Source organism: Gopherus evgoodei, chromosome 2, assembly GCF_007399415.2.
Source record: "Gopherus evgoodei ecotype Sinaloan lineage chromosome 2, rGopEvg1_v1.p, whole genome shotgun sequence".
Lineage (NCBI taxonomy): Eukaryota > Metazoa > Chordata > Testudines > Testudinidae > Gopherus > Gopherus evgoodei.
Window position 1 is genome coordinate 243,508,745 of NC_044323.1, and position 72,089 is coordinate 243,580,833.

At 43.4% G+C, this 72,089-nt stretch overlaps 1 protein-coding gene across 6 annotated transcripts; it reads right to left on the reverse strand.

Annotated features, from left to right (window-relative positions):
• Nucleotides 1-636: 636 nt before the first annotated feature.
• Nucleotides 637-31,008, reverse strand: IL7 (interleukin 7). 6 transcript variants are annotated; one of them, XM_030553314.1, is made up of 7 exons: nucleotides 30,190-31,003; nucleotides 26,102-26,181; nucleotides 24,403-24,542; nucleotides 14,021-14,107; nucleotides 6,525-6,680; nucleotides 4,921-5,066; nucleotides 637-4,807 (listed from the first exon to the last, which is right to left on the reverse strand). In XM_030553314.1, the coding sequence occupies exons 1-7, from the start codon at nucleotides 30,246-30,248 to the stop codon at nucleotides 4,729-4,731; spliced, it is 747 nt and encodes a 248-aa protein (XP_030409174.1). In that variant the 5' UTR covers nucleotides 30,249-31,003; the 3' UTR covers nucleotides 637-4,728. The 6 variants fall into 6 exon arrangements, with proteins under 6 accessions (XP_030409174.1, XP_030409177.1, XP_030409175.1 ...); XM_030553318.1 differs by lacking the exon at nucleotides 26,102-26,181 and adding an exon at nucleotides 29,012-29,181 and having other exon boundaries at nucleotides 3,846-4,807; nucleotides 30,190-31,000; XM_030553317.1 differs by lacking the exon at nucleotides 14,021-14,107 and having other exon boundaries at nucleotides 30,190-31,008.
• Between the last annotated feature and the right edge of the window lie 41,081 nt (nucleotides 31,009-72,089).

Below are 72,089 nucleotides of genomic sequence, written 5' to 3' on the forward strand. Positions count from 1 at the left end.
CAGGCCACACAGAGGTCAATCCTGGGTCTGATACTATTCAATATTTTCATTAATCACTTGGAATAATGGAGTGGAAAATATGCTTATAAAATTTGCAGATGAAACCAAGTTGGGAGAGGTTGTAAGGACTTTGGAGGAGAGGATTAGAATACAAAACAACTTTAACAAATCAGAGACTTGGTCTAAAATCAACAAGATGAAATTAAATTAAGTGAAAGGATGGAAAAGTCAAAAGCGTATATACAGAATGGGGAATAACTTTCTATGCAGTAGTACTGCTGAAAAGGATCAGGGGTTATAGTGGAACACGAATATGAGTCAATAATATGCTATTGTTGCTAAAAAGCTAATATCATTCTGAGGCATATTAACAGGAATATCTTATGTAGGATACAGGAGATAATTCTGCATGACTCAGTTGTAAGTTTGGATTTCCAAATAGTTTTCAGTTTACAACAGCTTAACTCATAGAACGCTATGATGATTCATACTTCTTGCAATAGGCTAGGAAGGCAATGTTGCCAATTGTTGCCTATTTTCTGTACACATTGGCCAGATGGAAAGATTATGTTTTGGTGAAGCTGGTGCCATGGAATCCCTTCTTAGACACTCTGCAACCCTGAAAGAGTAGGAATTTCTTATAAAGCAATTAGAATAGTCCAAAGTTGCAAGTCAGTACAGACCCATGCAGTTTTATGAAGTACCAACTTACTCACATATTGTGCCCTGTATAATTTGTAAAGGTGAGATTGTAGGTGAGTTATTTTTATTACATAATGAACCCCCCAAAACCCTACATTAAAGGAAGGTTAAGATTCTGAAGGCCAGCACTCAAAAGTTAAGACATTCTTGAATGTGCTTCTTTAATTCTGTATGCATATGTATTTTATTTGTTTTTAATGACATGATTACACACTATTTTTTCCATGGGACCTCTGCTAATCAATCAATGAGTAGTTCTTCAATATTTTTTGTTTATCTGCCTATTTCAAAGTGTGCCCCAGACCTTATTTTACTGCCACTATCCCAATGCTGCCCTGAATACAGTTTTATTCACTTCTTCAGGACATTTCTATAGCGCTCTTGCAATAGCAACCGAGTGCTTCACACACAATAATTAATTTGTCTTCATGTCTGTTCTGTAAGATTTGGTAATAGTATTATATCCCCATTTTATAGCTGCATAACTGAGATAAACTAATGCCCAATTTGGGGGACACAGGGTCTAATTTTTCAGAGAATTTAGCATTTTTATAATACGTTACATGTTCAAAGCACAGCTTCAACTGACTTCAGTTGCAATTATGAGTGCCTAGCACTTCTGCGAATCAGATCCCAGGTGGACCCTTAAAACAAGAAACACAACTAGTGGCCAGCTGTACAAAATTTGGTTTACTGATCTGTCCAATATCACACAGGAACTCTGGCAGAGGCAGGTGTGGTGTTCAGACTGAAAATCACTCTGAGCCAAGGAATCTGACAGTGTTCCACTTCATTCAGTCTCTGACTTCTAACTGACCAGCATTGCACATGAGCCTTTGCATAACACAACTGGCTCCAATTAGCTCTTGCCAAACCCTCTTAAAGGTATGCTTTCCCACAACAGGGATAGAATCCAGTTCTCCAGGGTGGCATTCAACTTCCATTACCATAAGTCTATCCTTTCTCCTTCACTATATACCTTCCAACTTCTGCAACAAATGAGACAGGAGGCCTACAGACAATAGCCTCTTTCATTACACAACCCCGATTTGTTCCTAGAGCACTGTTTATCCTGTGCACTGAATGAGGCAGGGGTTCTCTGGAAAAATGTGTAATCATGTAATTAAAGAATCATCATAATGCCTATGCATAAGAAGGCTGAATTAATGTTATGCTCAGTCCTGGCATTCCTGGGCTGGAGTGTGCTCAGTGCAGATCGAATCTTCTGAGAATTTACCTGCCAAATCTCTAATTAGGATGTGTAAACTGCAATTTTTCTAGGCTGATCACTTGGATCCAATTTTCACAAGCATAGCAAAAGGCACAACTGTGACAGCAGGGTGACCCACCTGGCCAAATTTCAAGCCCTTAAGAACATAAGGGCTGTCATATTGGGTCAGACCAATGACCCATCCAGCTCAGTAGCCTATCTCTGAGAGTAGCGACTACCAGAGCTTCAAGGGGAGTGTACAGAACAGGGCAGCCAGAGTGATCCATCCTGTCTTTCCCTTCCAGTTTCTGGCAGTTGGAGGTTTAGGATTGCCCTGAGCATAGGGTTACACCCCTAACCATCTTGGCTAATAGCAATTGATGGACCTATCTTCCATAAATTCGTTTCTTTTTTGAACCCAGTTATATTGTTAGCCAGCACAACATCCCACGGCAATGAGTTCCACAGGTTAATTGTACATTATGTGAAAAAGTACTTCCTCTTAGATTGTATTAAACCTGCTGCTTATTAATTTAATTGGGTGACCCATGGTTTTTGTATTGTGGAAAAGTAAATGATACTTTTCTCTACATCATTCATGATTTTACAGCCCTCTATCATATCTTCTCTTAGTTGGGTGAACAGCCCTACACTTTTTAGTCTCTCCTCAGCTGGAAGCTGTTCCATACCTTTGATTGTCTTTGTTGCCCTTCTCTGAAACTTTTCCAATTCCACTGTATCCTTTATGGGATAGAGTGACCAGAAATGGACACAGTATTCAATGTGCGGACACACCATGAGTTGTGGCATTATGCCATATAGTGGTATTACGATATTTTGTCTTATTTTCTATCCCTTTCCTAACAATTCCTAACATTCTTGCTCTGGTGCATGGAATGCTAGAGTTTCTCAATGGAAAAGTTGCAAGAATTTTTTTTTAACAAGGGCAAAACAATATAGGCTTCCCTAATTTGTTCCTTGAAATAACTCAAGCTTCCAATAAATAAACATTAGCCTGAGGTAGACAGTTGGCATTGAAAACTTTAGCCTGAACACCCTGGAAAAGTTATAAGCAACTGAAAACAGGTTCTTATAGTGGGAAGTGTGTGATGGGGTGTGCACCCTACATCAGCCCTGAAGAAATTGAATTAGGTGAAGTGGGCTCAATCAGCCAGTTAAGCTGCAAATGGGGGAGATTTAGGCTGTGGGGAGGCCACTAATTTGAAGGAAACTCACCTGTAAGGGAATAGATGGGGCTTCTATAAAGTCAGGAAGCTGACAACGGAGTGGGACGCTGCACGGAGGAAGCCTGTAGTCTCTCTCCCTGAGGTAAACAAAGTGGCGGGGATAGGGACCCTCTGAGAAAGGATTTACTTAGTAGGCCTAAGAGAAAAGCGTCTGACTAGGAAGGCTGGAGAATTAAAAGCTTGGAAAAGCACAGTAGGAAGTAGTCCAGGGGCGAGAGCAGTAAGGATGGTGTAGCAGCAAACCTTAACTGCTTGCTACAAGCCCTTGGCTGGAACCCAGCATACAGGGTGGGCCGGGGTTCCCCTAATATCCATTATATAGCGGTGTTGCTTGGGGCATTGAAGGGGAGACTGCCTGAGTCACTGCAGGACTGACATAGTCAGGGTAGCGAGCATGAGGACTGCCTGATGCTGCTTGTCCAGAGACTTGGAAAGACATCCTCTGAAGGGGAAATCGCAGTGTGGCTTGGCTGGAGGGCTGAGTCGCAAAGCAGCCATGGTATGACTCAATCAGTGAGAGCTGAGCAGCAATGGCAGAAGAGAAGAAAAGGGGCGCTGAACCAGGCAGAGCTAATTGCCAGAAGGAGGTGCCACACAACACTGAGTAGAGCACGTGACAGTCAGTTAACCTTAACTACAGTGGCATTATCAGCTCTGCCTATGATAGTCTCATACACCAAAAACTAGAACAGAAGCAATGATACCAAAAGAGACACCATTTTGTTAGATATATTAAAAGTGGCTTTTGTTACAAAAGGAGTAGTAATATCTAAGTAAGAAATTGTGAGGTATAAGCAACTAATAAATATTTATGAATTCATCAAAAATTAAATATGAACATATAATTAGTAAAATGCCAATATATTATTCTCTGAAAATACTCATACATTCCTTGTCATGTCTTTTTTATGTTAAATACACTATATAAAATATATACACTAAAGTCATCACAATTAATGTAAGCTATTCTAACTATTCCTGCAGCTAACTGTGATTACCAAATCCATAATGCTAATATTTTCTCCAGTCAGCCGATCTTGCTCATGTTCAGGAGCTACCCTTTTCCCCATCCACAGGTCTTACTCTGTCTCGCCTCTAGCTACTTCAGCAGCATCTGTGCTAGATCCCTCGAAAACTGATACCTCTTCCTAGGCTGTGTAAAAATAATTCATTCCCCTATCTTTTTCTGGCATGGACCTGGTTCCATTTTTTGGCCTCAAAAGCAGCTTGCAGATCCCATCAGATACCAGTACTTCAAATATTATTGCATCAGCAGAACTGGCTCAGGAGCCATTCTTACCTAGCATAACTGTTAGTTTTGATCCATGATGTAGTTATATAAAACATCATATTAATTTGACATTTTGCTTTCTTTGCCTTTTCCAAGATTATTTGTCACAGTAGGCACCTCCCAAGTTTCTTCTCACCTTAAAGTCATATAAAGTTACTGAAAAAAACATGACTCAGTACTTGTAGATAGCTACAAAGTCTAAGTGTTTTTCATCGTGTGAAGGTGAGGCTACAGCATTCTGTTCTGTTTGTCTTTGCTTCCAATTGTGTTGTTAGCTTTCACTTCTTGAACTTTAGAATTTGTTGGTTTCCAGTGGCTTTGTCCCCAGGAACAAGGTGTTGGATCTTCTCATCAGGACTTTGGCAAAAAGTATTTATGTAAGCAGACAGAAGTACTTGAAGATTGCATGTAAAGTGCAAAGCAATGGCACTTTGAAAAAAACAGACAGGATTGCATTTTAAGGTTTTTACCTAGCAATTTCTTTTTCAAACTTATTCCAACAGGATCTAAGACTAGCTATAGTTTCCTTTAGTTCACATAATTCTTGGCAACATTTTTTCTTGGGGTCTTGTGCCCCTAGTGTGTCTTTGCTGGGTTGTGTAAGCAATATGCAAACCTGTAAAAGAACAGTTTTAAATTGTTAATCGAGATGAGCTTATGTTCCTTTCTGCAGAGAAATACTTTAAAACATAAAACAATCAAATGTAATTATCCTAACTGAGCCAGAACATTGGGCGACTCACAGTAAGGCCCATAGAATCTTAGTCATTTGTGATCACAGTCCGATCAATACCACTAGCGGCACAGTGCCTCTTTACACCAAACCAGAAAACTCAGTTTTGACTCTGAAGGAAGGAAGCATGCCACCTGCTGAACTAGCAACACATCTTCCTATAGCATCCAGTGGTGCTTTGAAGGTTTCACTTGCAAGTACCGACTTTGCCTAATCCTTGGTTAGTTAATGAATATAAAAAACCCAAATCCAATTACAGTAAAAGCGTTGTTATCCGGCATGTTGGGTGAAGGGTGCGTGTGTGTGCCAGTTAATCAAATATGCTGGTTAACTAAGAGTTATACTCCTTACCAATTGCAGGGGGTGTGGGGTGTGGAAGGGGGTGTGGGCTCCAGGGTGGAGCCAGAAATGAGGGGTTCAGGGTGCGGGACGGAGAGTCTGGCTGAGAATTAAGTGTGTGAAGGGGTGAGGGCTCTGTCTGGGGGTGCCGTCTATGGAGTGAGATGAGGGATGAGGGGTTTGAGGTGCAGGAGGGGGCTCCGGGATTTGGGAAGGAGTGTGGGTGCAAGAGAGGGCTCAGGTAGGGACTGAGATAGGCTCTGGGAGGGAGTTTGGGTGCGGAAGGGAGCTCGGGACAGGGGGTTGGAGCACAGAAGGGGTTTTAGGGTGCCAGATCTGGCTGGCACTCACCTAGGGTGGCTCCCTGCAAGAGGCAACATGATGTCCCTGCTGCTCCTAGGCACAGGCACAGCTGGGCGGCTCTGCATGCTGCCTCCGCTCGCAGGCACCGCCTCCGCAGCTCCTATTGGCATCGGTTCCGAGTCACTGGGTGCTGTGGAGCCAGCGAGTAGGGCAGGGGCAGCGCACAGAGCCCCTGTGGCCATTCCTCCACCTAGGAGCAGCAGGGACATCATGTTGCTGCTTCTGGGGAGCCACACAGAGCCAGGTAGGGAGCCTACTTGCCCTGTGCCAACTGGACTTTCAACGAAGATCAGCAATGCCAGTTTATAGAGCTTTCCGGTGGGTAAAGTGCCAGACAGTTCAGCTTTTACTGTACTATTAAAGGGTGAAACTGAAAAATTATGGTTCAAAAATATTACCAGAGTACTTATTTTGAAAAGTGTTAATGCTTACCATAGAATCTTTCCATAGACGTCAATAGGCTTTACATCAGAGCCTAAAGCTCTGTATCAAAGGGCATACTATATGGGGTGAGTTTTATAATGTTTCATTTTGGTTGATGGTAGTAACTTTCTATCCTGAAGAGACTTAAAAGAGCAATGTCCTTCCTTCTTTATATAAAATATGCAAGGTAATTTGTAGGCTCTCCCAACAACTTACCTTTCTATTTTTGCTCTCTCTATCACATCTGCAACGTAGAATTTCTAATGTCATACATGAAACCCGAGCAGTTTGCCATCTGAAATCTTTGTTGATCTTTTTTTTATAAAAGAACTTAAGCATGTCACATGCCATATTCTGTAATGACCTTATTTCCTATGAAGAAAGAAATAAAGAAAAGATACCTTGAATTTGAGTTCCCTTAGATTTTATATAATGGTTGGCTGTCTTAAGCTGTTTCAGTTGGTATTAGCTTGTTTAGAAGCTGCTATGCTGTTCTCTTCCAATATATCATGTGGCTAACCTGACTAAATTTTCAGACCCTCATACTGTATGAAGCATTCCTAGATGTGTTGAATTCAGTCTGCAATTACAACTGACACTGGTGGGGTTTGATCTTATCTAAAGCAAACTAACATATCAAATTTTAAAAAGTGATTTTGTGATTATGACAACTACCTACATGTGAATTTATGAATATTAGTATGTATAGTAATGAGATTCCACCTCCCCCACCAATAACAACTTTGGCTTCTACATGGGGACAATGTCTGCCACAACATTATTTTAGAAATATTTCTTACTAGAAAGTGCAGATTATTTTGTAAAAGATGTCTTACAGACATAGAATTAAAGATCAATATCTGAATTGAAGGTTTAGTTGTATTGGTAATAACAGGAAAAATGTTGGTAGGAAAATAAAACAAAGCATTTGAAAGATTAATTTGTACTTGTTAGCTAACTGACACAAAGAAGGCATCTTGTTCTTCATTCCATATTGGATGAAAATATTTTTAAAAAATCAGTATTTTGATAAGTGAGTATAATCTCTGTAGTATGAGATATTGGCTTCTTCGGAAACAGAATTACTACTTAAAGTTTCAAATAAAAATCAAGTATTTGTGTGCAGTATGCATAAATTTTAGGCCCGGAAAAGATTAAAAGGAAATTATTTTATTAGCTCTTACAAGTCCACTGTGCTTGGCTCTGTACAAACATGGAAAAAAAGATGGTCTCTGCCCCAAAGAATTTATAATCTAAATATAAGAAACTGATGGAGACAGACTGACAGGGATGGGAGGGGGGAGTACAAGGAAAAAATGAGACAATATTGGTCAGTATGATAGGCTGTGGCCTCAGCTCACCAGCAGTCTAACCGTTATCAAGTTTTAAAATGAACAGTTCTGTAATACAAATTCTGAATACCAGGACTTGCTGTGATTACAACATAACAGTCTCCATCAGCAGAATTTGTTACACAGAGATTGGATTATACAGAAAAGAAATCTACAACACACGAGCGCAAGGAAACTCTGGGGGAAAAAAAGGGTACTAACCTTTCTGTAACTGCACATATCCATTCCAATGTAGATGTGTGTGTGCCCCGAGCACAGCTGTCGGAAAATTTTCCCTTAGTGGTATCTGTCAGGTTGGCTCTGGTGTGCTCTGGGGCTGTGTGTTCATAGCATTGGTATATAGGGCACTGCCAACCCGATACCCCCTCAGTTCCTTCTTTCCAGCCAACTCTGATAAGATGGGTAGGACGATGGGTCTTGGAATGGACATGTGCAACACATCGTGAACTAGTTACAGAAAGATTTTCTTTTTTGAGTGATTGCACATGTCCATTCCAACATAGGAGATCCCAGCAGTTGTACAGGTGTCCCTAGATTCTGTTTGTCAGAAGCTGGGAATGGGTGACAGGGAATGGATTACCTGTTCTGTTCATTCCCTCTGGGGCACCTGGGATTGGCCACTGTCAGAAGACAGGATACTGGGCTTTCTTATATCCTTCAGTAGGTATAGGGCTCGGAGTTTACTGACATGCTGACTGCAACACAGATTGGTCAAATCCAGCATTGTCCCTAACCTGCTACGCGATGGCATAATGAGAAGCAAATGTGCACACTGATGACCAAGTTGCTGCGCTACAAATGTCCTGAATAAGGACCTGGGCTCAAAACACTTCTGAAGACGCTTTGTGTCCTTGTTGAATGAGCGGTTAGGGTGGGAACACCTGCTAGTTTGTAACATATCCAAACACATGACATGATCCATGAAGAAATTACCTGAGCTCTGATGGAGAGACCTTTCATCCTGTTAGCAACCTTTACAAACACAGGTGGATTTCCGAAACTGTTTGGTCCTTTCTATGTAGAAAGCCAGTGCATACCCAACATCTAACAAGTGAAGCCTTTGCTCTTCCCTGTGGAATGTGGCTTCGGATAGAAAACTAGTAGGAAGATAGCTTGATTGCTATGGAACTGGGAGACCACCTTTTGGGAGGAAAGCTGGGTGAGGACACAACTGCACCTTATCCTTAAAGAACACCATGTACAGTGGCTCCAAAGTGAGGGTACGGATCTCTGAAACTCTTCTGGCTGAAGTAATGGCCATAAAGAAGGTCACCTTCCAGGAGAGGTACAGTAACGAGTAAGTTGCCAGTGGCTTGACCCTGTGTCCTTCCTGATAAGAATTGTGCTGAAGTTGCTGATACATGCATTTTAAAAGAGCAGGATGTGTCCCAGGAATATCTATTGGGATCTCAAGGCTGTAAACTCTGGAAAAACCCACACCTGGTTAATCAATAATCAGAAGGAACCTCTTGCTTGACCATTGAAACTGCATACTTAACAAGTTTTCTTTAAGGGACATGTCATTCTATTACTAATGTATAAATAAGGGGGAAAAGTTTTAGGTAGTTGGACTCGTTTGGGACTTTTCTGGGACTCTCCCTCTGGATACATCTTGTGGTCCCCACCAGCAGACAAAAGATTTGGCCACCAGAAGCCTGCCGCTGTGTCACTTGAGAGCCAAACTTAGCTTTAATAATTATCAAGGGCTGGGGGTGTTTTACTAATCTGTTGCAGACATGCGTAAGTGCTTGAGACTAAGTAAAGTTTAGCTTTAAGTGAACGCACTCTTGTGTTGTCCTGTTTGGGCCGGCCATCTATTGACTGGACAACCATGTCTCCCCTCATTTATTTCCTGACACCTCTTCGCACAGAGTAAAAGTTACCAAGAGCTTTGGGTTGAAAGAACCCTGGGTAACAGTTGCACCTGAGGATACAACCTCTCAAAGCCCTTAAGGAAATGGTTAGAAAGATGGATCAGTCATCCAAAGGTGAAAAGCAGAGATTGCTGCCAGGTGGACTCTAATCGATTACACGGTTAAACTCTAATAGATTGCAGTCTCAAGTGCAGTAAGTACACTAGAATGAACAGCAGTGACGATCGCATAGATGAGACACCCTACTGGGAAGACCAGATAGCAAACCACTTCCATTCTGCTAGGTAAGTCGCCCTAGTGGAAGCTTTTCTGATTCCTAGTACAACCTTAAGGACCTGCTCCGAGCAGGCTAGTTCTGTGGGGTTTAGCCATGGACCTTCCAGGCCATGAGGTGGAAGGACCCAAGGTTCAGGTGGAGCAGATGACCGTGGTCCTGAGAGATCAGGTCTGGATGTAGAAGTAGTGGGATTGGTGACGCCACTGAGAGGTCCAACAGAGAGGCGAACCAATGCAGGCAGGGCCAAGGCGGAGCTATCAGAATGACCTGCACTTGGTCCTGTTTGATCTTCAACAGGACCTTGGGCACAAGTGGAATAGGAGGGAAAGCACAGAACAGGTGACCTGTCCATGGAAGAAGGAAAGCATCTGAAAGTGACTCGAGGCTGTGGCCCAAAAGGGAGCAGAACTGGTAATACTTCCTGTTGTGCTTTGTTGCAAACAGATCTACCTGGGGAGTCCCCTGCTGCTGGAAATGACCTTCATGACATCTAGGCAAGGGATCACTCATGGTGATCGGTCAAGCATCTGTTGAGCTGATTTTGTGCTCGTTTTGTGCTCCTGGTAGGTAGGAGGCCTCAAGGTGAATCGAGTAGGTTACGAAAAAATCCCACAACCGAACTGCCTCCCAACACAGGGCAGGAGGCGAAGAACATGCCCACCATGTTGTCTGTTAGAACCAACACATTTTTGCCTTTAACATGGGGCAGGAATGCCTGACAAGCCAGGAGGACTGCCCTGAGCTCCCTGACATTGATGTCTATAAAGAGTTCTTCCGGGGACCACAGGCCTTGAGTTCTGAGGAGACTCAAGTGAGTTCCCCAGCCCAGTGCTGATGCATCTGTGGCCAGGAAGAGTAATGGATGGGGCCATGAAAATGGGATGCCCTTGCAAACTGCCAGTGGGTCCTGCCACCAATGGAGTGAGTTGAGAACTAGAAGAGGAATCATAAGGACCATATCCAGATGAGGGCAGTTTGGCTGGGAGAGGTCTGAGGTGCAGTCTCGTGCATATACTACATAAGTACATGTGGCCATATGACCCAAGAGTCTCAGACAGCTCTGGGCCATCGTCATTGGGTGATCCTTGAGGCATGCTATGAACTCCATGACTGCTTGAAATCACCTTTCTGGGAGGAAGGCTCTGGCCTGGACAGAGTTAAGCACAGCTCAGATAAACTCTATCCTCTGAACTGGGGTAAGGGTAGATTTCTGTGTATTTATAACCAGGCCCAGGTCCTGGAAAGTCAACTGGATGAGGTGGATGCTGGACTCCCTCTGAGCCCTGGTTTGGTCTATGATCAGACAGTCATTGAGCTAAAGACACACCTGCACCCCTTGGCTCCTCAAGAAGGCTGCTACTACTGCCATGCACTTCGTAAAAACGTGTGGGATAGCTGACAGGCTGAAGAGAACTGCAAATTGGTAATGCACGTGATCCACTATCAATCTGAGGAACCTCCTGTGACCCTGAAAAACTGGTGTGTGAAAATAGGCATCTCTCAAATCAAAGGCGATGTACTAGTCCCCTAGATCCAGGGAGGTGATGATGGACTCCAAGGAGACCATGCAGAACTTTAGCTTCTTGAGATAATTGTTAAGCTGGTGCAGGTCCAGGATAGGTCTGAGACTCCCCCTTGTTTTTTCCTAACCCCAAAAGCTGGGAGTAGAACCTGCAACCCCTTAAATTCTGTGGAACCTCTTCCATGGCTCCCACCTGCAGGAGCAACTGCACCTCTTGGGCCAGAAGTTGCTTGTGAGAGGAGTCCCTGAAGAGGGATGGGGAGAGAGGTGAGGTGGGAGGGAAGAACTGAATTGAAGGGTATATCCCACTTCTATTGTGCTCAGTACCCAATGGTTTGTAATAATATGGGACTATTGTCCGGACAAGTGGTCCACAAACAAAGGGTAGGTTGGATCCAAAGTTTCTGTGACTGGTACGGTATCCTCAAACACCAAATCAAAAGGCCTACTTAGAGCCCCCTGAATATCTGGGAGGAGCAGGCACTGACATTGAGGAGGACTGGAGTGAAGGTCTCTGCCTGAAGCCTTTATTTCTCTTTCTCTGAGAGTCCTGCCGGGCTGGCAGAGGGAAGAACCAGGAGAAATGTTGGGGCCTATAATGCTTCTCAAAGACAGTGAGGTGTAGAAGCCCAGGGACTTCAGATTATCCCTGGAGTCCTTGAGGTCATGAAGCCTGATGTCTGTCTGCTCTGAGAAGAGTGAAGTGCACTCAAAGGGAAGGTCCTAGAGGGTCTGCTGAACCTCATTTGGGAGGCCTGAGACTTGGAGCCAGGAACTCCTACACATGACCACTGTGGAGGCCATGGACCTGGTCTCTGAATCCTCAGCATCCAGGGCCACTTGTAGGGAAGCCTTTGCTACGGACTTCCCTTCCTCCACCAAAGAGGAAAATTCCCATTAGGCCTCTTAGGACATCGAGTCCTTAAACTTTAACAAGGCTTTCTAAGTGTTAAAGTCACATCTGCTCAGAAGCGCTTTTGATTAGTGATCCTGAGCTGCAAACTGCCAGTTGAGTAGACCTTCCTCCCAAACAGGTCTAGCTTTTTTTTGTCTTTGCTTTGGGGCTAGCCCCTTATAACTCCTGTCACTGTTGCTCATTGGCAGCAGAGCCACCAGATATCCCATGGGGGTGGGATGAGGACACAAAAACTCATATTATCTAGCTAGGACAAAGTACTTCTTTTCACCCTTCTTGTCCGTAGGAGGTAGGGACACCAGGGTTTACCACAGGGTTTTTATTAGGTCCATGATGGCTTCACTGAGGGGAAAGGTCACAAGATGTCCACCAAAGAGTGGGAGGACTCCTGAACCCCCTCAGCCTGAATGCCCAGGTTTTGGGCCACTCTCTTAAGAAGTTCCTGATGGGCCTTATAGTCATCATGAGAGGGTGACATGTCAACTCCTGTCATGGCCTCATCAGGAGAAGAGGAGGAGGAAGCTTGCACTGGCAGGGAGCACTACTACTCCTTGCTTTTGGCACCAGACAGGTTCCATGATGTTGGCTCCTGGTACTCGGTACCAGAGCCTGGATCAGGCTCTGCTTGAAGAAGTGGCAGCACTCTTCCCTCGCAGGCCACCGAGTGTGAGCACTTCCATTGAGGACCTTGCATAAAGGGAAATGCCCAAAGGTTCTAGAAGAACTACTGTGCAGGCACCTGCCTCTAGCCAGCAGGCCAAGCAGTCAATGGTATGGCCTGGCCCAGGTCCATTGCAGGATAGTGCCGACTTGCCTGTTGGGGCTGGCTCCTATGGGAGATATACGACTCCACTTCCGACTCTGAGGACAAGAAGTCCTCTGTCCAGAGGAGCAGTTCCCATCGGTGCCAGTGAACAGTGTCAAGGCAGGGAACACTGGAACTGGACCATCACAGCCAGCTTCCCTTTATACAGTACCAAGGGCTGTGGAGTGGCCCAGTGCGGGTCGCATTCTGTTCTGGTTTCCATGCCTGGCCATCCTAGAGGTCAGGGAATGTCCTATCTTGACTGGCATCTTCTTTTGTTTTTTTCTCAGCACTGGAAATGCTGAATGTTGCTGAGGTGCCCAGACAGCGGCAGGAGTGCTCCTCAGTGACACCAAGGTGCTTGGTGCTGAGTTTGAATGGCCTGGCTCCAATAGCGGTCCAAGCACTGTTTCTATTAAGAGGGACTTCAGCCTAGCATCCTGGTCATTTTTGATACAGGGCTTGAAGTCCCTGCGACTCTTGCAGCACTCCCAAATGTAAGCTTCCGCTAAGCAATTAAGGCAACTGGAATGTGGGTAGCCCAGAGGTATAGCCTTGCTGCAGGAGCCACAAGCCTTGAAGCTCAGCTACCAAGGCATGCCTCAGTACTGGGAGCGGAGGAAACTAACTAACAACTACAAGAGAAACTTAACCAACTATGAACAAAACTATATGTATAGAAAGAGAGGAAACAAAGTCCACTGAGGAAGATTTGCAAGAGAAGGATAGAGCATTTCCAGCGACCATAATGGGTGGTAAGAAGGAACTGAGAGGACGTGGTCAGCAGTGCCCTATACACCAACGCTATGGACGTATAGTCGGCTCTGGTGCCCAGTAAAGGGCACCAGAGCCGACTTGACAGATACCGTGGAGGGCATATTTTCTAGTGACTGTGCTCAGGGCACACACACACACCTACCTTGCAACGAACATGTGCAATCATTCAAAAAATAAGTTGTCTTTTACCTGAGTATCATTGCAGAAAAATGCACTGGGGGTTTCATGTCTTTTATTCCTGCAGCACCTGTCACGATACTCTTCAGACATATTTTCCTATAATAGATCATATATTAAATAATGTAACGGTGTTCAAATCAAGTTGGCTTGGTTTCTCTTTCAACAGTTGATAAGCTTAACTCCTTACACAGCTTTTTAGGATGGCATCAAGAGTAGCGGTGGAAATAGAGAGTGCTGAATTTTTTCTTGGCAGGTAAGCTATGGAAGAAATAATTTAGCTATAGTTTGCAAGGGTAGCTATTTATAATTTTGAAACTACAGATTCCACTTGATTTCTTAACAGCATTTTTTGTTGTATTTTTGTTTAAAGATTATTCTCTTAAGAAATATACATAAATTGAGATTTTCCAAGGCATTTAATGGGATTTTGGCAAGCATCTTCTATTAACTTGAATAAAAGTTGTGTCTAAATCCCCTAAATGTCTTCAGCTGTAAGTCTTGCCCCTTTGCACCACCATTTTTTCCCTTTGTTTCCTTCTTCCATGCCTTTCTTTATGTCATCCAGACACTTGTAATAACTTCTTGATCCCAATGGAAACACATTCTCTCCCTTTTTCTTTCCAATCCCCCTCAAAAGTCTCTCTGAACCTTGCAGAATAAATGTATTAAGTCATATCAATATTATGCTGTCCTATATTTTAAAAAATACAAGAAAGGTTTAGTCATCTCCATCCTTTGGGTTTCTCTTTGTATTTTTGTTCTAACTTTGTCAGTGTTTCAGAAGCACATCTGAACAAAACTGACTTCAAACTTTGGAAACAGTAGATTGTGTAAACAGGGAGGTAGTGACTCAGCACAAAGCCCTAATGAGTCAAATATTCAAAGACATAAAACAATTAAGAGAGCATCAAACAGCTGTTTGTTTGCTGAAATGCTGAAATTCCATTCCAGACACAAGGGCCAGACAGTCAGCAGCTCCACCTGACTTTTCAAATAGCTTCACAATAATCGCTCTGGTTGGTAGGTAGGTAGGTCACTGAGTGGGACAAAAAGACAGTGGATGAAACCCTAGCCCCATTGGAGTCCACGGCAAAACTCCCCTAGACTTCAAGGGGGCCAGGATATACACACTATCTGCCTGTAGTTAATGTCTGTAGTCACTAGCTTTTTTTTGTCTTTTGCTTTGGGGCAACAGGAGCTGCTAACAGGGAGTTTCGCAAGGGAGTTCTCCAGGTGAAGGAGGAGCAAATACAGCGTCTGTGGAGTAAGTGACTGTCTGCAGTGTGTGTGTTTGTGTTTGAGGGTTACTTGCTGTGTGCTGAGCTTGTGTTTGTCAGTCGGTTTGGTTGTTGTGGTGGTTTGTTTGTTTGAAGGACCGTGTGCTGTAGCTGGCAGTTGGAGGCAGAGCTACCAAGGAAGGTTTGAAAGCTAGAAGCCTCTGGTAATTGGCTGAGCTTAACCAGTGGGCGGGGCATTCAATCAGGCCAGGGCTTTATAAAGCTGCGCACAAGTGACCACGGAGCTTAGCGAACAGGAGCTGCTAACAGGGAGTTTCGCAAGGGAGTTTGGAAGGGGAGTAGAAAGGGAGTGGGGGTCCCTTGTCAGTCTCATCTGTGACCCATTGGTCCCCTGAATCTATAAACCAAGCCACATCCAAAACCTTTCTGTTTAAAGCAGAGCAGAGCGGACAGGGAGCTGCAGACGGGAATTTGAGAGAGTTTGACAGAGGGAGGCTTACGATGGTTAGGAGGACCCGCAACACCTGTGGCAGCACTGCTTCTGTCTCCTCCACCTGCGCCTGTAGCCAGACAGAGGACCAAAGCATGGATGCTTTTACCCAGATTTTGGTGTGGGTTTGCAAAGACTGTAACTTGCAATTTCCACTTACTGATATCCAGGCTGGTGGTGGCATCCAATGTGAAAGGTGCCTACTGGTGGAATCTCTCAGGCAGCAGGTGGGAGAGCTACAGGAGGAGGTGGCTAGGCTGAGGAACATCCATATCCATGAGCAATTCCTGGACAGTATCCATGTGGAGACAGCTGACGTAGCTGTCCCAGTTCACAGTACTGACACACCAGTGGAGGAGGAGATGTTTCAGGGTGGACACTGGCAGCTGGTTACTTCTGGCAGCAGGCAGTGCTCCACCCCTGCTGCGAACCCTCCAACTGTGGTAATAGATAACCGTTATGCTCTTCTTGATACAGGAGAGAAGGAATCATCCCCAACAGTTAAGGAGGGGAAGCCTCGTACCCCTAAGGCTGGGAGGTCTGCTGCCACCACTGATAATAAGAAACGTAAGGTAGTGGTGGTTGGAGACTCTCTGCTGAGGGGGATGGAGACACCCATCTGTCGCCCTGACCGTTCATCCCGGGAGGTATGCTGCCTGCCAGTGGCCCATATCCGAGATGTTACAGAGGCATTGTCGAGGATTATTCAGCCTTCTGACTACTACCCCATGCTACTCATCCATGTGGGCACAAATGATACTGTGAGGTGTGACACTGAGCAGATCAAGAGTGACTACAGGGCTCTGGGAGTACGGGTTAAGGAGTTTGGAGCGCAGGTGGTATTCTCTTAGATTCTTCCTGTCGAAGGTAGGGGCCCGGGCAGAGACAGATGCATCGTGGAGGTGAATGCCTGGCTGTGAAGATGGTGTCGCCAAGAGGGCTTTGGCTTCCTCGACCACGGGATGCTATTCGAGGAAGGACTGCTAGGCAGAGATGGCCTTCACCTTTCGAGGAGGGGAAAGGCCTTATTTGCGCACAGAGTGGCTAACCTAGTAAGGAGGGCTTTAAACTAAGTTCGATGGGGACAGGTGAGCAAACCCCACAGGTAAGTGGGGAACAAGACCTTGGAGATGGGTCGGAAACAGGAGGGAGCATGGGCTATAATGGCAGAGAGAAAGGAGGGTCAGGGCAAAGCTGGGAGGCAAGATCAAACCAGTATCTTAGATGCCTATATACAAATGCAAGAAGTATGGGTAATAAGCAAGAAGAACTGGAAGTGCTAATAAATAAATACAACTATGACATTGTTGGCATTACTGAAACTTGGTGGGATAATACACACGACTGGAATGTTGGTGTGGATGGGTATAGTTTGCTCAGGAAGGATAGACGGGGAAAAATGGAGGAGGTGTTGCCTTATATATTAAAAATGTACACACTTGGACTGAGGTGGAGATGGACATAGGAGATGGAAGTGTTGAGAGTCTCTGGGTTAGGCTAAAAGGGGTAAAAAACACGGGTGATGTCGTGCTAGGAGTCTACTACAGGCCACCTAATCAGGTAGAAGAGGTGGATGAGGCTTTTTTCAAACAATTAACAAAATCATCCAAAGCCCAAGATTTGGTGGTGATGGGGGACTTCAACTATCCAGATATATGTTGGGAAAATAACACCGCGGGGCACAGACTATCCAATAAGTTCCTGGATGGCATTGCAGACAACTTTTTATTTCAGAAAGTTGAAAAAGCTACTGGGGGGGAAGCTGTTCTAGACTTGATTTTAACAAATAGGGAGGAACTCGTTGAGAATTTGAAAGTAGAAGGAAGCTTGGGTGAAAGTGATCATGAAATCATAGAGTTTGCAATTCTAAGGAAGGGTAGAAGGGAGTACAGCAAAATAGAGACAATGGATTTCAGGAAGGCGGATTTTGGTAAGCTCAGAGAGCTGATAGGTAAGGTCCCATGGGAATCAAGACTGAGGGGAAAAACAACTGAGAGTTGGCAGTTTTTCAAAGGGACGCTATTAAGCGCCCAAAAGCAAGCTATTCCGATGGTTAGGAAAGATAGAAAATGTGGCAAAAGACCACCTTGGCTTAACCACGAGATCTTGCGTGACCTACAAAATAAAAAGGCGTCATATAAAAAATGGAAACTAGGTCAGATTACAAAGGATGAATATAGGCAAATAACACAGGAATGCAGAGGCAAGATTAGAAAGGCAAAGGCACAAAATGAGCTCAAACTAGCTATGGGAATAAAGGGAAACAAGAAGACTTTTTATCAATACATTAGAAGCGAGAGGGAGACCAAGGACAGGGTAGGCCCACTGCTCAGTGAGGAGGGGGAAACAGTAACGGGAGACTTGGAAATGGCAGAGATGCTTAATGACTTCTTTGTTTTGGTCTTCACTGAGAAGTCTGAAGGAATGTCTAGTATAGTGAATGCTTACGGGAAGAGGGTAGGTTTAGAAGAGAAAATAAGAAAAGAGTAATAAATCACTTAGAAAAGTTAGATGCCTGCAAGTCACCAGGGCCTGATGGAATGCATCCTAGAATACTCAAGGAGTTAATAGAGGAGGTATCTGAGCCTCTAGCTATTATCTTTGGGAAATCATGGGAGACGGGGGAGATTCCAGAAGACTGGAAAAGGGCAAATATAGTGCCCATCTATAAAAAGGGAAATAAAAACAACCCAGGAAACTACAGACCAGTTAGTTTAACTTCTGTGCCAGGGAAGATAATGGAGCAAGTAATTAAAGAAATCATCTGCAAACACTTGGAAGGTGGTAAGGTGACAGGGAACAGCCAGCATGGATTTGTAAAGAACAAATCGTGTCAAACTAATCTGATAGCATTCTTTGATAGGATTATGAGCCTTGTGGATAAGGGAGAAGCGGTGGATGTGATATACCTAGACTTTAGTAAGGCATTTGATACGGTCTCGCATGATATTCTTATAAATAAACTAGGAAAGTACAATTTAGATGGGGCTACTATAAGGTGGGTGCATAACTGGCTGGATAACCGTACTCAGAGAGTAGTGGCTGGAAAGGTATAACAAGTGGGGTTCCGCAGGGGTCTGTTTTGGGACCGGCTCTGTTCAATATCTTCATCAATGATTTAGATGTTGGCATAGAAAGTACGCTTATTAAGTTTGCGGATGGTACCAAACTGGGAGGGATTGCAACTGCTTTGGAGGACAGGGTCAAAATTCAAAATGATCTGAACAAATTGGAGAAATGGTCTGAGGTAAACAGGATGAAGTTCAATAAAGATAAATGCAAAGTGCTCCACTTAGGAAGGAACAATCAGTTTCACACATACATACAGAATGGGAAGAGATTGTCTAGGAAGGAGTATGGCAGAAAGAGATCTAGGGGTCATAGTGGACCACAAGCTTAATATGAGTCAACAGTGTGATACTGTTGCAAAAAAAGCAAATATGATTCTGGGATGCATTAACAGGTGTGTTGTGAGCAAGACACGAGAAGTCATTCTTCCGCTCTACTCTGCGCTGGTTAGGCCTCAACTGGAGTATTGTGTCCAGTTCTGGGCACCGCATTTCAAGAAAGATGTGGAGAAATTGGAGAGAGTCCAGAGAAGAGCAACAAGAATGATTAAAGGTTTTGAGAACATGACCTATGAAGGAAGGCTGAAGGAATTGGGTTTGTTTAGTTTGGAAAAGAGAAGACTGAGAGGGGACATGACAGCACTTTTTTAGGTATCTAAAAGGGTGTCATCAGGAGGAGGGAGAAAACTTGTTCACCTCAGCCTCCAATGATAGAACAAGAAGCAATGGGCTTAAACTGCAGCAAGGGAGATTTAGGTTGGACATTAGGAAAAAGTTCCTAACTGTCAGGGTAGTTAAACACTGGAATAAATTGCCTAGGGAAGTTGTGGAATCTCCATCTCTGGAGATATTTAAGAGTAGGTTAGATAAATGTCTATTAGGGATGGTCTAGACAGTATTTGGTCCTGCCATGAGGACAGGGGACTGGACTCGATGACCTCTCGAGGTCCCTTCCAGTCCTAGAGTCTGAGTCACCAGATATGGAGCAAAATCACAATGAGCATTGCCACACATAACCTCTAATAGAAATCATATTTTACTCTTGCCATTCTTTTAAACACGGGGGGAATGATTATGGGAACCATGGTTCTTGAGAATTTAAGAAACACATACCATAGTTTGGGGGAGAAATCAACATTATTCTCACTCTGTGGTGACATTGCTTATTGACAGTCATAAAAGTTTTTATTTTATTCTTAATATTTTTGTTCTGTGAACCACTGCACTTATAGATATCTAGATCAGATTTAGCCTTGAGCATAACCTTGCAAATCCTGCTCTGAGTCAGACTAGACAGAAATTAGTAACTAAAAGAAAAGCAATAATATCTTACACACACTGCAGCAGCGTGGTACTTATCAGAACTATTAATTATGGTGGCTTAGTGAGTGTAATGGAGTAAAAGATCCTTCTGCCTCTAGGTTCCAGGTTCAAACCAGAACACAGGTTTTGTAGTAACTGAAAGTTATTTATCAGAGGGGTAGCCGTGTTAGTCTGGATCAGTAAAAGCAGCAAAGAATCCTGTGGCACCTTAGAGACTAACAGACGTTTTGGAGCATGAGTTTTCATGGGTGAATACCCACTTCGTCAGATGCATGTAGTGGAAATTTCCAGGGGCAGGTACATATATGCAGGCAAGCTAGAGATAATGAGGTAGTTCAATCAGGGAGGATGAGGCCCTGTTCTAGCAGTTGAGGTGTGAAAACCAAGGGAGGAGAAATTGGTTTTGTAATTGGCAAGCCATTCACAGTCTTTGTTTAATCCTGAGCTGATGGTGTCAAATTTGCAGATGAACTGAAGCTCAGCAGTTTCTCTTTGAAGTCTGGTCCTGAAGTTTTTTTGCTGCAGGATGGCCACCTTAAGGTCTGCTATAGTGTGGCCAGGGAGGTTGAAGTGTTCTCCTACAGGTTTTTGTATATTGCTATTCCTAATATCTGATTTGTGTCCGGTTCCGTAGCGACTTTCCAGTTTGGCCGATGTACATAGCAGAGGGGCATTGCTGGCATACGATGGCGTATATTACATTGGTGGACGTGCAGGTGAATGAACCGGTGATGGCGTGGCTGATCTGGTTAGGTCCTGTGATAGTGTCGCTGGTGTAGATATGTGGGCAGAATTGGCATCGAGGTTTGTTGCATGGATTGGTTCCTGAGCTAGAGTTACTATGGTGCGGTGTGCAATTATTGGTGAGAATACGTTTCAGGTTGGTAGGCTGCCTGTGGGCGAGGACTGGCCTGCCACCCAAGGCCTGTGAAAGTGTGGGATCATTGTCCAGGATGGGTTGTAGATCCCTGATGATGCGTTGGAGAGGACAACACTGAACAGTGCACTGATACACAGGTACCCTCTCACCAACAGCACAAGAAGAAGAACTCCACATGGACTCCTTCTGAGGGTCAAAATGACAGTCTGGACCTCTACATTGAATGCTTCCGCCGATGTGCACAGGCAGAAATTGTGGAAAAACAACATTGCTTGCCTCATAACCTAAGTCGTGCAGAACGCAATGCCATCCAGAGCCTCAGAAACCACCCAGACATTATCATCAAAGAGGCTGATAAAAAAGGTGCTGTTGTCATCATGGACAGGTCTGACTACCAAAAGGAGGCTGCCAGACAGCTCTCCAACACCAAATTCTACAGGCCACTTCCCTCAGAACCCACTGAGGAATACACTAAGAAACTGCAGCATCTACTTAGGACACTCCCTACACTAACACCGGAACAAATCAACATACACTTAGAGCCCCGACCAGGGTTATTCTATCTACTACCCAAGATCCACAAACACAGAAATCCTGGACACCCCATCATCTCGGGCATTGGCACTCTCACTGAAGGACTGTCTGGATATGTGGACTCTCTACTCAGACCCTGTGCCACCAGCACTCCCAGTTATCTCCGTGACACCACTGATTTCCTGAGGAAACTACAATGCATTGGTGACCTTCCAGAAAACACCATCCTAGCCACCATGGATGTAGAGGCTCTCTACACGAACATCCCACACACAGATGGAATACAAGCTGTCAGGAACAGTATCCCTGATGATGCCACAGCACAACTGGCTGCTGAGCTCTGTGCCCTTATCCTCACAACTATATCCTCACAACTATATGAAATTTGATGACAATATATATCTCCAGATCAGTAGCACCGCTATGGGCACCCGCATGGCCCCACAATACGCCAATATTTTTATGGCTGACCTGGAACAACGCTTCCTCAGCTCTCGTCCACTCACGCCCCTTCTCTACCTACGCTACATTGATGACATCTTCATCATCTGGACCCATGGGAAGGAGTCTCTGGAAAAATTCCACTACGATTTCAACAGCTTCCACCCCACCATCAACTTCAGCCTGGACCAATCTACACGGGAGGTCCACTTCCTAGACACCACGGTGCAAATAAGTGATGGTCACATCACCACCACCCTATACCGAAAACCTACCAAACGCTACGCCTACCTTCATGCCTCCAGCTTCCATCCCAGGCACATCACACGATCCACTGTCTACAGCCAAGCACTGAGGTACAACCGCATCTGCTCTAACCCCCCAGACAGAGACCAACACCTACAAAATCTCCACCAAGCATTCTCAAAACTACAATACCCGCACGAGGAAATAAGGAAACAGATCAACAGAGCCAGACGTGTACCCAGAAACCTCCTACTGCAAGACAAACCCAAGAAAGAAACCAACAGGACTCCACTAGCCATCACATACAGCCCCCAGCTAAAACCTCTCCAACGTGTCATCAGGGACTACAACCCATCCTGGACAATGATCCCACACTTTCACAGGCCTTGGGTGGCAGGCCAGTCTTCGCCCACAGGCAACCTGCCAACCTGAAACATATTCTCACCAATAACTGCACACCGCACCATAGTAACTCTAGCTCAGGAACCAATCCATGCAACAAACCTCGATGCCAACTCTGCCCACATATCTACACCAGCGACACCATCACAGGACCTAACCAGATCAGCCACACTATCACCGGTTCATTCACCTGCACGTCCACAATTGTAATATATGCCAGCAATGCCCCTCTGCTATGTACATCGGCCAAACTGGACAGTCACTACGGAAAAGGATAAACGGACACAAATCAGATATTAGGAATGGCAGTATACAAAAACCTGTAGGAGAACACTTCAGCCTCCCTGGCCACACTATAGCAGACCTTAAGGTGGCTATCCTGCAGCAAAAAAACTTCAGGACCAGACTTCAAGGAGAAACTGCTGAGCTTCAGTTCATCTGCAAATTTGACACCATCAGCTCAGGATTAAACAAAGACTGTGAATGGCTTGCCATTTACAAAACCAGTTTCTCCTCCCTTGGTTTTCACACCTCAACTGCTAGAACAGGGCCTCATCCTCCCTGATTGAACTACCTCGTTATCTCTGATTGAACTACCTCGTTATCTCTAGCTTGCCTGCATATATGTACCTGCCCCTGGAAATTTCCACTACATGCATCTGACGAAGTGGGTATCCACCCACGAAAGCTCATGCTCCAAAACGTCTGTTAGTCTATAAGGTGCCACAGGATTCTTTGCTGCTTGAAAGTTTTTTGCTATCACTATGTGATCTCAGGCAAGAGGCTAGTGGACACCTTCTACCACACAAACAGTATTACTAACAGTTCTTGCTGATAATTTAAGCAGACAGAGAAGCACTGATTAGACATGGAGACTGAACTAATCTCTCCAGAGCTGGGGTAACACACATTGGCTGGGAAATGAGGGAATCTGCATAATAGGTGCTGGTGCTACCCCTATTCCGTGAGGACTTTAGATTTCAATATTCACAATCCCATACCTTTCATGAGCACTAAATTCACAACTCCTTAAATAAAAATTAAATAGCAAATACTTTTATTTTTTCCTAGCTCCTGTGGAATTCTAACGACTGGGAATGATTCACTTGATGTAGAGAGCTGTTGACTTAAGCATTCCATTTAATGTGCTGGTACAAAGATATAAAATACTGGATGAATGGTCTGGTATGTCAGTCTTCTCCTTAACTGGCCTTTCACATGGCTTTCAAATATAGTGATTATTTCCAGTTTACCTCTCATTGCTGACAATGATCCAGAGATCAAGACTGTGGGCCACTTTTTTTAAATGCTGACTTTGTGCATATATTCAACAGAGGGCATAAATCTTTAGGCAAAGTTATAAAGAGATGCAAATTATGGGTCAGATTATGTAGCCTGTACTCATATTGAATAGCATTTACAAACACAAGTAGTCTCAGTGACTTCACCACAACCACTGTGTAAGTGCTCTCCAATGGGATTAGGTGTTACACAATCTAGACCTAAATATTTTATATCTCTAACTACCTGTGGCAAGGACACGATCATCTGAGTCATATCATTTGCACCTGCAAATAACTGCATTCACAGCTAGGTGTGAGTGCAAAATTAGAGGCTGCATCGTTTCGTCCCTTAAAAAAAAACTGCACACCCATTTTAATGTGTGCCTTTCAATGTGACATTTAGCATGAATTAACCTTAAAATTATTCACAAAAAATCCACCTTTACTTTAAAAAAAAAATTAAAACAAAAGAATATGACTACCTACCAGCAATTCAATATCGTGGCTTAGGATATTCTCGTACTTTTCACGTATTACAGTTGTATTTTCCATCACACAAGTAGATGAATTTACTGGCAACAGAACTATGAACAGTGGCAGAATCCCAAAGACAGACCTAAAAAAAACTAGATTACAACAACATCAATTAAGTATATTTTTAATACCACAGAGTATGCTCTATTAACTGTTACATAATGAAGTCTCTTATAGTAACTTATCTGGGATTTACTGTTCAACTCTACCAAATAACTGATATATTACAGTCCATTTTGGTTATGAAATGTGAAAATGCCTTTAAACATACTTTTGTGACAAGGTATCTTTTAAATGCATTTTCAGACTATGTTGCCCTAGGGGTATTAACATAAATTTAATTAATGCTAACAAAAGTAATAACTATGTTGAGAGGACAATAATATCCTTTAGTGTATTGTTAGAAATCCTGAAGCACTACAGTATACAGCAGATGAAGTAGACAAGTTTGCAAGTATAAATAAAGTTTTGCAAGTTTTGAATATTTGGATTTGGGGCGGGCGGGTTTAAAGTAAAGTTAGTGCTCATGAAAGACACTGTCCTATTTGCCCTCCGCTGGGAAGGTCGGGCCCCTCAAAGAGTCAGTCAGGCTGTCAGTCCTAGAAACTAAAATAGCCTCCATGTGCCAAATCCGCTTTGAGTGAAGTCAATGCAGAAATCTGACTGAATTCAATGTACACGTAAGTTATTTTGTAATTACATTTTGCCACAGCTCCCTACCAATGGGCCTTAATGCTATCTTGCAAGGATTACCTCTAGTAATAAGAATATAGCTCAGTCTTCATGCCCCCTCAGTCCCTCTCGGCTGATGTTGTCAATTGTGGTAATGTTGATTGTGGGGTAGACAGCTACTCTGTAGAAACTGAACTGAGAAACTCTTTTCATCGCTGTTAGTCAAATTTCACAGTCTTTATTTGGGCAAATTTCTCTTTGACTTTAAATGAGAGTTTTGCTTGAGTAACAGCCAAATTCATTATCCCAACCGTAGGTATTTTGAGGGCACCTATCACCAAAATCATAAGTCGTTGAAGAGCCATCCAAGGGAAATAATTTATGGTCACTAACAGTCAGGGCTGGATTTAAACAGGTCAAATAAAGGTGAACAGCTCAATATCTCGGTACACATTCTTTGACCTAGTCAGGTCCTAAGAACATATATACAAGACCACATGTAACACACATTGTCCAGGATGCCTGGGCACCTAATTTAGGCCTGTGGATCACACTAGCTGGCAGGGTGCCTAAAAGTTAGGCATTGCAATACTGAATTGAAGTCTCCTCAGTAGAGCTAGCCCTAGGCACCTGTCTGCATCTTTAGGCTCCTAACTAGCTTTGAAAATCTGGTCCAAAGTGCTATGTTATCCCTTGAAATTAAAGACATAAATATAGTAAATGTAAGGCTGTAAAAATATGTCCCTGATCCTGCACTCAGACCTCTGACTTCTACAGAGTCATAGAGTTTAAGGCCAGAGGGATCACTAGATCATCTAGTCTGATAGCCTGTGATATTCAGGAGACCAACACTGCCCCACACTGCCCCTATTCTAAATTTAGGGTTTAAAGTATTACAGCCCCCAGGAATTTAGATGATTATGATGCACCAATGGCAGTGGCCCCTGTAATGGTAGGGAAATGATTAAGTAAGATGTACCCAGATAATCCTGGGAAGTGACTGGCACCCATACTCTGCAGAGGAAGTCAAAGGAAACACAAGGTTGCTGCCAATCTGACCTGTGGAAAAATTCAGTTAGACTCTGAGCATATGAGCAAGAACCAGCCAGGCAAGCACCCGAAAAACAGAATGCTCAATGCCACCCCAGAGCCCTGGCCCACTCCATCCAATGTCCAGTCTCCAGCTGTGGCCATCTCTGATGCTTCAGAGCAGGGGTGGCCAACCTGTGGCTCCAGAGCCACATGCAGCTCTTCAGAAGTTAATATGCGGCTCCTTGTATAGGCACCAACTCTGAGGCTGGAGCTACAGGTGCCAACTATCCAATGTGCTGGCTGGTGCTCACTGCTCAACCCCTGGCTCTGCCATAAACCCTCTCCCACTCCACCCCTTCCCACCCCCTCCCCTGCCCTCACTCCTCCCCCTCCAAGCCTCCTGCATGTCACGAAACAGCTGATTGGGAGGTGCAGGAAGGGAGAGGGAGGCACTGATCGACGGGGCTGGCGCTGGGAGCAGGTGAGGTCAGGGCCGGCTCCAGACACCAGCCTACCAAGCATGTGCTTGGGGCGGCACCTTGGGACGGGGCGGCACTTGGGGGTTGTTTTTGGTTTTTTTGGTTCGGCCCGACGGCGCTGGGGGGAGGCGGGGCTTGGGAGGCGTGGTGCCGTGCTGGGGGGGCGGAGACTTGGGCGGTGCGGCGCTCGGCAGGGGAGGGCTTCAGCGGCCTGGCGCTTGGGAGGGCAGGGACTTGGGCGGTGCAGTGCGGTGCTCGGGAGAGGCGGGGACTTGGGCGACGCGACGCTCAGGAGCGGGGACTGGGGCAACGTGATGCTCGGGGGGCAGGGCAACGCGATGCTCAGGGGTGGGGCGGCGCTCTTTGTTTTTGCTTGGGGCAGCAAAAATGTTAGAGCCGGCCCTGGGTGAGGGGGAGCTGATGGGAGGCTGCTGACGTATTACTGTGGCTCTTTGGCAATGCACATTGGCAAATTCTGGCTCCTTCTCAGGCTCAGGTTGGCCACCGCTGCTTCAGAGGAAGGCGACCAAAACAGAATGAAAAACCACAGCATGGGGGGAGAATCCCTTCCTGCAGGTGGCCAGCTGAAGCCCTGAAGCAAACTGGAAGTGAGCCCCAGGGCTGCTGAACCCTACCCCATCAGACAATCACACTCATACATTGTCCAGCTCTCTCTTCAAACTAATTAAGTTGTTTGCCCCCACAACTCCTACTGAGAGGCTGTTCCAGAACCTTATACCTCTGATGGTTAGAAACCTTCTCCTAATTTCCAGCCTCAATTTGTTCATGGCCAGTTTATATCCATTTGTTTTTGTGCCAACACTCTCCTAAATAGCTCTTTACCTGCTCTAGTGTTTACGCCCCCTTCCCCTCCACACTCCCTCCAATGTATTTATAGAGTAATCAGCCTTCTTTTTGCTAGGCCAAACAAGTCAAGCTCTTCAAGTTTTCTCTCATCTGATAAGCCCTCCATTCCCTGTTCATTCTAGTAAATCTTTTCTGCACCCATTCCAGTTTAAATTCAACTTTCTTGAACATGTGTGACAAGAACTGTACACCAAATTCCAAATGAGGTCTTACTAGTACCTTATATGGTATTAATACTTCTCTAGTTCTACCAGATTATATCCAAGGATTGCAGTTGCCTGTTTCACAGCTGCATCACTTTACTGGCTCATAGTCATCCTCTGATCAAGGAACACAGCCAGGTCTCTCTTCTCCTCTGTCACTTTCAACTAATGAAATCTCAGCTTGTAGCAGAAATTATTAATAGACCTTAGGCATATGACCCTTGCACTTTATACTATTGAATTCCATCCCATTTCTGTTATTCTAGTCTTCAAGATCATCCAAATCTTCCTGTATAATATTCTGATCTTCCTCTGCACTGACTGTCCCTCCCAACTTTGTACCCCCATCAAATTTCATTAGCATACTCCTACTTTCTGTGCCAAGGTCAGTAATAAAAATATTGAGTAAGATTAGTCCTAAAACCAAACCTTGTGGAATGCCACTAGTAACCTACCTCCAGTCACTTTTTGGCACAATCTGTTACATTCTCCCCCTTGAACCAGTTCCTTATCCACTTTACAATTCTTATACTAGTCCCCTTCTTCTCTAATATAGCTAACAATTTCCCAGTTGTTTCATATTTCAAAAGACAAATAACAATGGTCTAAGTCTGTCATTAGTGCAACAGATTCCAACAGTAACATTAAACAAAACAGAATCACAGTGCTTATAGATATCAGTATATGGCAACAACACTGTAGCCATAGACCTACTTAATCTAGTAGTTTGTGATTAAAGATAACCTGCAAAGAAAAAAGAGTTGGGTCTATGCCATTATTATTATTTTTTTTGCCTCTCTATGATCTATAAAGAGGGCCTGAAAGGTTTGTTGGGGTGTGTGTGTGTTTTTACATTAGTGAATTAGGTCCTAATGAACCCATAATACTGATACTATAACAAAAGCCAAGAGAGAGCCAGACGATTGAGAAGGGAAAGGATTTTCAGTCAGATTGTTTATAATTAAATAAAAAGTGAACATCTCTTTATCCGCAATGACTCATTGCTATGTTGAAGGAAACGAAACTTTTAACAAAGTGAACATTCTGCTCTTCCAGTGAAAGTGTATGAGTTCATAACTCCTACTTCCTGAAATTCCCAGCCAGCAAGAGTTAATATTCCTGGGAGTTTCAGACAGAGGAAAAAGCACATATTTACAAAAAGCAATCTTTAGTCTCTTCAGTGTACAAGGAAGGGGCCAGGCAGGCACACTATCAATGTTATACCACCCAGGGGCAGGAGATCACTTCAATTTCCTCAGTAACACCCTTGCAATATCTGTGGATTAAGTGACAGTAATGGAAAGCTACCAGGTTGTAGCATCCTCGGGGTTTTCAATGCTTCCAAAAGCCTCCACCAGAGGCTGTTCAGAACCACCAGCAGGTCCAGTATGGGCTTTCCCTGCTGTGGCTCAAAGCACTGGGCAGTCAGGGTGGGCTGTGTCCCTCAGCCCCCCAAGCCATGGAAATGCCCCATGGGCCTGAAGGAGAGAAGAGAGTATTATCTTCCTGCATCCAGCTTCCCAAAGCAAGAGCATGCACGGGGGGGCGGGCAAGCAGAGGCAGAGCCCCCTAATTAGTGGGGGCACAGTGGAGGGAGGGAAGCAGCTCCTCTGGCTGCATGGGGTAGTGCCCTTCCCAAAGCAGTCAGATTTTTATTCTTGCGCAGGCCCCCTGCTCCAGAGCAGGATTCAGCCAGAGCCTGCAAACCCAGGAGGCTTAGTACATCTCCCTCCCCCCTTGGCTGGCCAGACGGCTAGTGTGAAAAATCGGGATACTTTTTTTCCTCCGGTGATAGTTACCTATATAAAACAACGCCCCTAATGCTGGGACAGCTGGTCACCCTATGGCTGAGGAGCCCCTGGCTGGGCGCGTGGGGATCCCCTGTTTGGTGCCTGCCTCAACTTTGTGCCGGGCTCGGTGCAGCGAGCCCGCCTGCCCCTGGCTTGGCACGGCAGGCCGTGGGCAAGGCGCACGCGGCAGGGAGAGGCTGCTCTTCCCTGCAGGAGCCGAGGGGGTGCGGCTGGTGGCTGGCGGCGGACCAGCTCCCAGGACGCCAGCCGCTGCCTGGGGGTAGCCGGTTGCCCTGCGGGGCGTCCGCGGGCAGGTGTTTGTTTGCACCGGCCTTGAGAGGGGCGGCGGCGGCGGCGCTCCCTTGCCCGCTCCCCAACCCTGGCAATTCCCACCAGCGCAATCCTGATTTCCCGACACCAGGCGGGCTGGGAACCGGCCGCTTCCACTTTCGCTCTGAAAAGCTGGGAAATTCCCGCCGGGGCAGTGGAGATAAAAGCACCTTCGCAGGCACCGCGGCACCATTGCGAGCGGTAGCTGTCAGGGAGCCAGCGCAGCCGGGTGAGACGGGCGCGCCGCGGGGCAGGGGGCAGCAGGCAGCGGGCTCTGCAGGCGGGATGCAAAATCCGCAGGGGCTGCGCGCCGGGAGGGCTGCAAGAGTCGCGGCTCGGGGGGTGCCGCGCGCGCGCGCCCCTTACCATGGAACATTGTCCGCAGGGGGAGGTGGAGAGAGCTGCGCTGGTGGCTTCTCGGTCATGGTGGTGGCAGAGGCTTGTGCATGGTGCGAGGCTGGTGCAGAGCCCGAGGGGAGGCTCTGGGAGTGCAGAATCCGCCGGGCCAGGCTGCGTCAGGCGCTGCTGTGCGAAGGAGCGGGCGTTTCCCGACTCACCAGCCCTCCGGCCGCATCTTCCTTGGGGGAGACGCGCTAGCTCCGCGGGGTTCTGCTTTTCCCATGGGACTTCCGCGTGCACAAGTTACTTTCACTTTCTGCTCTGCCCTGTGGCCCCCGCTCTCCAGCCAAGGCTGCCGACTCAAAGTGTCGGCTCCACCGCGGCCAGGGGCTGGGCAGGCGCTCGCGCAGGAGGTTCCTCTCCCGGGCGCTCCGCCGCAGAGCAGGTGGGACGGCGAAGTTAGCCCGCTTCCCCTCCCCCCTGCGCAGAAAAGCGCCCCCCGGTCGGGGATCCGTCCGCAAGTCCACCGAGATAGCCAGAGCCTGCGGTCAGAGCGCGGCTGAGGGGGCGGAGAAGAGGGGGAAAGGAAGCGCTGCACGCCAAAGGCCAGAGCCCCACCAGAAGTGACAGCTGGAGGCGCTGCTTGTGTGGCTTGTCCCGGTCCGGGAAAGAGGAGGTGGGATCATACATGCCTTCCACGCCCAGCCCTTCGGGGATCCCAATGTGCGGCAGTGGCAGAAGGATGTACCTTGGCAAGGCGCGTGGAAAGAACCATTCGTTAGTAATCAGGCCATTGGGAAAGGCTGGTTTTTGTTGTTTGCTTGGGAGGGGTTTTTTTTTTTGTATGTTTGGGGTGGGCAGACGAGCTGCCCGATCCCGAGCTGTGAGAGCCCCCACTTGAGGGGCTGCACCCAACTTGCATCCAGTAGCATGTGATTGAAATATGTAACATGCCGCCTGGGTGGAGGTTACTTTTGGACTTCCTCGACTCGTTTTCAACGCTCCTGAAAGCGTCGACCAGTCTTTAGTTCGATTGATTTTTCCAGGGAAATTGTCCACTAGTTTATCTTGCTGGGGTTGTTTAAGTTCAAACGATAGTACTGACTGGAGAGCAATTGCAAAGTGCAGAAAGCAGTTGGCCAGGGGGGTATGCACTCTGATCGATGTGAAAAGGTTTGAAATGTTATATAGCCAATAAACAATACCTCTCCCAGCGAGTCTGCTTTAGCAGAAAGGCCCGCCCGGTCGTGCAAAGCCCTGTGCGTGCCTGGCCCCTCACTGAAATCTTTGGCGCTCTGCCAATTCCAAACCACAGTAGTCTGCTCACGTGGGTCTCCATACGGGATCGGGACCTAACATTGATAGCTAGTTACATGGATGAGGGTTTTGCCTGACTAAAACTTTCAAGATTTGGTCCTTAATTAGATCTGTTCATGAGACTACTGAATTCATCACCAGCTTTTTATTGGTTTTACTGGGCACGCATGTCTTCCACCCTACCTGTATTGAAATTTGCCATCTCCTCTGGTCTAAAGTAGCCTGACTTGGTTGATGTTCAATTCAAGGCATGCTGCAGGGTTTCTTGGTGGGGGGAAGCAGTTTGCAGGTTGAAGGAGGTTTAGGATAGAGCATGATTTAGGGTGTTAGCTGGCCTGGCTGTATTTCTTCAAATTGTGGGTGGGGATTACCCTGTTCATGTTTTGTGATTCATAGTACAGAACTGGGAACCCTTGAGGGGATGAACCCTTTGCATTGTAAGGCCCCAGTCCTCCAAACACTTGTGTATGTGCTGAACCTTACTTACTGAAGTAGTCCTATTGACCTCTGGTGGTACTAGTGCTATGTCAAGGTTGGTGTCTGTGTAAGTAATTGCAAAATCACAGTGAAAAGTTGTACCAAAGTCACATGTTCACATGCTAGCAAACAATATGTAAAACTTATAAGAGTATTTTATTTAGATGTTCTGGATAAAAAAACTAGAAAATCAGCATATCAAAAAGATGCAGATGTGAAATATAATAATAATGATTAATAAAACCTTCCATAGTGTGACTCATTTATTTACTAGGCTGTGTTCTTTTAATACTTCATTCTGAAACTGAGGGTTAAATCCTGAAGTCAGTGGGCATTTTGATGTAATTGGTGCCAAGAATTCACCCTGGGACTTCTAAATAAATGTAAGTGTTTTTTTTCATGGTAATGTATTGTTGAAATATGGCACAACTTTTTTTTTTCTGTAGTCAAGGTGACAAGCAAACTAATAGCTTAGTCTGATCATTTTGGCCTGGGTCTTGAAACTAAATTCATGGGTATGCAAGGGTCTGCCAGTGTTTGAAGGCCTTCCTAAGTAAAATATGAACAAATAAATACTTGAATGCCATCATCCAAGGACATTATTTCACAAATGCTGCTTAATATGAAAACATCACTCTGTAGTAGAAAAGCATCAAAAGTATAAAGAAGCTTTGTTCCCAAAGCGTATTCAAAGTATTAGTTCCAGTATTCAGGTTAGTATTAGTATTCAAGTATTGGTTCCCAAAGCATATTCAAAGTAGACTAGAAAATGTAAACTTGTTTAATGGTCATGTAAAAAATATATGGAGTACTTCTTTCATCTCTGTAGTAGCTTCTCGTTTTTTAACATAGTCATGTCATCTGTTAAAATTACTCAGATTATCCAAAAGACATAAGACTATTGTGAAATCAACTACTGTTTTGTGACTAAGATTTATTCAGCAATAAATTAATCTGAATGTTAAAAGCATCAGGGACTGAAAATTACGGTTGTGAAGACTAAATGTAAATCAACTCCATGTATTATGGGAATATCTCAGCATTCATGAGTTCTGGATGAAAGAATCATTGGAGAATCAATGATATTAAAAAGGCTAATTTATTTGACCCTGAACTAGTCTAATTAACTGATATCATTTTTCGAATGTTAGGAAACATGTTTGATACATAAGGCCCAACCATGCTCGGAGTGAAGTCAGTAGCAAAACTCACTCACTGGAATGGGACTAGGCTACAGTTTAACAGAAAAAATCTTAAGATCTTGATTCTATAGTCTTTACTTGGGGAAAAACTTTAATTGACTTCAGCAAGAATGTTGCCTGAGAAGTACTATAGGATTAGAAAAAGAACAAGAGTACTTGTGGCACCTTTGGAGACTAACAAATCTATTTCAGCATGAGCTTTTGTGAGCTACAGCTCACTTCTACAGAAGCTGTAGCTCATGAAAGCTCATGCTGAAATAGATTTGTTAGTCTCTAAGGTGCCACAAGTACTCTTGTTCTTTTTGCAGATACAAACTAACACGGCTGCTACTCTGAAACCTGTCACTGTAGGATTGGACATATTTATTGTATCACGGGACTAGACAGCTCCAAAAAAATCAAATATTTCAGTTTACTATTTATGATTTGGCTAACTAAGCAAGAGTGGAGAGTAGGTGGCTTTCTGAAAGATTTAGGTGGTGATTCTTCCTGTACATACAGTATTTTTTTTGTCTGTGCCTGTCTGTAAATGCATATGTTTCCAGTATTCATTCACTGATATATAACCTTGATTTCTTCCAAGCTTTGAAAAATAAGCAGAAATAATTTTGAAAAACAGAGAAAGCATTGAAGTTTGCATATCAAACAGTTCCGAGATACCAGTAACATTCTCAATTTATGCATGAATGTACTTCATGAGTTTAGTATATGACTTTGTGAATACCTACTGTTCATCTAAATTACCTTCAGTAGGTATTACTAGAATGACTAGATCACTTTTTTTTAAAGTAGACCTGATGTCCTAACTTTCTGCAATGATTAAAAATAAATAAATAATATGCAGCAATTACTGCAACATATTAGTTGGAAGAACATTTAAGGGCCCAATCCGTCAAGCTTTCACTTTAGTGGAACTATTCATGTGGCTAATGCTGGGCGCATGCTGAAGTGTTTTTTAGGGTTGGAACTTAAAATATAACATGTAATTGCAGTAACTACTTTTCAATAAACGATAACATCTTGTGTACATAATTGCGAAAGTTTAGATTATGGCCTATTATGTCAATCATATTTCTGCAAAATTGGTGAATAATTAATTTTAAAAACTATATTATCAAACTACATATGTAGCAGAAGAGCTTTTTTATTTTGGGGTAAAAAAGCTCAGTGTTGTAGTTGAGATACATACTGACAGAATCCAATAAATTGGCGTTTCTGCTATTCATATCCTTATATTTTAAGTATAAATACGTGACTGGTGATAGACTTAATTGAATTTTCTCATTCTCAGTTTGTTACAATTTAATGTTGAATATTCCAGGGGATTTCTATACATTACAAAAAGCCTTTGCTTACTTGGGATTCAATGTCAAATGCACTGGGCACCCAGAACTTCCATTTATTTGCAGGTTTGGCCGTATTTTATAGTGCAGGTAGAACTAGGGTCCCAATCCTATAGTTACACCAAAAATGCTAACTGACTTCTGTTGATGCATGATAGATACTTTTTTTTTTTCTGCATACAGTGATTGTTCTCTTTAGAGTTGTATGTTATAGGACAAACAGGTGAAATGACTGTTTTTTAAAATGCACTACTTCTCTAACTGAACCAAATGTATATGTTTATGTAAGAACTCCAGCACAGTCTATCTCCCCCCCTAGACCCCGCACCCTTTGGAACTTGATCATGCATTCCTTTTGCACCACAAATAGATTTCATTAGGCATTTAACGTTTAAGAGAAATTCAGGATTGGGCCTTTAGAATGGCTCTTTTCTTCTTTCTCCCTGCCACCCACAAACGCTAGTTTTGAAAAGACTCTCTGAAGAAAATTCGTATTTTCATTATAGCCAGAGCTGGACTTTAAATGAATAATTAAAAGAAAAAACAAAATAGTTGCTGTGATGGTTTTTCATGGATCAAGCTAACTACATAGGACATAAACTATTACAAATTGCCATGCTAATATTCGGAATTGAATTAAATAAAGTTCCCTTTTAGTGGACACATTGTTTGGAACTACTTCTGTGCACTGCAGAAAAGTAGGTACTTATATTATGTCTGCTGTCGTAATCTGGAAAAAAAAGTATTTCTTGTTTTTGTTTTTTTAAGTTGGAAGTGTTTATATTTACTCAACTTGCGTAGAAATCTTGAAGTAAGAAAATCTGAAGGCTGTAGGATTGAGCCCTTTTGTGTTTTGGAATGAGGGAAAACAAGAATTTGTTCCTTATGAGCTTTTTTTGTTGGAATATTCTGCATTTGTGATGCATTTTGTAGTATGCAAAAGAAAATATATATGTTTAAAACTTTATCAAAATTCATTTTAAGAATATCTCAAAATAGGCTTTTGGAGACCTAATTAGGAGAAAAAACGTAAGGATAAAGAAACAAAACAATAGATGTAAACAACTTTCTTCAGGATTGTTACTGCTTTGACATTATGGAATATATATTCTTATTAAAGCTATCTACATTTTTAAGTTTTCTGGAATTCACATGTCCCTGAAGTCATTAAAGTAATAACCTTTTTTTGAATTTTGGAACATTCCTAGATTTCTACATCTTACCAGGAATGCCCTATATTGACTTTTTTATAAAAACTATTGTGGCGAACAAAACATACATACTTATAGACTGTGTGTCAATATCATCTGGAGTTGACAGGACCAATCAGAACTCTTTCATAATGTCACATTTCTCATAAAAACATCACAGTATAAGGACTATATCATTTCAAAGGCCAGAATAGACCTCACTTGTTAGTTGTACACAGCATAATTATGAGGAAGGGATTGAGTTAGGACTGAAAAAAGTAGTGACCTAGACACACGTTTTTTAAAAACACATGTTTTATTTTAAACTGGATTATATGTGGAATCTGAATTCTGACTAAAATCTTACTAATAACTTTCTGAAAAGTGTAAGGATCAAGCATGCCTTATTTGACTCTTTAGTGCATGACGTAAAGGATACTGCTGCTTTATAATGAAAAGATATATTCAGTGTTTGCCCAGCTTTTTTGGAAATATTTTTTAAGTGAGCTCTCCTTTGAACTCTGATATTCATGCTTCACTGAAATATTTTCAGATAGGTTTTCTTTCCTGATTTGTATTTATTTCCTTTCCTAGTTTCTAGAAGAAGTTTCCCAGTAAAGTGTATCATAATTTGTAAGGAGAGAAGCTTCCCACATCTTCCGTTAGACACGTTATGTATATGTACTTGGAAGCTGGGTCACAATTAATTGATTCAGCCAATTATTTCAAGTTGTTGACAATGAGAAGCTTTATCTGATTTGTCTTGTCAACAGAACTAAAGTTTCAAAGAAGCACAAAAAGTATGTTTTTCTGTCGGATGGCGTTGGGCGCCTTTCTCAAAACTGTCAGATGTGGTAGAAAACGGTATCTGAATATTCCAAAAGATACTTTCTGAAAACTCTGCAGCATGTTAATCTACTTTTAAACTTCTTTTCCCACAGTAACTATGTAGAAAAGTGTGTGTTCTTTGAACATGACTGATCTCACCTTTTATGTACATTTCTGTGATTTTTTATTGGGTTTAATTACTGACCTTCAGTAGTATTGGCACGTCCCTAAATGCATGCAGGCAAGCATGTTCCTTCTGATTTGGTTGTTTTTATGAAAGCGTCACTGCTTTTTGGTTTTGGGTCTTTTTTGAAAATTTAAAAAATTCTAAATGCACTTCTACAACCTGTATTTCTACGCCATTGGCTGTAAAAATACATGATAGTGGTTTTCTAGCTCTTTTTTATTTATGTTTTAAAATTGTTTGCCATCAGAGGATGATAGAATCAAGGGCTTGGTGAATAATAGCTGTAATACAGAAACGCTGGAACAACCTGTTTTGGGGGAAGACCTTGTTTTTTAAACTGGGAGTTACTCCCCTTCCTCATGCTTGTCTACGCTAAGAAATATGGATACCTTATTTGTATTGACCTACAGTTATATTCTTTCTTAGTCCCTGATCCTGCAAAGACATGTGGTTACTTAAACTTATATATTGGGTGAACTCCAAATTCCACTGAAATAGATGGAAGTTCTGTCAGAATTCCACTCTGAACAGTCTCATGAAGTCACTGGGACAACTCGCTGTGTAAAGGTAAACATGAATGTGTCTCTGTATGATCAGGGCCTGTAGGTCTTAATTACTGTCAGCTCCTAAATCTTGTTGTTTTTTTGCTATATGGACTCTTGCATTTTTCTGTAAACATGCACTGTTACATCATTTATTGAGCCTAAAAATTTTTTTCAAATGCAATCTTTGCATGAAATTTCAGCAAGCTTTAACTATAGGGGAAGATTTTGAAGTCTCTGTTATTGGATTATTTAAAATCATACAGGACAAAAAGGCTACTGAAAAGGGTGCTAAATTTCTTGAGGGACCTATTTTTTAAATTAACTAACAGATTTACTGAGTAAGTATTTTAATTTTGGGGAGGATATGCAGTGTCTTTCATATATAACAAAGAGAGAGAATACCTGCTTTTAGTGCAAAATCAGACTCGACCTTACTTGTGCAACTGCTGTAATTTTGTAAATTGTAATTAGTTTAGTAAATTTGTCCTTGTTTTCATTTTAACAATTTCTGTTTGTCAAATCAATGGGCCAATCCCATGTGTATCAAAATAGAAGCAAAAAGGGTCCATACAAGCAGCATTTTACTGGAGCGCAATAAATTGTCTTGAATAAAACAACACATTTCTTCACCTTCTGTGAGATGTGAGTAAAAGCCAGTGTCACAGCAAGTCAGCCATTTAAACTTAAAATTTAAAAATTATGGATCTGATCCTACAAACATCTAAATGCTTAACTTTACCTTTGACTTTGAATGGGACTACTTATGTGTTTAAAGTTAAGGACGTCCATTAGTGCTCACAGATTTGGAGTGGTAGGTATCTGCACTGAAAAGATAGACCATCTCTATTTTGATGCTTTGATTTATTTTAAGTCTCCTAAGTTGTCCTTTTATTCTAAACCAAATATTTTATCTTCCTTTCTATGCAGTCTCATTTTAAAAGTCCTGGCTGTAAATCTTCAGTGCACTGGGGTGACGTTAACATAGACAGCTTTTTCTTTTCTCTACACTCGTTTTGTTCACCTTTCCATTATTGTTTTAATAATCAAAACATACTATATAAATAAAACTTACTGATGCAAACATGAACTCCCCAAACCACATTGTGCAGTTACCAAATAATTAGATCTTGGTATGCACTAGTGCATGAAGGACAAAAGTTTAAATACTTGAAGGTCTAACAATAAGGGCAAGATAGATTGCAGTTAATACCCCAAAAAGGTTTGTGAAACGTAAACATTTGTTAAAATAAATAATCAGTAGCATCTAAGGCCTTGATTCTGCAATCTGTTCCCATTGAAGTTAGTGAGGCTTTGTATGGGCATGGGGTTTCAGCTGTGTGGAACTTGCTGAGGAAATGGGGCATATGTTAGCTCAGTTCATGCTGTGTGTGTCTGTTTTGGCAATATTGGCATCATGTAAATCTAAAAGAGGTATTCTTTTGGTGTATAGCTTAATGAGGGGAAAATAACCAACTCTCCCTTTTGTTTTTTGTTTTTTGTTTTTGTTTGACTTTTGGCTGAGATCATCACCCCAGCTCTGGTCCCTTTATTCTGGGTAAATAAGCTAGAACCATGTAAAAAGCCCCTAAAAGTCCTGGCTGTGACCAGGGCAAGTTACCTCTGGTTTGTTGGAAGATAGCCGTAAGATTGCCTCTGGAGGACCCCATTGCAAGCTCTGGCATTAGGGTGATCAGATATCCTGATTTTATAGGGACAGTCCCGATTTGTTAGTCTTTTTCTTATATTGGCTCATATTACCCCTCACCCTTGTCCTGATTTTTCACATTTGCTGTCTGGTCATCCTACCTGTTTGAGGTAGGTCTACACCACTGTGGACATTCTGACCAATGCTGCAGCCCAAAGAGACACCTTTGTCTTAGGGTATGTGCGTCCTGCAGCTGAGAGTTGTAATTCCTAGCTCCGACAGATGTACATACACTAGCTTTGCTGAGTTAGCTCACTAAAAGTAGTGCTCTGGCCATGGTGGTTCAGACTAGCCACCCAGGTGTATCCCCATGGATTTGGACAGCTGGCCAAGGTCATAGCCAGCCTAGCTGCGATTGTGCATCTACTTTTAGGATGTTGGCTCAATCAAAGTGAGCACATGTAAATCTACGTATGCCAGAAACTCCATCTTCAGCAGCAGTGTAGTTTCTAAGATTGTACTTGGGAAATGATGGCGGCAATGGAAAATCTTAACCTTGTTGGTCAAACTGTTTTTGATAAAGTCTTGTAAAATGAGAAGTTCTTATTAAAGATAATATTCTACTGTCTTGTAAAACAGAATCTCTGGATAATATTACAGCTATTAGAAAATGGTACCAGAGAGCATTCACTCAATTTTCCATTATTTGTAGAAGAGATTTTGCATCAATAATTTGAGACACTTTAATATGTTTTAATATTATATAATTACATTTTAGATCTTGCCCCCAAGTCGCTCATTCTGACTCTCACAACCTGAGAATCCATATTGTCATCTTCATATTTGATACAAAAAGGAACATAAGGGTGCTTGGAGACGTGAAGGAGATCTTAAGTATATACATGCTTTTATTAAGGTTTTAGTCACTCCTGCAAAATTCGCTCATCCACACAAAAAGAAACTTGACATCATAATCACAGTGAGACATCATGATGCATTTTTAAGAGGCACAACCCAGAGCTCGCAGTTCAGTGGACATCTAAGGCTGCTTTAATCCACCCTTGTACCCTCCTGACCATGGACTGCTCTGGCTTTTGGAAAGCACCTAGCATTGCCCCCATCTTTTTCCCAATACAGTCTTAGAAGCTAGTGAATCAAACCCTGATTTAAAGAAGTTAGTGAGGTTTGGGAAATGTTCTGCAGAAAGCACTGCTTTGAGTGACATATCTAGTCTCTTTTTTTTAAGGAAGGCTTATAAAGAGATATCTTTAATCTGAAGGAATCATAGAATCCATAGACTTTAAGGTCAGAAGGGACCATTATGATCATCCAGTCTGACCTCCTGCACAATGCAGGCCAAAGAATCTCATCCACCCACTCCTGTATCAAATCTGTGTCTGAGCCATTTAAGTCCTCAAATCATGGTTTAAAGACTTCAAGGTGCCGAGAACCTTCCAGCAAGTGACCTGTGCCCCACGCTGCAGAGGAAGGCGAACCCCCCCCGCAGGGCTTCTGCCAATATGCCCTGGAGGAAAATTCCTTGCAGACCCCAAATATGGCAATCACCTAAACCCTGAGCATGTGGGCAAGACTCACCAGCCAGACACCCAGGAAAGAATTCTCTGTAGTAACTCAGATCCCACCCCATCTAACATCCCATCACAAGCCATTGAGCACATTTACTGCTAGTAGTCAAAGACGAATTAATTGCCCAAATTAGGCTATCCCATTATACTATCCCCTCCATAAACTTATCAAGCTTAGTCTTGAAGCCAGATATGTCTTTTGCCTCCACTACTCTCCTTGAAAGGCTGTTCCAGAACTTCACTCCTCTGATGGTTAGAAACCTTCATCTAATTTCAAGTCTAAACTTCCTGATAGTCAATTTATATCCATTTGTTCTTGTGTCCACATTGGTACTGAGCTTAAATAATTCCTCCTGCAGAGTGAGCAGCTGCACGCAACTAAAGCAGTCTGGGGAATGGAAGGACAGACCACCAAATCTTCCCCCCACTCAACATTTTCCTCTCATAGAAATTTCTGAAGTAACACACTATAGCCAATGATTTTAGTTTATTATCCATTTGTTGTGTAATGTTATGATTAATCATCTACTATATCATATATATTCATTGTATGTTAGTTAAAATGAATTTGTAGGATTATAAAAGTATAAGGTTGATCAGTATTTAGATGACCCAAGTATGAGGCATGAGTAAGACAAGCTGAAACACAAGAACATGTAGGTTGAGGCCTGCAAGACTTTAGCTTAGCTATTTTAGGCCTTGGAGACAAGAAATGATGACATAAGTAAGTGACCAGAAAATAACTCGATACGCTAAGATTATGGAAAAAGAGGTACCAACTGGTAAGATTGCGAAAAATTATCTAGAAGACTAATATTAGATCATAAAAATAATGTAAAGGCACATCTGTCTCCAGCATGTGTCTTAACCACAGGATACAGGTTATGCGTCAGTGCTAATGACAATAAAGGGAACTTACATAACCTATAGAAAATTGAGGTCCTTTAAGTTTCCAGGGGACACAGACCAGTAAGAGAAAATAGGGTTGACACTTTTATGGACATGTGCAGAATGTAGGTATAGACAGTATCACATTATAAAAGGGGGATGCCCAGAATGGGAAAATTGAGCTCCCTATGGGAGACACCAGCAGGAACCTTCCCTCTACTGATGATCAAGCCATGAGAGCCCCATTAGACCCTAATGCTGTTGTTAAGAATGTGAGTATAACTGTCTTTGTAACTTGTGCATTGGTGTGTATAGAATTTCTGTATGCTTGGGTAATCTTAACTTTAATAAAACTTGCAAAACAGTCTAGACCAGTGGTTCTCAACCTATTTACTCTTGTGGGCCACATATGCAGCTCTCTGTGTTTTGTGGGCCACATCCTCACAAAATATATACTGCCTGTATGGCCCTGAGGATGTCATATGGGCCACAGCTGTGTGCCAATTGGGCCACAAGCAGGTTGCGGGTTGAGAACCACTGGTCTAGACCTTGTACTTGTGAATGTACGTGTGGTCACTACCTTTGGCCTTTATGTGTTTCTAGAAACTTAAACTCTGAAGCAAGTACCAGAGGTGACTTTTACTCTGTTAAGCTTGAAACTGTAGCCACCATAGCCGAACCCATGATGGTGTAATATTACATTACAAAATTCACTTTAAATAAAATAAAAGGATACAATACTGTTCTTCTCTGTGACTGTCCCCTGCTTATTCTGTTGACTTCTCTTGGGAGACATCTTTTGAAAGAGGAAAAAATATTAAAGTAATAAAGCATATAGCATAAGTCCCTACCCAACTCATTAGAATGTTACTTAAAAATACTATGCAACACATCATAGCTGTTTGTATAGTTGTAATTGCATCTTGCCCAACCCCAAAAGATTCTTAAGTGTGGTGTGCCACAGGTTTTCATGTTGCCATACATCTTACTCAGCTTTTATACAGGCCATGAGAAGTCATGAGGTGTGGAATTCTCAGTATGTGTGACATCCAGCATTTTCCCTTATTTCATCCAATCCGGAAGATGAAGTTGAGTTCTCTGCCAATGCCGTGAGATTAGGGCTTTATTGTGGGTAAGCTAGCTAAAGGTCAATCCTGGCGAAACTGAGGTGGTGATGATCATTGGGGAAGCAGCTGCGGGTTATAGCAGAGATAAGGTTGGCCTCTTTGAGAGTAAATCCAGTATGAGCCATCCAAGTTTCTAAAGTAAGGGTAATGTTAGATAGACACTTGCTTTTAGACAATCATATGGCAGTGACCAGAATAATTTCCTCCCCCCACATATTTGCATCTGGCCAGGAGATTGTGCCTTCTTCACTGGATGCAGATCTTGCTTAACTACTGCAGTCCGCTCTATTTGGGAGAGCTTAGAGGCACAATGTGAGCACATGATTGGATGTGCAGAGCTTCTGACTTATTATCCTGGTTCTCAGTGATTCCTGCTGTGCACTGGGGCAGATCACTCAACATTTTGCCTCTACTTCTCCAGTTTTGAAAGTGGGATAATACTCATCTACGCAGAGGTGTTATAAGGATTATCAAATTTTGTAAACAGCATTGAAGATGAATTATACTATGTAAATGCTAAGTATTTTATTTTAAAAAATGAATTCTGTTCTTGGTTAGCTACAGATGCTACTCACAAAACTATTCAGTCCTCTTCAAAAAAACAAAAATTCCACATTTGCTGGTCTTTGCATTTTCCATTAATGTCTCTTCTGACTATTTAAGGTTGCTCTGGTATAATTATAAAGACCAACACAGGATAAAGCCTGACTGTAAGGGCTTATCCACAGGGTGTGACGAAGTGTGCCAGCGGGGTGTGATTTGGAAAGTGCTCCAACTGCTCCACGTAGACCTTGCTGGAATGCCCTGAAAGGTACATAGTTCACATGAATGCTTAGTAAACTCGATACCTTTTAGATCACGCCAGCAAGAAGAGCATCCCTACCTCTGAGACAGTTAGAGCACAGCATAATAGAATATGTCAAAAATTGCATCCCTCCAGCTCCGTGTAGACAAGCCATAAGCCACACCCTTCAGTTCCTTCTTTCTCCAATCCATTAATGCTTCCGTTTGGCTGGCGGTTTGTTTAATGTCTGGTTTTCTTTTCCTTATAGTACCTCTTCATCCTTGCTCCTCTTCATCAGATTGAGATTCACCTCTCTAGATCAGATACGTATTTTGGTTAACTTTATTGTTCATTCAAGATCAAATTGATGTGGATGTGGTGTCTTTCTCTTTACAGTGAGTAGCTTTTCCTTTTTTATTCCCTTTTTAGGTCATCTAATGCCTTTTTATTGGCTACAAGACCAAAGGATTTCCAGTTGAGGTATGGAATTGGTAACCTATAGCATGTGCTTGCAGCATATATTGTAACTAATTAACTCAGGCATATTTCAGAATTCTAAATTGTATGTGCTTGTTTTGTATTTAGCAAACTGAAGTGTGTCTTAAAAATAGAGCAGTGAAATAATCTATATAAAAGCAATACTTAACTGCAACACTTACATGGAGAGAACAGAGAAGTTAAGTGAACCATACGTGTCCCATCCCAGAGATTCCTAATCACGTAGCACATGTGCACTCAAAGGCTCTCTCCACATTGGGAGCATGATTGTGATAACTGTAAAGTTGACTAAATGTGTTTATTGGTGGGATGCTAGCCTGGTTTTCCTGAGGATCACCTGGGGGCATTACTACCTAGGGGCTAAAGGAATAGTAATAGAAACCTGCCAGCAATGATTTTGTTTTGCCACAGTTGTAACTAACTATATTCTGATTCTAGTGTGGACGAAGCCTGCCACACTCATCTTAAGAACTTATTGTTCATTAATACAGCAGTAGTGCTAAGATCAGAGCCCCATTTTACTAGATGCTTGCCAAACCCACATAAGCTGAAGAATGTACAAAGGGTAGGAGAAAGGAAGTGTCATCCCCCATTTTATAGTTGGGGTACAGAGTTATTAAACTTGGGCAAGCTCTCACAGGTAGTGTATGGAAGAGCTAGAAATTGAGCATAGGTCTTGAAATCCCTATGCAGCACCATTACTACAAGACCATCTTTCCGCTGGTCTGTTATTCCTCTGATATTTTACTCCAAACATTGGCGTGACAACCACTTCTGTATTTTAAGTCTTCCCTTGTTTATTTACAAAAAAAGCTTGTAGAACAATTTAGCTAATTTCTGAATGCTGCATTGACTGACGCAAGCTGTGATGTTATTGTAAAATACTGAAGAATGTTTTGAAAAATCTATATAGGATTCACAGTATGTAGTAACTCTATTGGAGACAACTATAACTTCATAATTAATTCTTATCTAAGCCACTACTTTATGTAAACTTGTAAATAAAATCCTTTATTATACTTATAACAGTCTTTGTCTTTGGTGCAAACTATTGTATTATATCTATTGAAATTCCATGAACACTTCCATTTTCCTCACATTTTGGACCCACAGTGAGCAAGGTCACCCCAATTTCTTGGGGGAATCCAAGATATTCTAGGTTCTTTTGTGTGCCCCCATTGCCAAATACATTCATATAAGTGCAGATTTGTAGTAAGGCAAGAATGCAGTAGAATCAGTAAAACTAGTAATCTCTAACAGTATTTCAGTCAGGAGTGACGTGGGACACAAGATAGCTTTGGAGGGAAGCATTTTTCTCTTCCTTTTTGTGCCATATGAAGTTCATTTTGTTTAGCCTGACTTTTTGGTTGCTTTTAACTTCTTAAATTTTACTTTTCATGCTTAGATTTGGCATATTCTCAGTCTGGGAGTAAATTTGTAAAGTTTGAATAAAGACAGTCAAATAATTGTTTTGAGAATGAAAACAATCAAAGGCTGTAGGGAGAGGAATACTTGTCTTATTACGTTTAAATGTAAATTGTGAATAGCTCTAGTGCACGAGTGGTAGCAATTTGGCAGGAGCATGGCCCCCAAATCACAGATATGTTTTTAATGTTCTGGTGAAAACTGGGTGTGATCTGTCAATATTAGTAAATATATTTAATAAGTTAACACTTTTTTTTTGTAAATCAGCTCGCAATCTGTCAGTGTACATTGGCTCTGCACATGCAGACCAACTGGCTAAGCAGCAGTTCGGCAGAGAAGGACCTGGGGATTACGGTGGATGAGAATCTGAATATGAGTCAGCAGTGTGTCCTTGTTGCCAAGAAGGCCAATGACATTTTGGGCTGTATTAGTAGGAGCATTGCCAGCAAATTGAGGGAAGTGATTATTCCCCTCTATTCAGCACTGGTGAGGCCACACCTGGAGTAATGCATCCAGTTTTGGTTCCCCCCCACTACAGAAGGGATGAGGACAAATTGGAGAGAGTGCAGCAGAGGGCAACAAAAATTATTAGGGGGCTGGGGCACATGACTTATGAGAAGAGGCTGAGGGAACTGGGCTTATTTAGTCTGCAGAAGAGAAGAGTGAGGAGGGATTTGATAACAGCCTTCAACTACCTGAAGGGGGGTTTCAAAGAGGGTGGAGATGGGCTGTTCTCAGTGGTGGCAGAGGACAAAATAAGAAGCAGTGGTCTCAAGTTGCAGTGGGAGAGGTCTAGGTTGGATATTAGGAAACATTATTTCACTCAGAGGGCGGTGAAGCACTGGAATAGGTTACCTAGGGAGGTGGTGGAATCTCCATCCTTATTGGTTATAAGACTTGACTTGACAAAGCCCTGGCTGGGATGATTTAATTGGTGTTGGTCTTGCTTTGAGTAGGGGATTGGACTAGATGACCCCCTGAGGTCCCTTCCAACCCTGATATTCTATGATTCTATGCATGCAAATGTTAAGAAGGTCTGTAGAGTCCTGTGTCCGTCCATATGACACTTGAAGCTGCGTAGGAAAAGGAGGTGCAGAAGGACCCCTGCCTGCATCCACACAATGAGAGGAGGTGGGTAGGAAATGAGGTAGGCTCCTTCCATAGGATATATGATGGTGCATATATGTAACCCTTCTGCCCGTCAGAGTTGGCAGCAACAAGGGCCGGGTTCAGTATCCAGGGGTTCCGTTTCAATAAGGCAATGCAAAACCGGCTTGAGCCCCCACCCGGTAACCAGGAACAATTACATATCACACCCCTGGGTGCCTCTAAGAGGCAATACTTCGCCTCTCGCAAGCACAGCGTCTGAGTGTAGCAAAAGCCTTTTAATAAAGGAGGGAAACAATGTGGCATTACCTTGGGGAAAAACTACAAACAAGATTCATAACACAAACCATGAGTAAAAGACCCACACCCAAGTTAAGTTTGGCAGGTCTTTTTCCCCTCAGGGCCTTAAGTTCAGCAATCCAACAGTCACCCCACCCACAGTTTCTGACCTTGGTCAGCGCAATCCCAGAGTGGTTCTTGTGTCCAGAAACCCAAAAGTCACCACTTCCACAGTTTCTGTCCTTTTGGTCAGTGCAGCCCCCAGAGTTCAGAAGTTCCTCTGTAGAGTTTACCTCCCAGCCTGGGTGGAAGTGGGGGCAGGCATCGGGGGCATCTTAAATGCTCCGCTGCTCAGGTTGACAGCCAATTGCCACACTTCTCCGTGGGGTTCTGCTGCAGTCTTTACTGCCAGCCGCCCTGCTATCCACTCTGCTCCACTAGCCGTCCACTCCTCTCCATCAGCTGCCCTGCTATCCGCTCCACTCCGCTAGCTATCCGCTCCTCTCCACCAGTTGCTCTGCTATCCACTCTGCTAGCTGGCCTACTAGCCATTCACCAACTTGTCTTCAGGCCCCCTACCCCCACTTAACACAGCTCTCAGTGATCTCAGCTCTTAGCCCTGGTCTACACTACGAGTTTAGCTCTAATTTAGCAGTGTTAGATTGATTTAACCCTGCACCCGTCCACACGACAAAGCCAGTTTTGTCAACTTAAAGGGCTCTTAAAATCGATTTCTGTACTCCTCCCCAACGAGGGGATTAGCACTGAAATCGACATCACCAGGTCGAATTTGGGGTAGTGTGGATGCAATTCGGCGGTATTGGCCTCTGGGAGCTATCCCAGAGTGCTCCATTGTGACTGCTCTGGACAGCACTCAGATGCACTAGCCAGGTAGACAGGAAAAGCCCCTTGAACTTTTGAATTTAATTTTCTGTTTGACCAGAGTGGTGAGCTGATCAGCACAGATGACTATGCAGAACTCATCAGCAGAGTGACCATGGAGTCCCAGAATCTCAAAAGAAATCCAGCATGGACCGAATGGGAGGTACTGGATCTGATTCCTGTATGGGGAGACGAATCCATGCTATCCGAACTCCATTCCAAAAGACAAAATGCCAAAATATTTGAAAAAATCTTCAAGGGCATGATGGACAGAGGCTACAACAGGGACCCGCAGCAGTGCTACGTGAAAATTAAGGAGCTCAGGCAAGCTTATCAAAAAAACCAAAGAGGCAAGCGGCCGCTCCCGGTCACAGCCCCAGACATGCCACTTCTATGATTAGCTGCATGCAATTCTGGGGGGAGGGCTACCACTACCCACCCCTGTCCATGGACACTTGCAAGGGGAGAGTCTCGTGCAACAGAGATGAGGATTTTGGGATGAGGAGGTGGAGGAGGATGAGGATAGCGCATAGCACGCAAGCGCAGAAACCATTCTCCTCAACAGTCAGGAACTGTTTATCACCCTGGAGCCAATATCCTCCCTACCCTCCCAAGGCAGACTCATGGACCATGAAGCCAGAGAAGGCACCTCTGGTGAGTGTACCTTTGTAAATATAATCCATGGTTTAAAAGCAAACTTGTTTAATGATTAATTTGCCCTGGAGATTTGGGATGCATTCTCAGCCAGTACAGCCCCTCTTTTTAAATGGCCAACCCAACAGATGCTTGGTATGGGAAAGGAGGGTGCTGCTGTTTGAAACCATTCCCACATGTTATAAAGGTTGAAGACGCTGAAAGTCTGTGGCTTACCATGGCTGCCTGCAAGCTGAATTCTGTTGCTCGGCCCTGCATGTGTGATCTCTCACACCAAACCTGCAGGCCCTCAATATAAGAGGCAAAATATGACCTTGTACGAAAAGCACATGTGTTATGTAATGTTAACAGCTTGGTTCACCGTGAAAGAGTCTACCCATTGTTCTGTAAAATGTGTCTTTTTAAATCCTACTCTCCCTTTTTTCCCTCTCGCAGCTGCAAGTGTTTCAATGCCACCCCTATCATCTCCGTCCCAGAGGCTAGCGCAGATAAGAAGGCGAAAAAATTGCATTCACGATGAAATGTTCTCTAAGCTTATGCAGTTCTCCCGCACTGAAAGAGCTCAACAGAATGCGTGGAGGCAAACAACGTTAGAGTCCAGAAAAGCAGAAAATGAATGCAAGGACAGGAGGAACGAGTGAAATGAGAGGTGGTGGGAGCAAGATGAGAAGTGGTGAGAGCAAGATGAGAGGAGGCAGGATGCAATGCTGAGGCTACCGGGGGATCAAACAGATATACTCTGGCATCTGGTGGAGCTGCAGGAAAGGCAGCAGGAGTACAGACCACCACTGCTGCCCCTGTGTAACCACCTGCCCTCCTCCCCAAGTTCTATAGCCTGCTCACCCAGACGCCCAAGTATGTGGGGGGCGGGCCCCTCCAGGCACCCAACCACTCCACCTCAGAGGACTGCCCAAGCAACAGAAGGCTGGCATTCAATAAGTTTTGAAGTGCAGTGTGGCCTTGTCCTTTCCTCCTCCCCTCATCCACCACCTGACCCAGTGCTTCCTTCCTCCTCCACCCCTCCCAGGCCACCTTGGCAGTTATCCCCCTATTTGTGTGATGAATTAATAAAGAATGCTTGATTTTTAAACAATAATGACTTTTTTGCATCTGCAAGCAATGATCAAAGGTGGGAGGGTGGTTGGCTTACAGGAAAATAGAGTGAACCAAGGGGACGGGTTTTCATCAAGGAGAAACAAACAGAACTTTCACACCCTAGCCTGGTCAGTCATGAAACTGGTTTTCAAAGCTTCTCTGATGCACAGCGTGCCCTGCTGTGCTCTTCTAACTGCCCTGATGTCTGGCTGCGCATAATCAATGGCCAGGCGATTTGCCTCAACCTCCCACCCACCATAAACGTCTCCCCTTTACTCTCACAGATATTGTGGAGCACACAGCAAGCAGTAATAACAATGGGAATACTGGTTTCGCTGAGATCTAACTGAGCCAGTAAACTGCGCCAGCTAGCTTTTAAATGTCCAAATGCACATTCTACCATCATTCTGCACTTGCTCAGCCTATAGTTGAACAGCTCCTGACTACTGTCCAGGGTGACTGTGTATGGCTTTATAAGCCATGGCATAAAGGTGTAGGATGGGTCCCCAAGGATAACTGTAGGCGCTTCAACGTCCCTAACAGTTATTTTCTGGTCTGGGAAGTAAATCCCGTCCTGCTGCTGGTCAAACAGAGCAGAGTTCCTGAAGTTGCGAGCATCATGTACCTTTCCCAGCCATCCCACAATGTCAGTGAAACATCCCTTGTGATCCACCAGTGCATGCAGCACCATAGAAAAGTATCCCTTGCGGTTTATGTACTGGCTGCCAGGTGGTCCTGTCCCAAGATAGGGATATGTATTTTGTCTATCACCCCAGCACAGTTAGGGAATCCCATTGTAGCAAAGCCATCCACTATGACCTGAACATTTCCCAGAGTCACTACCCTTGATAGCAGCAGCTCAGTGATTGTGTTGACTACTTGGATCACATTAGCCCCCACAATAGATTTACCCACTCCAAATTGATTCCCGTCTGACCAGTAGCTGTCTGGCATTGCAAGCTTCCAGAGGGCTATCACCACTCGCTTCTCAACTGTGAGGGCTCCTCTCATCTTAGTATTCTTGCACTTCAGAGCAGGGGAAAGCAAGTCACAAAATTCCATGAAAGTGTCCTTCTGTATGCAAAAGTTTTGCAGCCACTGGGAATCATCCCAGACCTGCAACACTATGCGATCCCACCAGTCTGTGCTTGTTTCCTGGGCCCAGAATCAGCATTACACAGCATGAACCTGGCCAATTACCACCATGTTGTCCAAATTGCAAGGGCCCGTGCTTTGAGAGAAGTCTGTGTCCATGTCCTCATCACTATTGTGATCACACTGTCGTCGCCTCCTCACCTGCTTTTGCAGGTTCTGGTTCTGCACATACTGCAGCATAATGCATAAGATGTTTACAATGCTCACAACAGCAGTGGTTAGCTGAGCGGGCTCCATGTTTGCCATGGTATGGCGTTTGCAGGAGAGCAGAGTTGCAGTGGAAGCGGTGGAGGATGACGGTTAGCACCGCGCACATTTCCTGAGGAAGAACACACATTCCCAGGAGCCCATGACAGACAACATGGAGAAATTCACTATGGAGACATGAGCAGGTGAGCAGAGTTACAGCGGAAGCGGAGGATGATGACGCATGCCACGAGAATAGATATTTATACGAACAACGAGAGGACCTGTGAGGTGGATTCATGGCACCAGGAGAGCAGGAGAGCAGAGTTGCAGTGGATGCAGTGGTTGGATGATGATGGTTAGCAGGCCTACTGCACCATCTGCTGAAAGAAGTATGGCGTCTGCACGGAAAAAAGGAGCAAAACGATTGTCTGCAGTTGCTTTCACGGAGGGAGGGGGGACTGACGACATGTACCCAAAACCACCTGTGATAATGTTTTTGTCCCATCCGGCATTGGGAGCTCAACCCAGAATTCCAATGGGCAGTGGAGACTGCGGGAACTGTGGGATAGCTACTCACAGTGCAACAATCCAAAAGTCGACACTAGCCACGGTACTGTGGACACACTCCACTGACTTAACAACTGTATAAAATTGCTTCCTAAAAATCAACTTCTATAAATTTGACCTAATTTCATAGTGTAGATGTACCTTTAGTGACTTCAGCTGTCAGTGATTTTAGCTGATAGTAGGGGAGCCTCAGTGCTGGTGCACTACTAGCCCAAAGTAGGTCTAATGTTTAGACCTATGTATCAGTGATTTCAGCTCTGTAGCATGTGACAAGATTCCTAATGGAATCAAAATTAGCTTTGTTATTGCACAGTGGAGCGAGGAGGGTAAAAGTGGTGTTTAGGGCCCTCAGAAGGGGCCCACACTACCAGGTACACATGCCTGTCCCCAGTCTCCCTCTCTCTCAATTCACTGCGTTTTGGAACCCATATCCCTTGCCTAGCAAGTGCTACTTAGTTGAGGGTGAGTCCTTCCATCACAAAACGCCAAGTACAGTTCTACTGCCCTTGATTCACATAACCAGGATAACAACTCTTTATTATTCCTGGCCCAATAACAAAGAAAGTGGGGATCCCACAGCATCCAAAGTGACCATCTGGGCAAGCTGTCCATCATGCTAGGCCAGGGGTCGTCAACCTTCAGCATGCATGCCAAAGATGGCACGCGAGCCAATTTTTAATGGCATGCTGCTACCTGCCGCCTGCTGGGGTCCCGGCCCCACTCAGCCCCTCCACCCACTGCTCTCTCCTGCGGGGTAGGAGGCAGAAGCTTGGTCCTGCCAGCAGCCAAGCTCCCCCGCTTCTTCCCCCAGCGTGGTGCTTTCCTGCCCCTCCTCCTCTCCTTCCTTGTGCCAATCAGCTGATTGCCGTTACAGGGGGAGAGGGAGCAGAGCTGCAGCGTGCTTGCTGCTCCGGGAAGGAGGCAGAGAAGATATGAGGACAGACGGGGCCCTGGGGAAGGAGGTGTAATTGGGACGTATCCCCTCCAGCCCCCTGCTGTGAGCCACTCATGGCAGGGTACTGGGAGCACCCCTACGAGCCTAGCACCCCAGCCTTCTGCCCTGACCCCTGAAAACCTCACCATGCCCCCAGCCCTCTGCTCTGACCCCTGCACCCACCCCACACCCAGCCCTCTTCCCTGACCCCTGCACTCCCCCCCACAGCCCTCTGCCCTGACCCCTGCACCCCCCACACACCCAGCCCTCTGCCCTGACCCCTGCACTCCCCCCCACAGCCCTCTGCCCTAACCTCTGCTCCCCCCACAACCCCAGCCCTAACTTCTGCACCCCCCCACATACCAAGCCATCCCACACCCTGACTCCTGCACCCCCTCACACATCTCCAGCCCCCATTCTGACTCCTGCATCCCCTCACATACCCAGCCCCCGCCACCCCATGCCCTGACTCTTGCACCCCCCCCACATTCCCACCCCCATCCTGAGCACCAAACGGGAGCTCCTGTACACACCCCATCCCCCGCAAATTCCTATCTGCAGCCCCAGTCTGGGGTCCCGGCTGCTGGCCCCGCTCAGCTCGCTGCTGGTCTGGGGTCCCGGCTGCTGGCCCCTTATCAGCTGGGGTCCCGCAGGCCCCACTCAGCCTGCTGCCAAAGTGGGTGAACAGAACCCCAGGGGCTGGGGTGAGTGGGCTGGCAGCGTAAGATCAACATTTTAATTTAATTTTAAATTAAGCTTCTTAAACATTTTGAAAACCTTGGTTACTTTACATACAACAATAATTTAGTTATATAATATCGACTTATAGAGAGAGACCTTCTAAAAACATTAAAATGTATTACCGGCATGCAAAAAGTTAAAATGAATAAGTGAAGACATGGCACACCACTTCTGAAAGGTTGCCGACCCCTGGGTTAAGCAGTGTGGATGTGCCCATGCAAACAAGATCATCCTCTGAAGTCCTTTTCCACAGCTCGCCACCAGATATCACGGGAGAGCTCTTCTGACTCTGCTTACATCTATAATGGACCAAAATATGTTGGACGTAGCAGTCTGCTAGCAAACAGTTGAACACAGAAAGCAAACAATTAATTTGTTGAAATGCCAAAAAGTCAGACATCTCCTTTCAGTGATCAAGAATGTTAAAGAGTTAGAACCTGGCCCATGCTTCCTTGCTAAGTTTATCAGAAAAGGAGAGGGCAGTGTACTTTTGTTGACCGTTTTCAATGGTTATATGGAGCAGCATTTACATTGAATTTGGAATTAGGATGATATCCTCTGTGATCAGCATGGTGGAAACTAAATAAAACAAGCTATTTAGAAAAATCTATGTAATCATTTCAGATAATCATATTTTGAGAGCCGTTATTTTGAAGGTAGTTTGTTTATTGTGTATAGGTCAGAATGCCATGGTGATAGGTATGATATTAAATAATCAGTTACTAGTTTATTTAGTGTAGGCTAAATGTACCATTAAATATCTTAGCTATATACTACTGCCACCAGGTGTTGCCTGAATCCCTAAACACTGTGACATAGTAAATGAGGAAACTATAAAATAAACACAGTGCTGGCCGTAAAATTGCTTCTACTCAGTATAATAGCCTTTTCTGTGACTGAGCAGGATGTAACTGACTGGAAAATAAACATGCAGATATGTCTTATTTTAATCAGCCACAAGTAACCAATGCCCTGTTCAATAAAAATAGTCATATACAATTTTATGAGGTACAATGTAAAAGATAATTTCATGCTGATGTATTAGAAAGCAGGATATCTGTGATAACACATGGAGTGTTATTTCTGGTAAGGATTTGAGTCAAATGGATGAGCCAGAAACAACACTTCTGACCTCTGCTACAGCTATGTACATGTTGTATAGTTCTCAAGTTCATATAGGGCCTCGTTTTCTCATGCGCTGATCACTCACAACTTTAATAGAAGTCAATGAATGCTCCAGGTACTCAGCCGCTCTGAAAATCTGACCCCAAGACATGAGATTTACTGTAAGTAAACCTTTAAATCTAAGTGCCAGTTAGGGTCAGGTTTGTCTTTCCTAAATATTTTAAATAAAGAAAAAAATTGTTTGGGTTAACAAGACTGTTACAAATGGCCCATGTGCCTTAGCTGTTTAAATACATTGCTTTGCAAAACTTCTTAGAACTCAAATGAAAAAGGATTCATTCAGGAAGCTTGTTCTCTGCTTTCCAGATATAAATCTTAAGTGGTAAGTATAAATGCAGTTTGATCACAACAGTAATAGTGTGCCTAAAAGCCGGGTGGATTTGATTTAAATCATGATTTAAATCACTAGTCAGGAAGATTTGATTTAATCATGGATTTCTACATAAAAGTGCATTCTTGTTGGTTGTTATAACCTTAATACATATTCTTCACAACTCAGAGATAGATGTAGGTTTCATTTTCAGAAGGTACACACCATACATTTTTTAAATGATTTATTTTGAAAACTTTTCAGATTAGTTTTACAGCTATATCAGACAATGAATGATTGTTTGGTTATTTCATTTGCCAAAGGTAATTGAAGCAGATATTTATGAAGTCATTGGGAGGTAAACTATATCCAATTCAACAGGTTAATCATTAATATTTGGATGATTTTCTTGACATGCTGTATTAAGAGGAAAACATCACCAGAAAGACATTTAAATCATTTTATTTAACTAAAATCATTCCTTCATAATGCCAACTATAATAAACTTCAGAGCTAAGGGTGAACCTTTCAAGAAATATATGTTTGCTGATGATGTTTTAAAGAAAGTCACACCAGTGAAGTGATGGAAGTCACTTAAGCACTTGGATTCAGAGACTGTTGAAGTGGTAATCTCACTTTTAACAGTAGTAGCTTCTTCTACTGGTGTACAAACAATATTTTCTTTCTTTGGACTAATTCATTCCAAATTGAGGAATCATTTGCAACCTGAAAAAGCAAGAAAGCTTGTTTTTCTTTTCCAGATTATTAACAAACAGGAAAATGAAGGTGAAAAGATTGAGTTAGCTTCAAAAGCCAATATTTTAACTTTCTCATGATGACCTGGCTGACACAGTCGATTTAATTTTTTTTTAAATATTTCATTTAACTGTTTTAGTTAAAAACAATTTTAACAAAAACAAACCTGATTTTAAAACACTTGAATGTTTCACTAAATTCAAAAATCCATATACTTGTTTATGTTTGCTGTTGAAGAAAAAAATCCAGAATACATAACATTGTTGCTGGATGTCCATGTCATAGCCAACTCCTCGTCTTGAGCAGTTAAGGTTTAATTGAGAATATTTGCAAGAAAATGAGCTGGAGATAGGGCTTGTCCCGTTTGTTTTTTTAATGCTTGTAATTTATTTCTGTCATTTCATATTTCTCTTTTTACGATCTCACTCTATTCCTTCCAAATTTCAACAGCATCAGCAACAAAACAATTATTTCCGTGCATTTTGTTCAAGTCTACAGAAATAGGCTTCAGGGTACTCAGCATGTGTTCAACATTTCTCTTAAGCCCAATATTGAGAACTTTGGCTGTGACAGTGCCATCTATTTTTTTCACAATTTTGTTCACAAACTGTCATCAGATTAGGCCAGTTCTTGCTATAGTGCTCGAAACAGTCCACTACTGAGTTCCATCACACGTCTTATGGGAGAGTTAGCTTGGTTTCTCCCACTTTTTTCAGAGCAGCTGCTGCAAAATGATTGCAATTTCAACGACAGTAGCCTTTATTTCTGGAACACTGAAGTCTTTATCTAGAAGATGCATCAAATGAGCACTGCAACCGTTATTAGCTTGAGACTTTCTTAGCTATGTTACCTATGTTATTATCTTGGGACTCTCGTCTAAATTTCTTCTCATCTTGGATACATTTACAGCATATTCTGTGACCAAGCTGCATACTAGACAATTGATTTTTTTTAATTGTATTGAATGTATCAATTGTTTCTATAAGGAAGACATTCCCTTCTTCTGTTGTAACATAAGCACATACAACAGGATCATTGTGGACATCAAGACTCAGGTTAACAATTTCACCCTCTACACCTTTTGCACACTGCTCAATTTCTCTTTCATACACTTTATCCAGCAATTTGCCTTCGACATCTGCTCTGTATCCTGGTCTTAATGGCTGAACCATGTTAATGAAGTGTGGTTCTGAATCATATGGAAAGGAGCGTTTGTTGCATAAAAAAAACAGGCAATTTTTTCATCAATTACCTCTTTTTATAATCTGCTAGTTCTTAACCACAAATTTATCTATGGTTGTTTCTGGATGATGGAGATTTTTTATTATTACTTTTTTGCTACAGGTGATGTAATGTGGCTATGTGACGTACATGATGTGACTGAAACACTATCATTGACAGATAACTCTGAAACTATAGAAAATGATGGTGATCTTGAAGGTGGATAGTCTTCAGAATCCTGTATGTTGAGGTGGATTCTCCTAAACAAAATAAGTTATGCAGTTATTTAATTATTATTACCATACTGCTCATTTAGTACTACTCGTTGCATTCACTGACAGTACTACTTTAAAGATGAAATTGTAAAAGGAAGATCTGCCTATTTCAGCTATTTATTTTTTATCTCAACTGCATCTAAAATGATAGTACCATAGAGTAACAACTGTATTTTTTGCTCAAACATGAGAATTCAAGAATAGTCCAGAAGGAAGGCAGATAGTCCTTAAGAAAGAAGTATGAAATAAAAGTTTACCAACCTGAAAATCCTGTATGTTCAGATATGTGCCTTTCATCATTTTCAGTGCAGCTTCCTCCTGAGAAGGAACATTTCTCATGATGCTGTTTCATTCGGGGAACCATGCACTGTCTGCATTTTGCACTCATGCCTGTCTTACCCACTTTGCACTTTTAGATAGAGGTAAGGGATTGACTCTCTGTATACAAATGTGCAGAGGGACAATAGAGTTAAGGTCTGTTATTTCTCACCTCTATATATTATTCATTTATTTAAAAACATTTTTGCTGTTAATAAGCATGTTATCTCTGGATACACAAATCTACAATTGGAGAACTGCAAAGCTAAGCATGTCTGATGGTATCTTCTGGACTGAGCACCAAGTTCCATCGGGTAGATCGAAAGATTAACCAAAATAATCTATACAGAAGCCACTGGAACCTCATAAAATTGAGTCCCTAATCCATGAACTATTGGAACTCATTTACAAATTTTTTCTTAAACATTACATGAATATATTGTCCTATACTATCAAATTAGAATTTATAATCCCTATTCCATAATGAGATTATTTAGAATTATCTTTAGATAGTTTTTTTCTCAAAAAGCATTTAATCAAAAAATCTGATTTAAATAAAAATCTGATTTTTTTATTATTTTTTAAAAAATCATTGATTTTTAAATCCACCTCACCTAAAAGTGATTTCCAGGTAGTATTCCAAGCATTCTGATAGGTGTCTTTGTGAAAGGGAGTGGAACACTGTACGTGTATCACTGGAGGTGTTCTGCGCTTAGACAGATGACTTGAACTTATATTAGAGAGACTCCTGTTTTACAGTAACTGGGTAAAGGGAGCCATCCAGATCTAACTAAAACAGGTGGATTTGATATATGTAATGAATCTATAACTCAGTCATGTGCTTTTGTTGCCTTAAAGCTTTTATTAGTTTTATCCTGTGTATAAACCTCTAACTTGGATAAGCAGAGGTGTTAGCTGATACAATACAATAGTTGTGGAGTTAAATGTTTGAGATGCACATTACATAATGCTGTTCAGTAGTGCATTGACTGCAGTTGATTACATTTCTTGAATCTGGCATTCTAGGATTATTCTAAGGAAAACATGTCTGCACAGAAAATTAACCCTCACATTATGAACTGCAAAAGATGTCTAAGGAAATACAACAAACGTTTTGTATCCTAAAGAAAGTTATTACTAAAGAATTTTTAATAGATGGGGAGTATAAAGTCTGAGCTATGCCTTGCTTACAAAGCTCTAGACTAGCGGCTGATAATTTACACAGTGACTCTGAACTCAGTCTCTGTGAAGCTCCACCCATCGTTACTGATCTCTGACTAATAAAGGAAATATTCTTGGCAGAAGTCCAGTTTACATGAAACATGTTATCTAGTACCAGAAGATGTATTGCTTTGTTACTTGTGATTCTCTGAACTGCTGTTGCCTGGATTTTGTTGATCAGTTTTCATTGTTCCACGTTTTGTGGAACAGTATTAGCCAGTCCATAAAGACTGAAGCCTGCTTCCTGTTATAAGCCTAATTTTAATTTCTCTGATATATAATGTGCCACATTCTATCAGAGGGCAGAATTTTTCTGGGAGGTTTGCAAATAAGAAGAAAATGAGTTCTGAGGTAATGGCATTTCAAAAACGTCTGTAATTCTCTTTGGGAAATTTCCCAAACACCTCATTGGTTCTTCTTACCTAAAAGGCTTGGCCAACACATTTCAAATCTATTGGGTTTGCCTTGCCAAGAAAGGGGTACCTTCTTAGTAAGTATGTGTGAGAAAGGGACTCAGGTGATAATCTACTGGTGGTGGAAATTTAAAGATAAAAATCTATATTGCATCAAATGTTCATATGATTGAAATTTATCAAATAAACTGACCTGCTGCTGTTTCCGGATGGTGCTACTGGAGCTCTTTGCTGAGCCAGGGGTAGGTTAGGAAGTCACAGAGGTTGCAGTAGGAGACTGGGAAGAAATGTAGAAGGGTAAGAGTCCAAGAGAGAGCATAGAATGGAGGAGCAGATGATTGGGAAGGAGGTAGAAGTTAGAAGTAGAAGGCCTGGAGGAGAAGATTTTGGACTGGGAGGAGAGGAAGTATAGATGAGGGACTGGATGATGGTTGGGCATAGAGGGTGGATGAACAGGTCTCTGGGGGGCATCAGGCAGGGCCATAGAGAGGGGTTATGCAGGCTGGGAGAGGCATTATGGGGCATGGAGGTAGCAGAGAAAGGAGAATCCTTCTTTCATGTTAAATGCTTAATACTTTCTCAGTTTGAAACTGTTTGGAAATTTCATGTGAATAAGTTTCCTCTATCCATTCCTCTACACTGTCCACTAATCCTATATCCCACATCTAACTCCTGCTCCTCCGCCCTCACACAAACTCTGCCGGATGGAAAGAATCTTGCTTTGGTGTGTCTTCTGTGACTTGCTGGAGCAGAGTTCCTCTCCTATATAAACCCAATTTAAACTCTTGACACAGGTTTAAAAAAATTCCAGCTCAACCTTTTTTTTTTTTAAATGAGGGCTGAAAACTGGACTCTGTTGAAATGCACTAACAGCTCTCTCTCCCCCAAATTACTTTCTTTAGAAAAATTCGACAGCTTCAAAAAACCAACTCTAACCCAAATGTTGAGTCCAGAAATGAAGAAATAAAGAGTCCAGTTATTGCACTGCGACCTACTCCTTTATCACTTGCAGGTGTGCCACCCAACCATAGCTTTGCCCCCTATAATTTTGAGAAACATTTGCAAAAGCAAAAAACGAACTACTAACTAGAAGACAATAAAATACCATATTCAATATATTATTACACTAACATTCATACTGGGTGAAATTTGGATTGATCTAGAGCCTATACTGCAAACAAATGTCCATTACAAAAACCCTACATGTATAAGCTGCTACAATATTTTTTAAAATGCAAATGACAAAGGAAGTCTCCCCTTTGGTTGTCTATCTTTATTATATTTAGACTTGTATTGATTTAATCTTCATAATCAGAATCTCTTATGTTATACTAGGGTTGTCTTTTTTTAACCACCTTCCAGTATACACAATATTTTGTTTGTGACCTCAAATTGTACAGCTATCTTTGGTTTTGCTGACTCTTCTAATATTTTGGGTTTTCCTTAAAGCTCCAGTTCTTAGAGTCAGATATAATTATGTGAAAATATCTACCTTAATTATTTTTTTAAAAGTTTCTTGTTTCCTTATGGCTATGGAGAAAAGCTTAAAATGTGAATCCTACAGGTTCACAGAGCCAATACAGAAACCAAAATTCATTATTGTTTCTTCTTCAGCTCTGTATAAGCTCAAAAGTTTCTCTCTCTCACCAGCAGAAGCTGGTCTAGTAAAAGATATTACCTCACACTCACTTTGTTTCTCTAATATCCTAGGACTGACACAGCTACACCTACACTGCATATAACAACTACATCAGGGTCTCTGTCTGTTCAGTGTTGTTGTAGCTGTGTAGATACCAGGATATTAGAGAGTCAAGGCGGGTGAGGAAATACCTTTTGTTGGACCAACTTCTCTTGGAGAGAGAGAGACAAGCTTTTCTCTTACCAACAGAAGTTGGTTCAATAAAAGATATTACCTCACCCATAACTGTTGTCAGTTAAAATGACTACATTTGTCACTGAAAAGTACTTCTGTTGAAATATTTGATTTCCTTGTCGGTCTGTTGGTTGCTCTATAGACTTCAGTGTTAGTTTAAAAATCGTGTGTGTTGATGTAAGCAGTCAGGATGAGCTCTATCCTGACATCTGATGTTGAACTATGGCGAGTGTGGAAAAGAACTTCAGGGGGTGATCTTGTTTGCATAGGCACATCCACCTCACTTAGCATGAGCCCACGGCAGCCCAAAATGGTCACTTTGGCAGCCGTGGGATCCCTAGTTTCTCTGTTATTGGGGCAGGAGGAATAAAGTGTTGTTACCCTGATTATGTGAATCAAGGACAATGAAACTGTTTTATGACAGAGAGTCTCAGAATCACCTAAGCAGCACTCGCGAGACAAGGGACTTGGATTCCAAAACCCAGTGAATGGAGAAAGGTTGGGAACAGGTATGTGTGCCTAATGGGCTGGGCCCACCCCACTAAGTGCATTTTCTTTTCTGTTGACTGTTGAATAGCAGAGCTAATTTTGATTCTATTAGGAGTCTAGCTAGAGGCTGCTGAGCTGAATTCACTTTGGGCCAATGGTGCACCAGCACTGGGGCTCCCCTACTACAAGCTGAAATCACTAAAAGAGCTATAATTACTGAGCTGAGATCACTGAGCGCTGTGTTAACTAGTAGGGGAGCCTGAAGATATATTGCTAAGCAGCTGGCAGAGCGGAGCAGTTTGTGGGATGGTTGGAGCAGCCCACGGAACAGTGAGCGGAGTGGAGCAGAGCTGAGAAGTTTGTGGGGACAGCTGAAGTGGTTCATGGGACGGCTGGTGGAGTGGAGCGACTGGCAGAGCACAGCAGTTTGAGGGACGGTTGGAGCGGCCCATGGAACAGCAAGTGGAGTGGAGCAGACCAGTTTGCGGGAACGCTGGAGGAGCGGAGCGGCGCGGCTGGTAGAGCGGAGCCATTCGTGGTGAAGGCTGCAGCAGAACTCCATGGAGAGGCAGGGCAGTTGGCCTCGGACCATGTAAGGTGCCCCTTAACACCCCGTGTGCCCCCCCCATTTCCACCCAGGCTGCGGGGGTGGTAAAACTCTGCAGATAAACTTTTGATCTCTGGGGTGGCACTGACCAGGGACAGAGACTTTTGGGTTGTTGGACTTTGGGGTGATTGGACTTAAGACCCTGAGGGGAAAAGGACACTGCCAAAACTTACTTGGAGGTGGGTCTTTTGCTCATAGTTTGTGTTATGAATCCTGCTTGTGATGTTTTCCCAAAGTAATGCCACATTGTTTCCCTCCTTTATTAAAAGGCTTTTGCTACACTCAGACTCTGAGCTTGCGAGAGGGGAAGTATTGCCTCCTAGAGGCGTCCGGGGGGGTGGTATGTAATTGTTCCAGGTCACTGAGTGGGGCTTGAGCTGGTTTTGCATTGCATTGTTGAAAAAGAACCCCTGGATACTGAACCTGGCTCTTGTTGCTGCCAACTCAGAGGGGCAGAAGGGTTACATTAAGAAAACATGAATACTGTGATGCAGATAGTCTAAATATTTATTAATTAGATCACTGGTTCCCAAACTTCACAGCCACAGATTTAAGGTGCATTTGCTGGTGATCTGCGAAAAGCTGGTTGGTCACATATTGGCAGCTCTCCTCCTTGTTTCTAGCTATTACATAACAGTTGAGACAGCTAAACATTACATGAAGTGCTGTCCTACTATTGTATTTCCATGTAAGCAATTCTGTGTTTTCCACAGAGATGCCCGGTGATTGTCTCACCAGCTACCTCCCTCCACTCTCATTTGCAATTTCTCTATGGCGATACAGTGCTTGTGATAAAAATGTTTTTGAGAACTCCTGAAATACAGTTAGGCATTGGGTAGAGGGTTGAATTTTAAAATCAATCAACTGATGTGTTCAGTATGTCTATAGTATGAAGCTGTTTTTGAAAGGAACTTTGTCCCAATAACTAGTGTGGCAAGGCACCTCCTTTGCCTCATAGGCCTCAGTGATTCTCATCTGAGCAGATAATATCAGAGGGTTTCATTGGCCCATTTTACTGCAAGGCATTCCTTCTTCCTTCTCCTTTTGTTCTTCAGGAAGGAGTTTCCTACTGAGGTGCAAGACTGGATGTTCTTCATCTCCTACCATTTGAGAAAGTACAGCTCCCAACCCTACTTTGGAGGCATCTGTTTGTAGTATCAACTCTTTCTCAAAGTCTAGGGCTATTAACGCTGGATTACTGCAAAGGGCTGTCCTCAGATCCACAAAAGCTTATTCAGCTGCACCAGTACATTTTACTATGTTTGGGCCTCTGGCCTTTATCAAGTTAATCAAAGGGTATGCTCTGGTGGCAAAGTGGGAAATGAACTGCCTGTAATACCCCACTATTGCCAGAAATACTCTGACCTGTTTCTTCTTTATTAATGAAGGCCAACTTTGTATCACCCTCTATCTTGTTCAGTTGGGGTTTCACAGCATATCTCCCCATGATGTACCAGAGATTTTTGGCTTCCACTAGCCCTATAGCACCTTTGGATGGATTAGTGGTGAGGCCTGCTTTCTCATCTTCCACCTTTTCTAGGTGCATCTCCCAGTCTTAGGTGTGTATGACCACATCATCTAAGTAAGTGGCTGCATGTGGATGTAATAGCTTATTGATGAGTTGTTGGAAGGTTGCTGGAGCCCCAGGTAATCCAAAAGAGAGGATGGTATACTAGTGCAAGCCTTTTGGTGTAGAAAAGGCAGTCTTCTTTTTGGCTTCCTTTTCCAATATCCTTTGGTCAGGTCAAGAATAGACAAGAATCTTACTTTTACCAAATGGCCGATCATTTTGTCTATCCAAGGTATGGGATAGGCATTGAATTGTGACACTGTTTAGTTTTCGGAAGTCTCTGCAGAACCTCATGGTACCATCTGGTTTAGGTACCAGAATGGTTGAGCTGGATCATTGATTACGGCATTTTTCAATGACTCTAAGCTTCAGAATTATCTTAACTTCTGTACTGATCTCCTTCTTTTTAACCTACAGGATCTAACATGGTTTAAGCTTCACCTGTACTTCTGGATTCATGATGATGGGGTGATGAGCTTCTGTGATTCAGCCTGGCTTCTCTGAGAACACATCATGGTTCCATTCAATCATTTTGATGACCTCTGTACGTTGTTCAGGGCTCAATTCAGGAGATATTTTTACTTGCCCCTGAGGTTTATTTTCTTTGGGTGGTGTCTTTAGGGTGACTATCTAAGTTCCCCTATCTTGCCAAGGCTTTAAACAGGAGTTGTGGTAGAAATGCTCCAGTTTTTGGCTATAAAATTGTGGAATTTTATAGTCAGCTGCCATAACAGCTTCTAACACTTCATATGGCCCCTGCCATCTGGCCAAGAGCTTGCTTTCTACCGTGGGCATCAGCAACATTACCCAGTCCCTTGTCTGAAATTTCCAAACTTTTGCTTCATGATTGTAATAGGTTTGTTGGGCCTCTTGTACTCTTTCCATGTGTTCCCATACTATGGGGGTGACTTGGGCTATTGTATCACATATTCAATGACATTCCTTCCCTGGTTAGGCTGTTTTTCCTAACCCTTCTTGCATGTGCAGTGGGTGAACCCCCACTTTGGGGAGCTATCCTGCTGGCCTCTCCCCTTCCAGACCCCAACTCTCTGCATGTGGAGCCCCCCCCCACATGCCAGAGCCCCCAGACCTGTCTCCCCTAACAGAAGGAGCCCTGATGGCCCTTCCCATGACCAGAGAAGCCACAGCTCACCCAACTCGGATCAGCCCTAGCGATGGGTTGAGCGTCACGCCAGGCCGCTCCCAGCGACAGGCTGAGCACCGTGCCTGGCTGCTCCTGTCCCCCACCCCAGTGCCATGCCTGGGCCTGGCCACTCCCTGCCGCCCGAGCGCCGGACCAGGCCTCTCCCCTGCACCCTTGTTGTACCACTCCTCCCTGTCCCCTCACCCGAATGCTGGGCAGAGCCAGTGGCCCTAGTGCTCGGCCAAGCTGCCTCAGTCCCCTGCAACCACTATTTGCTCACAGCATCCCTCATCACTCACCCGTCCCTGAGAAGAAGCGACATGGCGCGCAGTGGGGACTTGGTGGGGAGGTGTAGGGCAGGTGGGCAGCCAGCAGCAGCAGCAGGTGGTGATGGGGGCCTCGGGGAAGGGGCAGGGCCACCATGGCCCAGGTGTCCCTCAGGGGTGGCTGTGCCAGGGAAGTCTTTGCCTTTCCTGGCCTATTACACCTGCTTCCCATGCCTCCTTGGCAATGTACAACATGGGAGTGGGGGGCAGCTTCAGTAATTGGTAGGGGTACTAAAGGGGCCCTTATGTGAGGTTGTGGGCCATGCAATTGGCACTCAGGGTAGGACACTCAATAGCAACAAGCCTCCTGTCAGGGTTTTTTCCCCACTCTGAATTCCAGGGTACAGATGTGGGGACCTGCATGAAAGCCCCCTAAGCTTATTTCTACCAGCTTAGGTTAAAACCTGGTACGCTGGCATCACCAAGTGATTTAACAAGAAGCAGGGAAAGGACCACTTGGAGTTCCTCTTCCCCCAAAAATCCCCCCAAGCCCTTATACTCCCTTTCCTGGGGAGGCTTGAGAATAATATCCTAATCAATTGGTTACAAATTGATCAAAGAGCCAAACCCCTGGGTCTTTGGACAATGGAAAAATCAGGCAGGTTCTTAAAAGAAGAATTTTATTAAAAAGAAAACGTAAGAATCATCTCTGTAAAATCAGGATGGAAAATAACTTTACAGGATAATCAGATTCAAAGAGTCCAGAGGAACCCCCTCTAGCTTTAGTTTCAAAGTTAGAACAAAACAGGGATAAACCTCACTCTAGCAAAGGGAACATTCACAAGTTGAGAAAACAAAGACAAACTAATACCCCTTGCCTGGCTGTTACTTACAAGTTTGAAATATGAGAGACTTGTTCAGAAAGATTTTGGGAACATGGATTGATGTCCGGTCCTTCTTAGTCCCAAGAGCAAAGACTACCAAAACAAAGAGCACAAACAAAAACCTTCCCCCCTCCCAAGATTTGAAAGTATCTTTTCCCCTTATTGGTCCTTTGGGTCAGCCAGATTACCTGAGCTTCTTAACGTTTTACAGGTAAAAGGATTATGGCGCCTCTGGGATTTTATAGTATCATATACAGAAGGGTTGTTACTCTTTCCTTTACAGTTATGACACCTTTATATAGGTCCTTGGTCAAAAGAATCTTTGTAGGATTCTGTGTAAGGTTTTAAACACCCTCTAAATGTCCCCAAACAAAGGATTGTGGGTGAGGTCTAATACTACCCTTTGGTATCCTCAAGATACTAAAAGCTGCTCCATTTCTCACTCCTGTAGTCAGACTATTCTATATAATAGGTCCTTTATTATCATGAATTACAGCCTTAGGACTTTGGTTTTCACCTCTACTGGGACCCATTCACCTCAACTACTTCTTTTCTAATATTGTAGTATAGAGGATCGTTCATAGATTCATAGATTCTAGGACTTGAAGGGACCTCGAGAGGTCAGCAAGTCCAGTCCTCTGCCCTCATGGCAGGACCAAATACTGTCTAGTAATCATTGGCTTGGTCCTGCCCAAAAATCTAATATGAGGGATTGATTTGTCCAAACTCAAGGGGATCTATTTCTGTTTCACCCCCAGGATTGATCTCAGCAGAATTGGGCCCAGCCTCAGGTTCACTAACTATCTGAGTTACCTTCTTACCTACTGGACAAGATCGCTTACCTCACAAACACCACCTTTTGATTCTGGGCCAAAATTTAGGTCCCCAGTATTTTGTCTGTCCTCTTTTTTTGTTTAGTCTTCCGGTACTTCCCAATTGGTGACAATAAGTCCTGGGCTAATTCAGAGAAACTGAGAGGAGGACTATATTCTGGGGCCACAATATTGGCCCTTGGGTTACTGCTTTCCTCCAAGTAGAGTTCCAAACCTGTGACGTTTCATCCTATGAGCACAGGATACAGAAGTTTAGGGATATGTTTAGGGATTACTCCCACTGTCACGCTTGTTGTGTTTCCCTGAACCTCAATTTGTATGGTGATGGCCAGGTAATAATTAACTGCCCCATCTATGCAGGTCATTCCTATTCATTTGGCTGGAGACAGCTGGTTCCGCTCCACCAGTTTCCCAAAGACCAGCATGACTGCTCTTCATGAGTCTACTAAAGCAATGGTTTCTATACCATTCAGTCTAACTGGCTGTGCATATCTATGTGGGGTCATAGCAACTCCTACAAGGTTGATTAGATCACATAATGAAGATCTATTACCCAGACTGTGCTGCATGGGCTCCTCAATGTTGGGACATTGCCCTAGTTCCCAACAGGCATAACATCTATACACTGTCTAGGATATCCCCCTATTCTTTGGGCTGTTAAGTCTCATTCTACAGCCTTTTCTTCCCGGTTCCGCAAGTCACTTCGCAGTCACAGGCCACTCTTTGGTGTCCCTCCTATCCAACATAGTCCTCCCTGAAGTTTTGGAGGTCCAGGCCTTTGGGACTGAGATTGGCCTCTTGGTCTAGTGCATCTCTTCTCCAGTAGTCTGAGAAAGCACACTGTGAAGTCTCTGTGAAGGTGACCAAAGCATCATAAGAGGAAGAGTCATTTTGGCCAATTCACCCTCTTAAGTCAGAGGTACTCCTCTCATAAATCTGTCCAAAACCATGAATTCTGTGATCTTTTCTGTTCCGTGGGTCTTGGGATGCAGCCACTTCCATGTTAGATGGATCAGGTTGAACAGTTGTGATCTTGGCACTGTGCTCTCCCAGTACCTCCACTTGTGGAATTCTTGGTCTCTTATAGATGTAGTTGCTCCTTATCTTGCCTGAATCTCATCTTTCAGCTGGGAGTAGTCTTCAGCAGCTTTTGTTGCCATGTTATAGTAGGGCCCTCTCAAACAGGAAATAAGTGAGGCTACTGGTCCACTGGTCTTGAGGCCAGGCCTTGCAGTGTTGTTTTTTGAAATCTGAGGCAATATGCCTCAACATCTTCTGTCATCAACTTTTTCAGATAAGACCTGATCCCTGAAGGCCAGCAATTATCACGGCCATCTCCCAGAGCAGTCAGGGCTTTCAGTAGTCTTCTGCCTCTTGTGAGTTGCCTGGGCCCTGGGCCTTCTGGTTCATCAGCAGTTGATTTGTCTGCCTCATTGTTTCTCCCTCTGGCAGTGTGGGGGCTGGAGTAAGTTAGTCCTACTCTGGAGGTTTTTAATTCTTCGCTCTGGTTTATTTTTTTATCTAATAGAAACCTTTGCTCCCTGCTGCCACTAACTATGATGAAGCTTGTTTCTCATCCCTCCTCCCTCTCTGTCACTAGAAGAGGTTTTTTTAAAGGTCACCAGCAATCCTTAATTGCACTCAGATGTCTCTAGCTAACCCGGGGTAGCCTCTTTTCAGTTGATAAGGAGAAGGGCATTTACCATTCTAGGGCTGACATACCTCTCTTATAGTTGTCAAGTCTGACTTTGTCACACCAGTTAGTACTAATGAAGGTAACTTGAGAGTTCTGAGAAACATTTCAAAATATTGAGATTTTGTCCTGCTCTGCATGACTCTAGACACAACTGCATCTGGGACTATATTATATCAAACTGACTTTTTAAAGCAGAACTTGCCATTCGTGCTAGCGGAGGTTCTGATTAAAAACTGATGGAATGGTATGCCCTCTGGAACGTCATGTTTATTTCTAAGCTTCTCACAGTCAGACACTGAGAAATTGGATAAGGTTCTGAGAAAAGCTAAAAAAAATGACTAAGAGTTGGAAAGACTGCTGGAATAATGTGTCCAGTTCTGGCATCAACAATTCAAGAAAGATGTTGATAAATTGGACAAGGTTCAGAGAAGAGCTATATTAATGATTAAACGATTAGAAAACATGCCTTACAGTGATAGACTCAAGAAACTCAATTGATTTAGCTTAACAAAGAGAAGCTTAACAGGTGACTTGATTAGTCTATAAGTACCTACAAAGGGAACACATTTGATAATGAGCTTTTCAAACTAGCAGACAAAGGTATAACACAATCCAATGGCTGGAAGTTGAAGCCAGACAAATTCAGACTGGAAGTAGGTATAAATTTTTAATAATGAGGTGTGACAAAGCTCTTACCTTGTCTTGGTGGGTCCCGCACTTCCTGGTGGATTACGCTAGCCTCAGAGGCTCACTGTGACCCTCCATGTAGCCCTTCTCTCTCCATGTAGCCTCCATGTAGCCTTCTGAGCCATTTTCATCATAAGCCAGCAAGGGAGGTGAGGAGAAGCAACCCTTCCTTGCACAGTCTCTGTTGTCTCACAGTCTCAGTGATTAATCAGGAAGGTGGGGGAGCCTGGGCCCGTCCTCTACTCCAGGCTCCAGCCCAGGGACCCTAATAGTAGCAGCTATTGGTAGCTGACTTTTTGGAAATAGGACGAGTACAATTCCCTGAGACATTTCCCCACAGCAGCCCCCACTTCCTCAGTACTTACTTCACCCTTATCTCAGGGCCTCCTTCCTTGTGCCTGATAGGGTTTGTACTGCTCAGTTTCTCCAGCCACGTGACTTCCTCCTACAGCTCCTGAGTGGCCCTACCTGACTAACTGGGGGACTTTAAACTAGTTTCAAACAGACCCTGGTTGGCTTCCGGTCAACCTAGTTGTCTTCAGTGCTTTCTGGAAGGATCTTAATTGATGTGGAGCAACTGCCATTTGCTTACCCTGGTAACAGGGATTTGTTTCACCTGGGGCTAATATAGCTATCTCCCACTACTTTCCTATAGCCATCTGGCCTTGCCCCGTCACACAGGGTAATTAACTACTGGAACAATGTACCAAGGATTGTGGCAAATTTTCCATCACTGACAATTTTAAAATCAAGATTGGATGTTTTTCCTAATACCTATTCTCTAGGAATTATTTCCAGTAAATTCTATGTCCTGTGTTCTACAAGAAATCGGGCTAGATAACCACAATGATTCCTTCTGGCCGAGGAGTCTATGAATCTACTTCAAAAAAGGTGAAGAGCTCAGATACTGTGGCATAATTACTAAAGTCAGAGTATTGGGGGGTTTATGCAGAGATTTCAATGAAGTGAGAGAGCAGCTTAACAGCAGCTACCATGGGAAGGTCTTTTCACACCCATCCCCTAGAACAGGTTGAGATTTAAGAGCAATGAGCTATTATGGTCACAATCACAACGCCAGCTGTGTCCGAGACCTTGACAAGCCAGTGCCTAGGCTAAAGTAGGTAATAATTGTCACTAAGTATCCCAGAGGGCAGGTGCTTTGGTGACATCCTTAGGTGTTTTTTTAAGGCCTTGTGGCTCTAGAGCCTCTACTACAGGTCTTGGCACTCTTTGATCCACCTGAGAAGTCCTCGGAGATATCAACCTCCACAGGAATTTCTTTATTTTAAAAGGCAGGATTCAGAAGCCAGTGATAACAAGGCACAATGTAATTCATCTCCAGTTGCATCTATCAGAGCTCTGTCTTATATCAGAACAGAGGTCTCTGGCACTAACTGTTACTGTGTAAGAGAGTCCACATGTCTTCTCCAGAAGTTCCTTAATTTCTTGCTCTTACAGGACCCATCATATATTGGAGCCATTATCAATTATCTTTGAAAACTCATGGGGTGAGATTCCCAAGGACTGGAAGAGGACAAATATATTGCCAATCTATAAAAAAGGGAATAAGGATAACGCAGGGAATGAGTCTATGTCTACACTACAGAGCTTACAGCAGTGCAACTTCCCTGATGCAGTTTTGCTGCTGTAGTGCAGACACACTAAGCCAACTGGAGAGAGCTCTCCCATTGGTTTAATTACTCCAGTTGCCGTGAGCGGTGGTACCTATGTCTCTCCTGCCAACATAGCACTATCCACACTGCACTTAGGTCACGGTAACTTATGTCACTCAGGGGTGTGGCTTATTTACACTTCTGAGTGACATAATTTATACCAATTTTATCTGTAGTATGTACATAGCCTTAGTACCCAGAAAGAAAATAAGGTGATGAGTAACAGACAATATGGATTTGACAAGCACAAATCATGTCAAACCAAACTAACAGCTTTCTTTGATGGTAACAAACCTTGTGGATAGTGGGGAACCAGTAGATATGGTATAGCTTGACTTTAGTAAGGCTTTTGATGCTGTCCTGGCATGACCTTCTCATAAACAAACTAGGAACATATAGCCTAGATGGAGCTACTATAAGATGGGTGCAAAACTGCTTGAAAAACCATTCCCAAAGAGTAATTATCAGCAATTCACAGTCATGCTGGAAGGGCATATCAAGTGGGATCCCTCAGAGATCTGCTGAATCTGGTTCTGTTCAATATTTTCCTAAATGATTTAGATAATGGCATAGAGAGTACATTTATATTGTTTGCAGGTGACTCTAAGCTGGAAGGAGTTGCAAGTACTTTGGAGGACTGGATTAAAATTCAAAATGATCTGGACAAACTGGAAAAATGGTCTGTAGTAAATAGGATAAAATTCAGTAAGAACAAATGGAAAGTGCTTTGCTTAGGAAGGAAAATAAACTGCACACATACAAAATGGGAAATCACTGCCTACGAAGGGATAATCATTGGCCACGGTTAGCTATTCCCGGCCAATGGAAGCTGTGGGAACCGTGGGCACGGGGAGCTGTGGGCGGCCGTGCAAATGTAAACAAACTGTTTGACTGCCCACCAGTGGATTACCCTGATGGGCTCCGTGCGGCGCACGGGCTGCAGGTTGCCAGCCTCTGATCTAGTTATTACATAGTGCTGCCTTAAGTGCAGGGGACTGGACTAGAGTTGTAATGGATCACAAGCTAAATATGAGTGAACAGTGTAACACTGCAAAAAAAGCAAACATCATTCTGGGATGTATTAGCAAGAGTTTTGTAAGCAAGGCACAAGAAGTAATTCTTCCACTGATAAGGTCTCAGCTGGAGTATTGTCTTCAGTTCTGAGTGCCACATTTCAGGAAAAATGTGGACAAATTGGAGAATGTCCACAGGAGATCAATAAAATGATTGCTGATCTAGTTATTAGATAGTGCTTCCTTAAGTGCAGGGGACTGGACTAGATGACCTATTGAGGTCACTTCCAGGCCTACACTCTATGATTTTATGATTATCCTTGGCCTTCCTTATCCTTTTGCCAGGTGGTACTTTGAAGGCTTCAACACATTGGACTCAGAGAAGATCAGTGAAGAAAATCTTTCCAGCATCAAAAAGCAGGGAAGCTGTGATGCAGTTAACAAATGTCCCTCTAAAGTTGAGGCAGGGGAAAGACTGGAATAGTACTGGACCAGGAAAACTCTGCCCCTCAGGCACTACCGAGCATGCTCCTGGGGAAAGGAGCTGTAAAGAGACTTCCAGCAGCCCAGGCAGGGGGGAGGAGAGAAGCTACTTCCAGGAAGAGAAGAAGCTCTTATGATGGAAGTTTCTCAATGGGTCTTTCCTCCCCATCCTTTGAGGCATTACTTCAGGGATAGGGAGAATCACATGCAGGGGCACCAGAGGGTCCACCTGTATCAGTCCCGAGAGTCTGGGGCTTGGAGCAAAGGACTATTATTAAACAGCAGCCAGGCTTAAAGTGAAGTGACCCAGGGGAAGGTGGGCAGGCCAAGGGTCGGCCATCTCATGCTATTACACTTTCAGGGCC

Bases quoted from the DNA above. Each gene is read 5' to 3' on its own strand.
- IL7 (XM_030553314.1), bottom strand. From the start codon at position 30,248: ATGACCGAGAAGCCACCAGCGCAGCTCTCTCCACCTCCCCCTGCGGAC. The intron at 6,681-14,020 runs GTAAAAGACAAC...CTTTCTTCATAG, and splicing joins TTTTCTGCAATGATACTCAG to GAAATAAGGTCATTACAGAA. The intron at 4,808-4,920 runs GTAAAAACCTTA...TTTTTGCCAAAG, and splicing joins TTTGAAAAAGAAATTGCTAG to TCCTGATGAGAAGATCCAAC.